Below are 72,089 nucleotides of genomic sequence, written 5' to 3'. Positions count from 1 at the left end.
ATACGCCTGGCCAGAGAAAAGAGCCCCGCCGACGCGATGGGCAATGATCAAGGCGATCAAAACAAATTTTATTCATTCATTCAAATGGTCATTCATATAAACGGGGAAAATTGCTTTAAAAACTGCGCATTGCAGAATGATGAGTACCCATAGGTGAGGTAAGCATCTGTCTAGCTATTTAGCTCACATTCCGTAGTTATTTAGCTCACATTCCGGTGGTTGTGGTTGAGTCTCTGTGCAGTAGTCGTAGTACATATAGTTTTTGCGAACCCATTCCAGCTGATCGAGTTGATGGTAGCTCACATTTGCATATTCAGGCCGGTCCCACGTGTTGCCACTGTCGGGGTTTGTGCAGGGCAGGATTGCTGTTGAATTATCTGCTATGCATCCATCCACATTAAAGCCTTTGTAACTCGCATTAAATGGAGCCTTACTCCAATCTATTTTAACCCTTCCTCCGTCGGTTGCCCAATCCTCTCCGTTCCAGATGCTGGCGAGGATACCCATAGGTTTGCTGTTTGCATATGGGACACCCGCCGCTACATTGTTCTTGAATACCCTGATAAGAACCGAATCGACAAACATCCTGTTACAGGGAACACACCATACCATATAAGTAGCAGAAGACAGCAAAACGACTATTAGAATAATATCAGAACGGTGGTATTAAAGTCTGAGAAATTTATATTTTGAGTGGATGCTTTACTCATCATTTAAAAATTGTTTTGATAATGAGTAGATTTTAAGTTTTGAAATCGTGAAGTTTAAGTATTTGTTATAATTTTTTTGTAAAAATAATAATACACAATTTATCCGGCCAATGAATCACACTAGTTGATTAAAAAAATGAATTATGATATGATGTTTGACCCAAAATTTCTTTTCAAACCATAATTTTTTTTTTTCCCAAAAATAACCATATACCACATTAATTCAAACTATGAAAACCTACGGTAACAAACAATATACTGTACATAATTTGATAGCGATTCCAAAGGATTGAGTAGTTATGGAAGTCTGTCGTGGGATCAAACCACAGGTTTATCCTCTGCTCCCTTTTTCCAGTTCCATTAGTGAAAACATTCGTTTGCAGACCATAATCCTTTCCTGTTACGTTCCCTAGAAATTCAAAGTCGACTTCATCGTGAAAAGGCAGGCTCGAGTCTGATGATATCTGATGCAAATTGATAAACAACCCCATCGTTATCAGAGATGTTGAAATCTATGTTCAGTCTTTTCTCGCCACAATAAGAAGATTGATAAAAACCAATAGTGACGTAAAGAATTTTTGTTACCTACATAAAATGTAGTCACTATTCCTGCAGAGTATCCAGCCACCAGCGATATGTTCATGTTGATGCTGCCAAACAAATAATTGTGTTTCGACCCAATTCCAGCACCTGAAAACAGATAACAGACATTCAAATAATTTCTTCTCATAAAATACTAGAGGGACCAATGACTGCATCTAGACAGGGGAGGAGCTCTAGAGGTTAAACAAGGAAAGAGTCCAGTTAAATAGTTAACTTTTTTCTTTTAAAATATTTATAATAATTTTAATGATGAATATAAATTATTTAACTTTTAATTTAGCAAATATATATTTTAATTAATAATTTGAATAAAAGCAAAATTATGTTATTATCTTATTTTTAAAATATTTTAAAATTTATAATCTATATAAAAATAACTTAATAAAAATAAAATAGGGTTAAGGTTTCTGTTAAGGTTAGGGAAAGTGCTATTTATTGTCCATTGTCATGACGATGAACCTCACTTATTTGTTCGAAACACGTCAACAAGTGAATTATGATGTGATGTTCTCAAAAATTTCTTCTCAATAAGAATAAAATAATTAAACACAAAATATTCTAATGATTGAAACTAATCCACTCAAATTATCTATATATATAGGTAGGTAATTGAGGTTAAACCACTGCGATAGCTTCAAATTGAGGTTAAACCACAACCCAAAAGTATCTATCACTAACACTAGCTTAGTGTAGTTAAAGGATAATTTCCATTGTCAACATGGTGTAATTTGATTAAATTTCAGAATATTTAAAAAAATAGATTAAAAAAAAGTGAAATTAAACCAACAGACTTAGTTCTTTTTACCAAATTTTCAAAATATGTAATTGAAAACTTTAAATTATAAGTAAACTAATTTAAATATATATATATTAAATATATATATATATATATATATATATATATAAAATTTAAAAATGTGTATTTTCAATAAAATATATATATATATAAAATTATAATTATAATTAATAAGTATAAATCTATTTATTGAATTCTAAAATATTTTTGAAATTTTTATTACAAATAAATTTAATTCTTGAAATGTTAAATAAATTTAGAAAATATAAATTCAAAAATCAATTTAGAAAATATAAATTCAAAAATCACATTTGTTGGTTTGAAAATGCCTGTACAAATTCTCTTTAATATGTTTTTCTCTAATTTTTTTTTATCCTAATAGAGATATAAATAACAAAAACTTAAACTCACAAATAGCTTTAAACCTTTTCATCTGATGTACCCATCCCGATGTACTGACATTACAAACCTATCTTTTTAAACCTTTTCATTTGATGTACCCATCCCTATGTATTGACACTGCCAACCTATCTCTAGTATTGACATTGCAGCTTTTTTAAAGAATGATATATATGTGATTTTTTTTTGGACCCACTGAGACTTGAACCAGAATCTCCAGAGAACAAAGAAATCCCTATCAAGGCGATGGTATTGACATTACAGTTCCGAAATCTCTATCAAGGCGATGGTATTGACATTACAGTTACATTACAACGGAGCTATAGTTTCTTGAAAGTAAGCGGGTGAGACAAAATAAAAAGTTGGATGACTACCTGAGTTGTTGGTCAAGATGAGCTGCACCGTCTGGTTATCGTCTGAAATCCTGACGTTTTCATTGCCCCACGTAATGTAAAAATTGTCGCTGAAATTGGCCGATTGGATTGTCCCCAAAAGAGAGAGAATCGTCGTTATGCAAATATATACTGACCACTTATGATTTCCAAAACCATGATAATTAGCCATTCCACGGTAGTTGTTTTCCCAAAGAAACATCTATGGGAGTTGTCTCTATTTTTTTTTGTCAAACACAAGTACTGAGAACAAATTCTCTAACCTATACAAGAATATTCAAGAGCAAGGGGCTGCCCAAGCTGATCAAACGAGCAAAATTTAACAAATGGAATTCAAAGTTCACAACACAGAAGTAATTTTCTCGTTTTTCATATAAGGGAATTCATTCCCACGTTTATATACATGTGAGAGAAGCCCTCTGGGGAGCTCCATCATATTGAAACTAAGAAAGAATTCATAGATTGTTTGCAATGCAACGATTTTGGAGTGGAAGTTCAATAACTTTTCTCTGAAATTCTCATCTCAATTCTCCATATACCAGTCGTGGTGTATCACATCACTTGAGATTTATACCTGGTCTGCACAATAATTAAGGATTGAATGTCGTCGGGTATCAGTTGAGATTTATGGCTGGACTGCACAAATGTTTAGAATTGAATGCGAGACATGTTTTTAGGATAACAGAGACTGATTTGGATATTTTTGGTTGGAGAATTGATTGTGGATATTGTTTTGAGTTTAGTTGTTGTGGTATTTGTGGGATAAGGCAGCCCGATTCGGGATTTCCAGTCGTAGAGCTGGTTATATTTATCGCGCTTTTGGCGTCTCAAAAAATCCGTGTACAAATATCCGTTGTGGTATTTTGTTCGGGTGAGAGTAATGATGTCGGATTCTAAGGAATTTTAGGGTTGTCGTTCTAGACAAAGCATGAAAGACTATGGATATAGTTTAATGAGTAGAGTGGAATGCCCCACATAAAACAATAATGTACGCACCAAGGCAATGGTTGTATACAAAGGATGATAAGGTAAATGCTTGTACACAAAGGATGATAAGGTAAATGCTTGTACACAAAGGATGACAAGGTTTATTAGATGTTTAATTACGTAATTGTATATATTTTTAATACTTAATCATAATTCTGTATCATACTCTTACCGATTTAATCATAGTCACATTATATATTGAATTAATTTTCTTCATATGAGTTGTCACCCCGAGTTGACCACGGGTTATTCCAACCTAGTCTTTCTTAAACCACCAAAACACCGATTCCACACATTATAGTTTTAATTAATTTTCTTCACATGAGTTGTCACCCCGAGTTGACCATGGGTTATTCCAATCTAGTCTTTCTGAACCCCCTAGAACAATGATTCCATACGGCCGCTCCTTCGAGATTGTGGAACCATCCATAGTGAAGACAGTCATTGGGATTGCAAATGGATAAACAGTGTAAGGATTTTGGTATTGGATCAACGATAGAGATTACATGGAGGGAGCTAGAAGATAACTACCCTCCCTTTGCAAGCGACCCGACCTGTGACGCCCCTACACCTGCGGTAGTCTTTCAATCGCTTATAGCGAGGTGCGACACTACCAATCGTTTTCTTTTAACCAATACTTACAATTGTAGACTACGCCTAACATTCCAATTATCCTACTTAGTTTGTGTTTCGCAACCAAGTATTATTAATGTGTTCCTTTATACAAGTGAAAGCCCATAACATTCACATAAACAACATTATACAAGAGAAATGCACAACAGTATAAAGGGAGGGGCAACTCCTTGCAATATGAGTCTGCCCGAATCAATATATATAATCTTCTTTTACAAGTACAAATTAAATATTGGGAAACCCCAAATTTACACTTAACCAATTTTCAAACTTCGGCAAACTCAGTTGTCCAGCTCGTCGGTGCCTCCGCACGGTTGCTGCACGACTCACCAACCATTCGTTCACCTTGTCGCATGATCGTGTTGTTTGGCCAACTTGGGCACGCCTCGTCGTAACCAAGTCGCCACACACGGGCGCTTCTGCACGAGTCACACCTCTGTTCACAATCTCAACACTTCATCGTTTCCACCGTACACCACTTCTGCGTTTGCCTCTGCACGAAAGGCGGGCGCTCACCCGAGCTGCCCATGAACCCATGCATAACCACCCAACCGCACAACCGCACACAACCAGGCGTTCACGCCTTCACCCGTGCGCCTTCACACAACCGGGCACCCTCGCCTTCACCCGTGCACGCCTTGCACAACCGGGCGCCCACGCCTTCGTTTAGACCATGCCTTTAAACGACCCGCCCAAGACTTGGGCGCATAACAATCTACGCCTTCCTCCTTGCTGCGGCCTTATCCACGCAGCTCTTCCTTGAAGACTCGCTTGTCGAATGGTTCAACTTCGCTCCAACAACTCGTCACATATATAAGGATGGTTGGGTGAGTTTTCTTGCCCAAGCCGACTCGTCCACCATGTAAACGCACACCCCTACTCATCGCAAACACCATCAAACACATGTCGACTTGCTTCCAATTCATAGGTCGGCCCGTGGGCAATCATCCACACTCCCACGCCTATATAAATACTTCGCTCAACCTTCTACACACTCGTATTTTTACATAACTCCTTCGCACACTAGGCTTGAGCTCGCACTTCCTTTGTTTCAAGCTATTCGCTCACCAACAACCGTCGCACTTCATCCGGTGGGTGTGCTAAGGACCGCAGGTCCTTACACGACCCCTCATTGTGTTTGTTCATCGCTTTGAAACCCTCCTCTGCAACTCCTTCAGGGTTTGATGGTTTCTTTCTATCGCAATGATCCTGGTGCCTTCCGAGAGGTGTTATGGTGAATGCAGATTTGTTTCCAGCCAAGACTCTTACTACTAAGGTTCTTTTCTACCATTCTATGTTAAAACTCGAGTTTCCACTTCCTCAAGGTTTCTTGAGTCGTTAATTTGACATTATTGTTGTTATGTTACAGGGAAGAAGAATGATGCCTGTCCCAATCCCAGTTTCTGTCTAACTAACCTGCTCGGCTCCACCCTTCATCAAGCAGCTCAAGTATCAGTTAACCCATACACTTTTATTCTAAAGAACCTGTTCCCATAAGGATTTTCCCATTTTCCCTAACTCTGTTTTGTTTTTATTTACAGGAAAGTTTTCCTTTGAAACCATGAAGAGTTGTATGAGGAGCACGCTAGTTTACCCACTGGGGTCCCGACCTTTTGTCAATAGGCTTTCAGATGTGACGATGTTACTGCAGAGTGTGGAACTCACAATTTTCTTACACTGTAAACGTTGTCTCTTCCTTGTCTTTGTGTTTAATCGAAAACCTAAAGGGTTTCTCATTCATTTCAAGTTTTGAGTTAATGGGATGTAGTTGCAGGTCAGTTTGTATAATTTCTTTTTGGAAACCCTCGGTCCCATTAAGCCATAATAGGGAAAAAGGTTGATGTTCAAAAACCCTTAATTATCTCCTTATTTTATAGATGGGAGGTGAAGAGAGGGAAGAAGAGAGAGATAGAGAGAGGGAGGGAGATATGGATAGATGTGGAGAGAGAGAGTGTGTGTATTTGGGGGGCTGAGATAGAGAGATAAAGAAGGAGAGATGGAGGGGGGAGAGAGGGAAGGTTTTTTTTTGTACTATATGCATTGATTTTAGTGTAGATGATGATTTCTAATCCTATTTGATTGCTTGCATTAGATGCATTGATTTTTAATTATATTTGATTGCTTGCACTAGATGCATTGATTTTAGTTTAGATGTTGATTTTTAATTCTATTTGATTGCTTGCTCTAGATGCATTGATTTCAACATACATGGTGATTTCTAGTCTTATTTGATTGCTTACGCTAGATGCATTGATTTTAGTGTATATGTTGATTTTTAATTATATTTTATTGCTTGCACTAGATGTCTTGATTTCAGTGTAGATGTTGGTTTCTAATCTTATTTGATTTCTTGCATTATACGCATTGATTTCAATGTAGATGTTGTTTTCTAATCCTATTTGATTGCTTGGATTAGATGGATTAGATGTTAATCTTGAGACTATAAATTTTTAAAAATATTTTTTAAGATTAGATGAATGGGGGAGGGAAGAAGATTTCTTGCACTAGATGCATTGATTTCAGTGTAGATGGTAATTTCTAATCCTATCTGATTGCTTGCACTAGATGCAATTATTTCACCATAGATGTTGGTTTCTAATTATATTTGATTGCTCATAGTAGATGCATGGATTTCAGTGTAGATGTGGATTTATAATCCTATTTCATTGCTTGCACTAGATGCATGGATTTGGTTGTAGATGTGGATTTCTAATCCTATTTGATTGTTTCATGAGGGGAATTTTGAGGGCTAAAATGGGCCTCCTAAGAAAAACGTACAACCAAAATAAACTTTATAAGAACCAATAGGATTCAAGATGATGATGTCATCCATGGGGGGTGATTCACCATTTTTGGAATAAAAAAGTAAAAAGATTAAAAAATAATAAAATAATAAAACTACTTTTTTCAACTCGTATTTTCAACTTAATTCCCTAAGGTTTTACTTAAATTTCGAGTGGGAGTACTCGTTGGATGCAAAATTTAATTCCTCATTCAAGGAGTACCCATGTTTCATACTTTAGATAGACCCTTCTACAAGAAAAATGAGAAATACATGAAAAAACGTGATTGCAATCATGTTTTTCATCTATTTCTCATTTTTAGTGTAGTAGGGTCCATCGAAATTATAAAACATGTGTACTCCTTGGATGATGAATCAAATTTTTCATCTAACAAGTGTTTTCGCTCGAAATTTGAGTAAACCCATAGGGAGATATGTTGAAAATACGAGTTGAAAAAATAGTTTTTCCTTTTTTCGCTTTAAAATTTAAAGATGTAATCTAACGTTATTTTATTATTTCCACTATTATTTTATAATTACCTTAGGAGGCCCATTTTAGACCTCAAAAGTCTCCTAATGACACTAGATGGATGGATTTCAATGTAGATGTGGATTTCTAATCCTATTTGATTGCTTGCACTAGATGCATTGATTTCAATGTAGATGTTGATTTCTAATCTCATTTGATTGCTTGCATTAGATGCATTGATTGATGCATTAGATGTTGTTTTCTAATCCTATTTGATTGTTTGCATGAAATGCATTAAATGTTGTTAATCTTGAAGATGTAGATTATTAAAAAAAATATTTTTCAAGATATATTTAGTAATACATAGAGGGACACTATTAAGGAATAGTTGGACCTAGAATTAAAATGAAAAAGATGTGAAGAATCAATCCTCTTGCAAAGTGAAAATTAATCCTTGACAAGATTGTCTCACTTCTTCATCATCAACTAATTACTAATAGACAATTACATATATTCAAAATTGCATTATTCAAAATATTTATAAGAGGAAAATGTATATTTATAAACATCAAAACAAATCAAAATATTCTTGAAGGAGATGTGATAATTGTTTGGAGAAACAAATAATGTAAAGATTTTATAAATCTGGCCACTCATTAAAAAAAATCAAAAATACATTATTTCTTGACTTTGCAAAATAGACTATAGATAAAAAAAATCATCAAAATATTCTTGAAGGAAATAAATTATTTCAAGAGTAATCTTGACGCATAAATTATTAAAACTACTCTTCAAGATATATTTTGTAATATTTTGAGGAATGCTATTTGGAATTAATTAGTTGTCAAAAGTTGTGATACCTAAAATTAAATGAAATAGATGTGCAATATCAATCCTCCTACAAAACTATTGACAAGATTGTCTCCCTTCTTCATCACCAACTAATTACTAATAAACAATTACATACACATATAAAAATATAACACAATAACTGTAACATTCACAAACATTACCATCCAAATCAAAACACATAAACACACAAACCACTTAAAGTATCAGAAAATAGATGTGCAAAACATTCAAGGAAAGCAACACAAACCAAAATAAAGAAGAGAATGATATTTTCATGCCAAGCAAAGAAAACATAATGTGAATTTTGAATTTGATCTCAAACATATACATAATAATGATAACCTAAAAATGTGACATTGTTTACCTCAACTGGAACCAACTTAGATCCATCTAACACTGGATCTTACTTGCGACAAGAAGGATCAAATCCCTCGAGGTGAAAACCTTTTCTCAAGTTCTACACACCAAAAACAAGGTTTGCACCTCGAGGGATTTGATCCCTCTCGACACATGATAGATTCAGTGTTAGATGGATCTAAGATGGTTTTATCTCGAGAACACTTGAGTTGAGGCACTGTTATTACTCTGAACAGTTTATTTTTCTTGCACAATTAATATGCTTATATTTTGTTTTGAGATCACTGGATTGTGTGTATGTGACGTTGTTTTTCTTCATTTAACCATGTTTGATGGAACATGTTTACTCCGGAATGTGATGCTTGAAATATTTTCTTTCAGTTACTGAAAAATATGTATGCTGGTATATTCACTATAATGAAATTTCTAATTTATGAAGCACGAATTGTTAGAAATTCTGTTATTGCATCTTATCTTTACTCCAACAAGATTTTCTTGCTAAACTTGGGGTTTTCTAGTTTTTTTACAGATTACTGTTTAGTGGATTTGAATGGAACGTTTCCGCGTTTATTCCATTGAGTTGGAGTTTATTATTACTACTTGCTATGGGACTGCCCTCGATGGTAGGGTTTCCAGCCCAACCTCCACGACTAACCCATACCGCACGTGGCCATTCTTTCTGATAAAGCAATACCCAAGTCTTGGTTTACCAATAACTGTTAGAGACACTGCTTTCAACATTACTAAATGTAGTTTTCGTCAAGAATCTGATCTTTTAATTTTATCCATTAAGAATAGTTTATTCTAAGAGTAGAGCTTTGCATTACAAGAATGCCATTTTCTATCAATTTTTCTGATAACATAGAGAACATATAATTTAGATGCACATCAACAATATCATAGAAACTATTCTGCCGTCATATACAGAACTTCACACACAAGTTTAATTTTTATTTTATAATATTCATCTTTTGAACTACTGTCAACAATATCAAGTTTATAAGTATTAATCTGTTACCCAAAGTTTCCTGCCACAAGGTTACAGAAAGGAGGATGCTCCTCCCAACCTACGAGAACCAAAATAAATCCTCGTGCTCCCCCCGAGCTAATTTCATGCTCAAAAATAGCAAGACCAACTGCCTTAACTATTTTTGAACATGAAATCTTGTCTCACATCCTTCTTTTTTGTAGCCTTGTGGTTGACCCCTTCTATTTTTTTTTACGAGAAATACACACACACACATATATATATTCATAAAATTCGATAAGTCTTCATTCTAATTTTACCGCAGTAAAACAAAGTAATTCTAAAAGTTACCCCATCAATTGAGGGGCATTACATTTTCTCCTCCTCGAGGGAAACACCATCCTCGATGTTTATTTGTCTTCAAAATAGGCTTGGATATGCTTCCTGCATAACTTGTCCATCATCCCATGTGGCCTCTTCCAGGCTAAAGTGCTACCACTGCACCTTAACCAGGGCGATAACTCATTTCCACAACACTATTTCTCTCCAATTGAGAATACATAGTGGCTCGACCAGGAATTCCCCATCCAGTTCGACCTGCATTCATACATCATTCATTGTTACATTTGTAGTAAATTACTGAAAATCAATTTTACAAGAGAGTTATTAGTTACACTACCTGAACATCTTTCCATTGAATTATGTGTCTAGGATCATGTATGTTTTTTTTAATAGGGAGACATGAAACATGTTATGAACACGTATATGGCTAGGTAAAGCTAATTGATAAGCTACTGGACCAACCCGAGCAATAATATGGAAGGGGCCACAAAACCAAGGGGCTAATTTAGAGAAACCATTCCATCGCATGGGTTTTACTCTTACATACACATGATCTCCTACTAGAAACTGCCGATATGATCTTTGTTGGTCGGTATAATTCTTCTGCTAATCTTGGACAATCTTTAAATTGGATTGTACCTTTTTCACTGTAGCCTCCATTATTTGAGCATGTCAGGCCCTAGCATTAGCTTACTCTCTGGCCTATTCCAATTGATCGACACTCTACATTTCCTTCCATACAACACTTCAAATGGACTCATTTTTAACGATGCATGGTAAGCATTGTTATAAGAAAATTCCACCAAATGTATGTATTCTTCCCACTTCGTGGGTTGTTGCATCACATACATCCTAAGCATATCCTCCAACACCTGGTTTACTCAACAGTTTGCTCGACCATCTGTGGATGGTAGGTGATATTAAATTGCACCTGAGTGCCCAAACCAGTGAATAGGGCCTTCCAAAATGCGGAGGTAAAATTTACATCTATGTCTAAGATAACCATCTTGGGGATTTCGTGTAATCTGAAAATTTCTTTCATGAAGATGTCAACGATTTTTACGGCCTTATAAGTTGATTGGACTAGTATAAAATGAGAAACTTTTCTCAACTTGTCTACTACCACCATTATAAAGTCATTATGTATTTTTTATTTTGGCAGTTCAGTAATAAAGTCTAATGTCACAATCTCCCATTTCCATTCAGGAATGGGTAGAGGTTGAAGCAGGCCAATTGGATGTTGATGTTCTGCTTTCACTTGCTGGCATTCCAAACACTATGCCAAGTATTGGGTTGTCTTTGTCTTCATGCTTGGCCAGAAATAGTATTTCCTTAACGTTGCGATCAATTTTTGGTATCCTGGGTGCGCAGTATATGTATTTCTATGATACTCATCCAGAATAAACTGCTTAACAACTTGCTAATTTGGTACGTAAATGTGATTCCTATATGTTAGCATCCCTTCATTATTAACATCATAGCTTAACTTCCTTCCAGAGCTATCTTCCTGCTTTTCCTGCTACCATAAAATTTGATATTCCAGATATTTTAGAGCAACTTCTTTTATTTGGTTTGAAAAATCAAATTTTATTTTACTAAAAGAAATCTCATAAATACAGTTCAGTATTCGACTTAAAGCATCGACCACCCGATTTTCCTTGCCCTTCAAATTCTTAATGTCAAAGTCAAATTCGCTTAAAAACGCGGTCCATCGTGCTTGACGGGCATTCAAGTTTGGTTGATTAAAGAAGTTTGTTAGGCTACTGTGGTCTGTCATAAGGATAAACTTCTAACCTAACAGATAATGCTGCCAAATTTTCAAGGCATGAACTATTATTGTGAGCTCTAAGTCATAGGCTGAGTAGCATTGTTCATGTTCCTTCAATTTTCGTGACTCATATGCCACCACTCAACCCTCCTACATCAGTACACCCCCAATTCCAGTTTGGCACGCATCGGTACAGACCAGGAATTCCTTATTTGGATCTTCTATCCTTAGAATTGGTGTTGTAGTCAACAAATTCCTTAGTTGTTGAAAGCTTTTTTTGCATTCCTCAGTCCACTTAAATACTTTCCCTTTTTTTTGCAAAGACGCCAAGGGGTAGGCAACTTTAGAAAATCCTTTTATAAAGTGACGGTAATACCCAGCCAACCCCAGGAAAGAACGAATATCTGCCACATTCTTGGGGACAAGCCACTCCATGATTGTTTTAATTTTCTCTGGATCTACCACTATACCCTCTTGTGTGATAATATGCCCCAAATATTGTATCTCTTCCTTATAAAATTTACACTTGTTGTATTTTGCATATAGTTGATGTTCTCTTAAGGTATGCAACACAATTTATAAGTTCTTATGATGTTCCTCCAAACTTTTAGAATAAATTAAAATGTCATCGATAAAAATCAATACAAATTTATCAAGGTACGGGTGAAATATCCCATTCATAAGACTCATGAATGTAGCTGGGGCATTAGTCAGCCCGAAGGGTAGAACTACAAACTTGTAATGCCCATAGCGGGTGTTGAATTCAGTCTTACATATGTCTTCCTCCTTTTTTTGATCTGATGATACCCCGATCTTAGATCAATTTTTGAGAATACCTTGGCACCCTTGACTTGATCGAACAAATCATCAATTATGGGCATCAGCTATTTATTTTTGACAGTCAATTTGTTTAGCTATCGTTAATCGATGCACAGTCTTAGGGTTCCATCCTTATTTTTAACAAACAACACCAGAGCTCCCCATGGTGATACATTGGAACGTATATAGTTTTTATCCAACAATTCTTATAGCTGAATTTTTAGTTTCGTGACCTCTTGTATGCTCATCTTGTAGGGTGCTCTTGACACTTAGGAAGCCCCTAGAACTAATTCAATAGTGAAATCTATATCTCTTTTCAGTGGCATCCCTGATATCTCTTCAGAAAATACATCTACAAACTCTTGAATTGTTGGTAGATTCATCAGTTCAACTCTTACCACATCAGATTTAGCGTAGCCCACTTGCACTGCATAAATACAACAAGCCTTCAACAAACATTTCCCCAACTAAGAAGCAATAATTGGCCTCAACTATAAAGGCCTCTTAATTCCTTGAACTTTGCATCTAATACCTGCCTCATTTAAATAACTAACAGTCTTTTCTTTATAATTTACCAAAGACTAGTGAGCCTCCAGCAAATCCATTCTAATTAGGATGTCATAAGATCCCAAAGGCAAGACATTCATGTTCACATTAATTATTTGGTCTGTTCATTCAATGGAGAAATCTTCTACTTTAGCCCCCACTCGTCTCTTAGCTCCTATGGCTAGTTGAACTAGCCAAGTGTTTTTAAATTTATGGGTTTGTAATTGACAAAGTTCTACTACTCTAGGACTTATATAACTTAAGTTGGCGCCAGGATCTATCAAAATTGAAACATTATGTTTAAACATTTTACCTTCAATTTCGATCATGCTAGGTTCATAGTCTGCTTGATGATCCTCCAAAGCTGCATTGATTTTCGATATGCTTCTTGCCACTTCGCCCACTATTGAAGCATCTTGTATGTTAGTTACTGGCTCCAATATCCCACGATGAGGATAGTTTTTAATGTAGTGTGATTCTTCAAATCCCTAGCATTGTAGGTGTGGTTTCTCTCCCTAATTACCCTCAGACTTAGCAGATGGTTCCACCGATCTGGCTTCATTTTGTGGTCCAAATTTATGTTGGTTTTTCTCCATGGTTCTCGCTTGCTACCCTTTAAAGGTATTCGTGGGATTAGGAGTTCTGTTATGCAGTATTTTGTCTCTTCTTGTCAGTCAAGCTTTCACTGTAATCCTTTCTCTACATCTGCTGATAGCAGATTCACACTTTTCCTACAACGTCATCCATGGTTTTGGGATAGTCAAACTCGATTTGTCCCTTCATATGCATTGGTAGGCTTCTAATAAATATTTACACTTTATCTTTCTCCTCTTGTATGTATGGCATATATCGTAACAAAGAAGTAAATTGTGCCACATATTCATCTATAGTCAACTGGCCTAACATTATTTTATGGAACACTTTAGCCTTATCATCATAAAATAATTTTGTTAGATATTTATTCCTAAAATTTCTTTGGAATGCTTCCCAAGTAATTGATTGCTCATCAACAACACACATCGCTTTTACTTATTCCCACCACAAGGTTTCCTTTCCTTGCAGCTGGTAAATGGCTAGCCAATCTTTTAAGTTTTCATTGTACTCATAGATTTGGAAGTACTTGATGTAGGAGCATCGGGACTTAGCTAGCAATGTGAAAACTTGTTCACATGTTGTGGCTAAATATTTTGAAATTCATTAACTGATGGGTCAAAACCGGTTTTTACTAAGAGGGTTGGATCTCTCAAACAATTTGTTATAATTCATTATTGTAATAAGTTAGAGACTATCTTATTTTAGGTTTAGAGATAGAGTTGTTAGCATAGGTGTGAAGAAGAGCTAAGAAATAGAAAATTGCTGTTAGATCTCTTAAGAATAGAAGATCGCTGTTAGATATTGTTAGAGGAATTATTTTTTAGTGATAAAAGAGTGGAAAATGTAATAAGCGAGAGGATTAGAGAGGTTTAGAGTAGAGCGAGTGCCCAGAGAATGTGTGGATTGTATTTTGTGATAAACAAAGGTCCTTTTCTTGTGTAATCTGGCCAAGGCAGAGATCCTGTGTTGGAATTATGAATAAAATCAGTATTCTATGCAACGTCCTTTAATCGGCCCGTGGAGGCCTCGAGTGCTTGGTTTTTCTTTTAAATCCATAGATATCAATGCTGGCCTATGTATTTCATGCCTGTTAATGAGATTGTTGCATTAAATGATCAATTGGTGGGTGCATTGCTTCATTCTGGTTCCGCAGGCAGAAAATCCCAAAATACACTAAGTATCGGCTCAAACGCAGTTAAACAGAGAATCCGGACCTCAAATGGTTATAGGCCAGAGTTTTATTGCCATCGGGTCCGTAGAACCCAATTGCATCGGCCCTGTGTGTATTCCCTTATCGCATCGCAAAACCCATTTACATTGAGAAATCACGCTAACGCTTAGCGGATTTAAGAAAATGGATTTGAAAGTTTACAAAAAGGAGTGTTGAGTGCTATCGGGTTCGGTTGAGTTATCGCCTCACTTAAGCGGGGTGGCCCCAATCCTTGCGACTTGCGATCGCTAATTTGTATCGCATCAGCATATCGGAGTGGGTTAAACACATATTGTAAGTTTCCATTGCGAATCGCCGATAGCGATCATCAATATCATGTCGGGCTGAAGGTTCGCGCCAATAGTCGGGAACTTTCGCCTGCCGATCGCCGATTTTGTGATTTGTTCTGAGTTGTTGGATCACCAAATATGGATTTGCGGTGAACAGTCATATGAATTGTTTATAAGGCCAGTAAAGTGTTGTTAAGCCTTTTCCAAAGGGTGTTTCAGTCCCGAAAAGGGGAAAACCATTGTTTTAAAAGGATTTGGGTTCCGATAGAGAGAGGGGCGATTATGGTTTTAGAGATCCATTGTGGGTTTTATTAATTCATTGTTTCCGCTGCACCATTTTTGGTATCAGAGAAGAAGCAAGAGCTGTTTGCACCGAAGATGCCACTGAGGAGAGGAATTGGTCGAGGAAGACCAAAACCAAATGCAATTCTATTGGAAGAGGTGCGGAGTTTGCGTGCATGAATGGAGACAATGGAGACAGCCCAAAGAAGAGCGCCTAATGATGGAGTTGAGAGCTCTTCAGAAGAATTTGTTGCAGATGTGGGAGAAATAGAGGAAGACAATGAAACTGCCAAAGTCCTCAAGATGCTGGCAAAAGTAGGAAGCAAACCCAAGATGGAGATCCCTATGTATGAAGGGAGTCTAAATGCAGAGGAGCTTATGGATTGGATTAGATCCATAGATCAGTACTTTGACTATGAAGAGGTTGAGGAGAATAAGATGGTGAAGTTTGCAGTCACCAGATTGAAGGGTCATGCAGCCATCTGGTGGGATGAGGTACAGAGATCAAGAATGAGGAAAGGGAAATCTAAGATCAAGCAGTGGGACAAAATGGTAAGTAAACTGAAAGCCAAGTTTTTCCTAAAGACTATCATTTGAATCTTTTTAAGCAATTGCAAAATTTAAAACACAAAGGAATGTATGTTAAGGAGTATACAAAAGAATTCTATAGATTGAGTATTAGAGCAGGGCATGTAGAAGATGATGTGGAAAAGATAGCTATATATATAAATGGGTTAAGGTATGAGATACAAGATGAAATTAGCTTGTTAAGTCTGAAAACTGTTGAGGATGCCTATCAAGCAAGTCTGAAGGCAAAGGAGAAAATCTTGAGGAAACAGAGTCAGAGAAACAGAGGAAAGAGCTCAGCGAGAGGAAGAGGAGCTGCTAGATCCAGAGGAACACAGCATCAGCATGAAGTAGGAAGTTCAAGTGGCAGACCACCACAGAGGGTTGAATCTAGCAGAGGAAGAGATGTTAGGTGTTATACCTGTGGAGAATGGGGACACATGTCATGGGACTGTCCTCATAACAAATCAGCAAGCCAAAGGGGTGCAAACGTGGCTGAGGCAAAGCCAGAACCACCTCGACTTGTGGAGAAAGAAGAACCCTCAAAAGAAGGTGAATCACTGCTATTTATAAGAACTTTGCTTAGAGCAGAAAAGGAGGTTGGAGAACCTGCACAAAGAAAGAACTTGTTCAGAACCACATGTAAATCAAAGGGTAAGTGTTGTAAGGTCATAATTGATAGTGGGAGTACTGACAATCTTGTGTCCATAGAGATGGTGGATAAGCTTGGGTTAGCAAGGACGACACATCCTGCACCCTACAGAGTGTCTTGGTTACAGAAGGGCCATCAAGTCATTGTGACAAAGCAATGTAATGTTGAAATGCAGATCGGTACATACAAAGACATAATCCTATGTGACATAATGCCCATGGATGTATGTCATATATTATTGGGGAGACCATGGCAATTTGACCAGAAGGCGATTCATGACGGGAGAAGGAACACCTATACCATAGATAAGGATTGAAACAGGCACATGTTATTGCCATTGAATAACGATGTTGATAAAGGATTGCCTGAAAATGGTATCAGGGTGATAAGTGGTAAAGAATTGCTACAGGAGGTCGAAAAAAGCGAGGAGTTGCACTTTGCTATCATGGGGAGGCCGAAGGTAATCTTAACTTCTACGAATTTAAATGATTTGCCTGAAGAAATTAAAGTTGTGTTAGATAATTTTATGGATATCATTGTGGATGAATTACCGAATGTATTACCACTGATTAGAAGTGTTAGCCACTGTATCGATTTAACACCAGGGGAAAGTCTACCCAATAAAGCTGCATATAGACTAACTCCTTAGAAAAACGCTGAAGTGGGAAGGAAAAAACAGGAATTAATGGACAAGGGGCTGATCAGAGAGAGTCTGAGCTCATGTGCTGTGCCAACAGTACTTAGTTCGAAGAAGGGAGCAGAATGGTGCATGTGCACAGATTCCAGAGCTATCAACAAGATAACAATCAGGTACATATTTCCTTTGCCCATAATGGATGATTTAATGGACTATTTAAGTGGATCCAGATACTTTACTAAGATATATTTGAAGAGCGGGTATCATCAGATAAGGATTCGGGAAGGCGATGAATGGAAAATTGCCTTCAAAACAAATAGTGGACTGTATGAGTGGTTAGTGATGCCTTTTGGGCTCACTAATGCACCCAGCACGTTCATGAGACTAATGAATGAAGTCTTGAAGGAGTATGTAGGTAAATTTGTCATTGTTTACCTTGATGATATTCTGGTTTTTAGCAAAAGTAAAGAGGAGCATTTAGAACATCTTAAGTTGGTCCTGAGAACTCTATAGAAGGAGAAACTACTAATCAATTTGAAGAAGTGTAGTTTCATGAAGGAGGAGCTGGTGTACTTGGGATTTGTGGTTTCCAAAGAGGGGTTGAAGATGGATCCAAAGAAGGTACAAGCAATCCAGAACTGGCCTACTCCTAGAAGCATATTTGAGGTAAGAATCTTCCATGGACTTGCTAGTTTTTACAGAAAGTTTATAAGAGGGTTTAGTCAAGTTTGTGCACCAATCCTTGAGACAATCAAGGAGGTCAATCAACCATTTCGATGGACAGAAGTAGTGGATAGAAACTTTAATTTACTGAAGAAGAAGATAACAGAAGAGCCAATTCTAGCATTTCCTAATTTTGAGAAAGTCTTTCAAGTAGAAATAGATGCAAGTGGGGTAGCAGTTGGTGCAGTTCTAAGCCAGGAACAAAGGCCAATAGCATATTTCAGTGAGAAATTGAATGATGCGAAGAAGAGGGACAAAGTCCCCTAGGGTCTTGGGTCAATACCCTAGCAGATCGGGGGTTATCTACAAAGAAAAACAAGCATTCCACACAGCCATGATGCTAATATAAACAAACTACACGAAGAGAGGTGCACTTGGGGGTCCTTCATTTGGGTAGATCCAGCCAGGGTCCAAACCCTCTTGGAGTTCCTTTCGATCCTTCAACCTACAAAACAATCAATTCAAGAAAGCACAACAGTATATTGACCAAGCATCATAAAGAAATCAACTTCATAGCATATTGAAAGGTAGTTAGTTATACAATTAAAACAACCATTCATATGTAAATCATAACATTGATATCATAAGCATGAAGAAGATTAATATCAGGAACAAGACAAGTGTTTCTTTTATTATAGATAACTAAAGTACAGAAAGGAATGATTTCACCTGAGTCTTCCTTTCACAGGCTCCAAGCGGAACCATCCTCCGAATTCGTTCAATCTCAAGCCTTCAACAAGTTCCTTCCATAACTCACTCAAGGATATCTCAACTAATGGAAAGACATCATAACTCAAGGAAACAAGGGTTTCTTGTAATGTGGGAAGTGTTGGAAGCACAAGGATCTTCAGACCTGGTCAGGGATAATCTCAGCAGAGTGATTTTTCTCTCTATTCTCTCCTCCTTAGGCCTTCCCATTGAAGCCTTTTTATACTTCTCCCAAAGTAGTTTTTTAGTTGGGAATTCATTGGGAACAGTTGGGCCATGGGCAGTAATAGGTAATCAACAGGTAAAACTCGTGATCTCCGCCCAAAATTAAGGAGATTTATTTTTTCTAAGTGTTTTAAGACATATACGCGTGTTGGGTATACACAGACCCGCGTACACACGCGTTTAGCTCAGGGAAATCTCGCGTATAGGGAGTAAAACACTGTTTTTTAAGTATTTGGACCAGGTTTGGAAGGAGGGTTTGCCCTAGGCCATGAGTGTAGCATCACAAACACCAAGAGTGAGATTTGGAGCTATAACAGATTCCCCCTAATATATGAGGTCAGAAGGGGTACATGATGGCCGAAATCTATTAAGTAAGTGCATGGAAAGGAAACCTGCCAAAAAGTAAGAAGGACTTCACCAGAGTTCAGCCTGCCAAGCCACAAAAGGAGATCAGAAAGAAACACTGTCTTAGGAGGGCATACCCATGCTCAGAGAAAGTAAAGCATGTCTGCATATCAAGTACAAGCGGATCCACTAAGTATACAAGTATAAAATACTGGAAAATACATAATGGATCATTTGATCACGATTGAACAAGTACATGTCTAAATATCACATATAAGAATGTCAATGATGCTGAAGGATGAAGCGGATCACTGATATCAAAGACTGATCCCAAAAGTACCAAATGAACATGATGGAGTAAGATGGTACTAGATTGCAAACTGAAGTGCCAACATATAGAATGTCGCCATGAATGACTGCAACATATAAGGTGGAGTGGTATCAACTAGCAGCAACAGGAGCAACTGTCAAGTGAACCAATGAATGCTGATGCAACCTGAGGTCTTCACCAACCGCCGTGGTACATTTCTACACCATGGGAATAAATGATCTGAAGTCGACCATGTGAGAAATCGTTTGATTATCGATCATTGATGTATACCATTAACAAACGTGAGACTACTCACCGATAATGATAATGAGCGTCAAGGTACCCAGTACAATCTAACAAGTGTGAATAGATGAGCTGGAGTAGAACACCTATAAGAATCTATCAAGCAGGAGAAAATGATGATTTCCCACTGTCGATAGTGAAGGATCTGCCACTAATGACTGTAAACCCCAAGGTACTACCAAATGGGTTGTAGATCTTTGCCCCATAGAAATGAATCGTAGTCGATAGGGAAAGATCCGCTAGAAGGAAGGCATTAAGGAATCCTTCATCAATCTAGCGCAAGTGTAACTCATAGGCCAATAATTTGGAAGGAATTAGACGAAAAAAGATGTAGTAACCCCACCGAAGCACATTTCTGACGTACACAAGATGTGGCTAGCGCACGACAGAAACCCTTTGAACCAACCAATAATGAAAGATGACACAGAGGCGAGGTATCCACCAATAGGGTCAAATGGAAACCAAGGTACTATACAAATCCCAATGTGTGATAGTGTAAGCTGATGTTGAACACAAGGGAAACCACTCAGTCAAAGACCCATGATATTGATCGATGCTGAGCACAAGGTGACCTATCAATAATGAAAATAGGGCTAGGGTGCAGCTCTAGGCTTGTCCTCAGAGCAAGATGTCGTCGTCGATAAGGACAAGACCCGCCAGCAAGAAGTCAATGGAGACCTTCTCAAACCATCATGAGTAAAGGACCAATATAGTTGATGTGATGATAGACAAGACACTGACAACCAGGGATGGTCGACTGAAAAATGAGTCAAGAGACACCGCAGAGAGGCCGACTCAGGCTAACTTCCCTTGAACAAAAGCACGACTCAATGTGACTATGTGGCAGCATATGATGAATCTGTATAAGTTCGTCACGTAGGAGGCACGAACGAACCCTCCATATGATTGGAAGAGATAACCAATCGGGGGAGAGCTGACTCATTAACAAGGTTAAGGCATCCCTAAGTCAAACTAAGTTCTGCCCACAGGGAGGAGACTTTATTTTGAGTGCTTTGTTCAAGGGCGACACGACTGACTCTAGCTGCCAACAATAAGTGGAAATATTGTCCCGTACCTGATCTTTTTTTGGAATATATAATTTTTTTGTCTTTTTATTTAAGATGGAAAAAGAATAAAATAATGCTATAGTATAGTAGAAAGAACGAGTGTCGGTGAAACAGATGATCTAGTTCCTGGGATTGGAACAATCCTATGCTCAATGCAGGGAGGTGAAAACTGGTCAAAGACACTCAAAGGTGTGTTCCTTCCACGGGTCAAGGTGTGTCAAGTTGCAGAAGTCAAGGGCATGCAAGTTTGATTTTGCAGTCGACATGGTCAAAAGTTGGCTTAAACACGAGTCCAAGTGAAGCCGGCTCAAGGCCAAAAGGTGCAAACGGTCAAAATGCAATGCAGTAGTACAACTCAACACAAAGGAGCCTCTAGGGTATAAGGCTAGAACGAAGCGAAGAAGCAAAGAGGAATGAGTCTTCATCGCATAAGTCATGGTGGGACTACAGAGGACTCCTGAGCCTACTCAGATTGAAGCAACATGGGCAACAAATGTCAGTGAGGTGCTAACTACGATGCCCATGAAAAGGATGGCTCTACCATCATGTCATGATTTAAAAATTGGTGAGTGAAGATGGTTTACGAACCATAACATGATGGGATTGACCCTATGGCAAGTGTATCGACAGATGGAGGCTAGTATGCATAATGCAAAAGAAAAAATGGCTTCCCTAACCTATATGCCAGTGAGAAAACGATACTTGCCATGAAGGGTCAGCAGTCATGGAATCATCTCGAAACTGTCGAAAAAGCATCCAAAATGTCCTGAAAATAAAACCATTCTCGACATTCCAAGCTCCCAAGTTAAAAGTTACATGAGACAAAACAAAATCAAGTTTTGAAAAAATTTACCATTTTCAAAGCTTATAAAATAGTTTTTTGACTCACCATTATCACCATTTTGATTTGAGAGCAAAGGAGTGAAGCAAAAGGAGCAAGCATTGCCATTCGCCAAATTTGACCGTTCAAATCTTCCCAAAATCACTAGGTAACCCTTAAACTTATCTTGCATTCAATTGTGACTGGTTTTATAATTTTTAATTCAAGTTTCACCATTGAATTATTGCCAAAAAATTTGTCATGGTGTATATGCAGGTTGCCTATGTGAAACCCACGTATATGGAGTCCCTAGATGCGACTGTGTATGAAATGGACCCACGTATACGCTGCGAAAACTTCAAAACAAAAATCTAATGGTAAAAATTTGTTTTTTCTTCAGGATGCTAGTCACTTGGAGAGAAAGAGAGCATGCCTTAGTGGATGATGAGGTTATGAACGATCCTAATGCCCTGGATGCCTTAAGAGGATGCAGTTTGCTAAAGTTCTTTAAAATGCCAAACATGAAAGCAAACACTCACCTGCTCGAAATGCTCATTCACTACTGGAGCATCGAGGATGACTCGTTTATGATTGATTAGATGCCACTCACGATAGAGGTTGAAGATATTTATTTCATCACAAGCCTTTCTCGGAGAGGAGAGGTAGTACATTCCACGGGCAGATCATGAGGCAGTCTCCCTATCAAGGACTACATGCATATATATTGCCTGGGTCATCCAGATAAGGTTGGAAGTCAAATTCCAATCAAGCATGTGGAGAGTTTATCACTGAGGATCATCTTGTTCACTATAACTAGAGTGAATGGATCAGCTTCCTTGCACCAGGCTTCATGGCTAGCCATGAGCTTGGCAGTAGACTGCCTCACCACCGTATTCGATTGGTGTACTCCTCTTCTCGCCAACCTGAAGAGCCAGCTGACTTCTATCAAGAAGGGGCAGACCAAAAATTTCGGGTATGGAACTATTTTGTGCTCTTTCTTCTTTGAGAGGGTCCCAGTTCTCCGTCCTAGAGTATCAATTTCGATCAGCACCCCACGAGATCCACGAATGGGCAGGTGGGTTGACTTGATGAAACGACTAGGAGGTGGGGACATTCCACGGACTGCTTTCGACAATGACTTCTTCTCCTGGTGGGAGCAGCAGATCATTGTCATAGACGACTACCCTTATGCTAGGTTGGACTTCCGAGGAGATCCAAATCTAGCTTTACCACCAACTGTAGCATGGGGCGATATAGGTAAATGTTTTTTTGATTTTATGATTTTTATGATTTTTTATGATTTTTCAAATATAAAAATGAATTTTGAAAAATATTTTTGATAGGATTCAAATGACTAATATGATGATCATGTTCCAGATATTGGGCCAGTGCGACCAGATGGGTTCCCACGGCATGGACATCGCGACCGAGGTGCCGAAGAGGCGACTGCGGAGACAAAGTGACTTCTACACACAGTTCAATGGCACTTGGTGAGACTAACTCACCGAGTACCGATGGAGGCTGTAGAGGATCTCCCTATAGATATGCAGTGTCATGTGGTTGGCATGCCACGAGACTGGGTTCGCACTCTTAGGTGTGTGGCCAAAGCAGTAGTCGCATACTTAGCCGCTCATCCTGAGCTGGGGCATTAGATGTACTGGACATGATTATGGGCATTTGAGTCCCAATTTTTGTATATTATTTTGGACACACTTATGTACACTCGAGATATTTTATGATATATATACAGTTCGACTTTTTGATGCTTGATTTTATTGTGATGAATGAATGATGTGCCAGTCTAATGCTTGATTAGCGATAGAATCAGCTAACCAATTATGAGATCTTGGAATGTGAAAATAATTAATGTAAGTAAATGATCTTTGCAACAACCTCACCCTTAAATACTGGTGATATAAACATGGATCTCTTACCCGATAAATGTTATTCAATTGTGACACTATCAATTGTGAATCAAGATAGACTACCAATGAATCGATTTCATAAGAAATTACTTCGGATAGTAAATTAATGACGGTAGTATACTCAACAATATTATTTGAAGTGGGACTAATGCATACTCCCCTTGAAATCATCAACTAACCAGTTGGATAGTAGATTACCCAAGCTGCGGAAGCGAGGTTCCGAGTGTGCGGACTAGCAGCATCGGCGAATCTAAAATAGACCAAGTCATCCATCAACCTCTGCCACAGCAGACCAAAACTGTTGATATCAAAAAACTCCTGATGAGATATGTACAAATATACAAAATGTACAAAGAAGCCATTGCCTAGCTGCTACTTAAGCAAAGTACTTCTTGAGGTAGAGCCCGTTTCGAGGCTCTGCCAACTTGTTTCCTTCAAAATCGATTAACTCATACACCCCTTTTTCTAAAACTTGTTTAATTATAAAGGGACTATACCACATAGGCTTGAACTTGCTTGCCCCTAAGGTGTCCTTATCTTAGTCATAGACCAAGACAAGGTCGCCTTCAGAAAAGACTCGAGGACAGACAACTTTATCGTACTGAGTTTTAACCCTTTTCTTATGAGCCTCATTGATTGTGGCGGCATCTCGATGCTGCTCATCGAGATGTTCCAAATGAAGGAGGCACTCTTCGAGACTAGAGGTCTCTGGAAGGAGCTCAATAGCTAACTTAAGAGATGGAATTTCACATTCAACAGGAAAGATAGATTCCATCCCATAAACTAACTGAAAAGGTGTAAAACCTGTAGCAGTCTTTACGGAGGTTCGATATGCCCAAAGAGCTGGATACAACATAAGATGCCAATTGGACCGATTTTTGTCGATTGTCCTTTGCAAGATTGTCTTAAGGGTTTTGTTCACTGCCTCGACCTGTCCATTGGCCTGAGGATAATATGGAGATGAGTGCTCCTACCAGAAACCCAATTTAAGAGCCAATTCAGACATTAGTTGGTTCTGGAAATGACTGCCATGGTCAGTGACAATCTCTCTCAGGATACTGAACCTTGAGATAATCTGATTAAAAAGGAACAATGCCGTTGTTTCACTATCATTTTTATAAGTGGGCATGGCCTCAGCCCACTTCGTGAAGTAGTCTACGACCATGATAATGTACTTGTGATTCGCTGCTGAAGGCAGATTACAAGTTGTAAAATCAATACCCCACTTAGTAAAAGGACTGACAGTGACAACGGGAAAAAGAGGAGCTAGATGTGCGCGCATCTTTTGAGTATAAACTTGACAGGGGTGACAACGTTTGACCACTTCAACACAATCTTTGAAGAGCGAAGGCCAAAAATAGCCGACACGTAAGATACACTGGGCTGTAGCAAGCCCTGAAAGATGACCACCACAAGCTCCACTGTGGCAGTCATTGAGCACTGACTCTGCTTCCTCTAGGGTTAAATAGTGCCGAAGGATTGAATCAACCCCTCGACGATATAATGTATCACCAATGATGACATAGTTCTTAGCCAAGTGACATAATTTTCGGCGTTCATCCTTAGAGAATGTAGAGGGAAACTTTGAAGTCTGGAGATAGACAATGATATCTCCATACCAAGGGTCGAGTGAAGAGATGAGGAACAAATGTTCGTCGGGAAAACTTTCTTCATAAACAATATCCTCTCCACAAGGCAGCTCGAAAATTAGCTCCGCAAAAACCGTAGATTTATTAGACTTGCAGACAAGAACTTGAGATCGAATTCTTGTAAAATGACTATCCATCGATTATATTTTCCCCTAATCACTCGCCTACTGAGGACAAATTGGAATGGATTGACCTCCGCTAAGACAAAAGTTTTGCGTAGCAAGATATAATGGCGGAGCCGCTGGACAACATGGATAGCTGCCAAAGCTAACTTCTCAACAAGAGAATAGCATAGTTTAGGACCTAGCAAGCCTCAGCTCAAATAATAAATCACATACTCCATGAGAGCATGGTCTTCCTGAATGAGAACCATACCTGTGGTTGATTCTGTTGCAGCGAGATATAAAAGGAAATCCCTACCATAATCCGGTGGACTCAAAAGCAGGGCAGAGACTAATTCCTTTTTCAAGGCATCGGACGACCATTGCGCAAAGTTGTCCCATACATATGGAACTCCTTTCGATAGCAAACGCATAAACCCTTTAGTGATCTTGGCATAGTTCGCTATAAACCTTCTTAAGAAATTAGCCTTCCCTTGAAGACTTTGAAGTTGCCGAATTGAGGACAGGGGAGGCAACTGAATTATCACCTCTACCTTGAAGGGATCAACTCGAATCCCTTCATTTGACACAATGAACCCTAATAACCGACCAGATGTAACGCGAAAACACACTTATTGGGATTCAACCGGATCTTGTAAAATCGACATCGCTCAAAAACCAATTGAAGGTGACTAGGATGATTAGTTCTCTTTCGAGAACGAGCAGCTAGATCGTCCAAGTATGCTTCGATGATATTTTTAATGTCGTGGAAAGCGTATGACATGGCTCGCTGGAAGGTGGCTCCAACATTTTTGAGACCAAAGGAATCTTTCTATATGCAAAGGTACCCGAGGGACATACGAAAGCTGTCTTATGCTGATCTTCAGGACGGATAGAGATCTGATTATAACTGGAGAAACCATCCATGAAGGAGAAAATCTCATTACCCACACACTCATCAATAATCTGATCAATGAATGGCATGGGGTAATTATCTTTGGGACAATCTTTGTTTAGGTCCCTAAAGTCAACGCATACTTGGATTGTTCCTTGCTTTTTATCCATAGGGACTGGATTAGAAACCCAATCGGTAAGAGGAACAGGGTATATGAAACCCGCCTTGAGCAGCTTTTCTACTTCAGCTTTAATGGCTGCTGCTTTCCTAGGATTAACCAGCTGAAGCTTCTGACGAATCGGCTTGGCGTTTTCATATGTCTTGATCTCATGTTGAACTATGGATGGATCAATGCCAGGCATTTCTTCATAAGACCAAGCGAATACATCTCGAAATTCCTTAAAAAGGTCGGTGTAAATTTGAATTTCTTCAGGGGAACATTCGGCTCCGATGAAGAGATTCTCGATCATGTTAGGGTTCCTAGAGATGTTTATAGATATCGTTTTTGAAATCACCGACATATTACCTTCAGCACGAAAGTGTGCTGGAGCCAAAGGATTTGATACCGTACAAACATCCCTAGTAAACAGCTCGGAGAACCTAGATTCTACTTCCTGCAACAGAGGAAGAAAATATGAACGATGGTGTAAGTCTTCCCAAGGTCGATCTACACCCATCATTACTTCTAGGATTGCTTCTTCGGATGGTAAAACCATATCTAAGCAGTCCATAGTGGAGGTAGAATCAAGGGTCTAGGCCAGGGCCACATCACCATCTAGCTCCTCCTCAGAGAAAGGAGTAGAATGGTTGTCTACAGAGTTGACGATAGACTAATATCTAAGCTCTGCTATAGACATAGGGAATGCCATTCCACCAACTTGTCCTTCAGCTAATGTGGTCATAGGTAAAGGCAAGGTCCAAGGGTCTGAAAAATAATGAGTTCGGAAGAACTCTTCCCGTGAAGACTCCTTGGATGATGAAACAACATTGATTCTAGCGATAGGAGAGGGAAAATCAAATGTACCCATCAATGAAGAATACATCCCAACTCCTAGATTCTCAGTAGGTGGGTGAGGGTTATCCACTAAAGGAACAGTAGAATCCGAAGTTGCTCTAGGATCAACTGGAGAATAATCCAATTGATCAACCTTGACAATTTTACCCTCATGAGGAAAGAAAATGACACGAAATAGAGTCGAAACAACGGCATCCATTTCGTATACCCAATTCCTTCCTAAGAGGATATTGTAATTTAGGTTATTGTCAATGACTTCTACTTCGATATTGACGACCTTCCCCCCAACAAATATGGGAAAGGCTGAGATAATCCCATGCGGCTTATGAGAATGCCCATCAAATGCAATCAGGAGGGTAGGTGAAGGAATAGCCGAAAGCGATCCAATGGCCTTCTAGCATGACATCGAAATGATGCACGTGGAAGCTCCTTCATCAATAACGGTACAAAAAATGTTAATTTTCCAGTATGTATACTTTATTTGAAAAGCCATGTGATGAGGGAGTCGCTTTTTGACATTGAGCATTTCGAAAGTGAGCACTAAAGAGTTATTTGGATCAACTGCCCCTATCGCCAAAAGCAAAGCACTTCGTTGAGCTAGACATGATTGGAGAACCTCTAAAGTGGACATGGCACATGGACTCTGAGCCAGATCCTCGACAATGGAGTAATTCTGGGTGGCCCTAGCATTAGTATTGATAATCACGCATTTAGCGGAACCTTTCGGTATCCGTGGTATAGTCTCGACAAGGGGTCGCTCAATATGAAGGTCGGTATTTCCGGGAGCAGTTTTGTCCTTGGATGTTTCAGCTTCACTATAATCATGCTACCGAGTGGCCACATGGACGTTAGAACCCATCATGAAAACATTTGATGATTTCTCCCCTTCTTGGTTGCCCCCTACAGAGGTACCAGGATTTGAATTCGCACCAACAAGCAGTTGCTGCCCTTGGGGAAAAGGGTTGGTTAACACAGCTTGAGAGCTAGAAGTTCCTTGCTACCCTAACAAGCGCTGAGCATCTTGAATCTTTGGGGAAAGATGAGTTAAATGGTCTCCACTGCATAGATTGCATGGAAACTTGACTTTCTTTCTAGGCTCATTTCCACCACCACTAGCATTATTTTCGGGTTTATTTGCGTCAGTCTTCCCGTCTTGACTTTTTTTCTTACCTCGTCCTTTCTTTTTCCCATTGGAATTTTGATTTCCTTTGGGGTTGGAAGATTGGACGGAATTAACCGGAGAAGGTTGAGAAGACCAAGGGTTAGACAATGTGACCTGATTGTTAGAAGCAGTTTGTAAAGACAATTGCTACAATTGGCTTAACAGGTTCACCGCATTTGTGTCTACGGATCCAACGATACCATCCGCATGGGGACCTGGCTTCGACTTGGCTATATCAACCTTAGTCCCAGGAGCATCTGGCAAGATTTTTTGTAGAATCCCAGACTGAGAATAAATCAATTCTAATTGTTGGGCCCTAATAGACTCCAGACAGGGGGACATCCTTAGAGATTTCAGGTTGTAAAGATTTCAAAAACCATTCGAGACAGTATTCCGGAAGAATTTCGGCTTTAATGAGCCTCTTTCTTCGTCTCCATTCTTGAATATGATCAGAAATGTGAGTTGCCATGTCCTGACGAAAATTGGCCAGAAGTTCAGTTCCGGCATCATAATGGACGGGCAACTGGAAATGATTTAGGAAAATATTAGCGAAATCAGTGAAAGACGTATAGCTACCCCCTGGCAACTCTATATACCACTTGGCCACATTTCCAGTCAAGGTGCATTAAAAAAGTCTCAACCTAACCGAGTCATCGATAAGGGAGTTTGATGAGCACCACAAATGGAATGTGGTTACATGGTCGCCCGGGTCTTCACCGCCCTTCCCCTCGAACTTAGGAATGTTCGAAGGGAGTTTGGTTTCGACCGGAGGCTAGTCCGGATTGTATTTGATTGGATCGTTTGTTAATTTCGTGAGATATGGCAAGTTCAACGTGCCAAAAAAGGAAGCCTAGAAGGACCTTAGGGATTCCACCCAAACTGGGTGGAGCTCCCAAAGTTCTGAAAAGATTGGCCTGGATTTTGGAAGGCACCAGGTTGCCCGAAGTAACCAGCAAAACTAGCTGAACCAAAAGGCATACCTTGTGATCCAGAAAAACTCGGAGTTTGACCAACTCCAGCTGAAAAACCTCCATAACCGACGAAGCTCCCTCCTAAAGGATTATAAGAAGTCAATAACCCCTGATAAGGATTCCAAGCAGAAGCTAAGGGAGGAATACTTCAAAACGAACTAATTGTGGAGTATGGCCTATTCCCTTGTTGGCCGAAAAATGGATTCCCAGTTCCCATGCCACTAACCGCAGGGTTAGTCCAACCTTGAAAGGGATTGCTGCCTTGTCCTGTAGAAGAAAAGGGCATGGATCCTATCGTCAGGTCGGAATGTGGTATATGACCACTTCCAAAAGGAAAACCCTGAAATGAAACCGACCCACCCATCATGGATGTGGAGGCACTGAATGGAACTGACGGAATACCCTGTGAATGGGTGCCAAACGGGAAGAATCCAGAACTAAAAGCGTTGGATTGGGAATTTCCACTCGTAGAAGGAATGGAGGTAGACCCAACTAAGGATGTGCTAGCAAAAGACCCAAATAAAGATGCAGAGGGGATGGAAATAGTTCTGCCCCCTTGTACTGATGTTGGAGTCTGCATGGTTGTAGCACTTGTGGTAGAAGCCATGCTTCCAGTAGTGGTCATCAATGGTAAGTGCGTAATATGACCTGGACTTGATGGCTATGCGTTGGAGTCCTAACGTATTGTAATATGTGTGGATGGTTAGAAGGTAGAGGAGAATTCAAAGCCGCTAACGACTCTAGGAGTTCTTGTACCTCTATGTTATCTTCCGATTGAAAGAGAACTCGAGAAAGAACTGGAGTGTTCCTCTCTAGTTCTGTGGAAGTACCAGGCCTATCCTAAATACTAATGCCCCCAAGAGGAGGATCAATCCCCAATGCGTCAGCTGCCACGGGATGAAACCTACTGGTAGTATTACCTTTGCGCCTTCTAGGAGAAGGCTCTAAACTTGGGGGTGAAAGACCACAAAGTCTTCGAGACTGTCTAGGCGATCGGTCAGCCACTTTGATTTTTTATTAAGATATACTTAAAGACTCAAGAAAAAATGAAAGCTAGGCCAACTAAGAGCACAGAGCACACACTAAAAAAGTCCCTAAAAGATGTTAGCCAGTCAAACAACTTTCAAGTATTTCCACTCCGGGTGATGAGGACCAAACACCAAAATACAAGAAAGTAAAGTAAGGGGCCTTTTGAAGATAGTCTGGGATAATGAGATGCAGTCCTACTAGCGAAGGTAACAGAGGAAGTTACGTTGACCTCCTAACAATAGCCTGCGCCGGTGCAAACCCCCAAGCTTCGCAAGGGTGCCCTCCAATAGTATCATTGAGAGTGATACAACGTCGACCTCAGGTGCCACGGGATTCCCCTCCGTAGCCACCTATGTAGATCCCTAGGAGAAGCAACTAAGGTTACCAACTCGTGTCAGAAGCCATACGGAACAGTCTTCAGGTAAGATCTGACAAATAGGAGAGGGGGTATCTCTCTTCCTTATCTTCAAAAACCCTTGTGCTTAACTCCCAGATCTAGAGATTTCCTAGTCTTCCTAACGCTATTGGATTTGCACTCACTATTCAGACTCCTATGTTTGACAGTTTAAATGGCCTTGGAGAGTTTTCTCTCCACATGCCTAATCCAAGGCCCTAAAATATCCTAAAACTTGTTGGTGTGTCTAAATTGACAATTATAAAAAAGTTCTAGTGTATTTTAACTAGTGCTTGTTTTTAAATGGGCTGTTCTTTAAGTTAAGGGATAAGCGGAAGTGAAACTTGTGGTGTTTTGACACAAAAGAAATTAATAAAAACCAAACTATATGCAAATGCACTTTTTTTGTTCTTCGATGAAAGAAATTTCTACTAGGTTCTGAGGAACTTCTAAGAAAGCAATAAATTTTTCTTTTCTTTTCTTTTACTCATGTTTCACACTCACAAAAACTAACAAAACTATGGATGCCCTAAAAGATGCACAAATTTATCCTAATGCAATGAGTACATGCTGATGCAAAACTTAAGACTACTCTAAATTAAAGAATGAAAGTAACTTGTTTATCAATTCTAATTTTCCACTTAAGATGTTTAGATAGAATATAAGTTGCTAATGTTCATTTTCGTCCAAACATTAAAAGCGAATTTCAAGACAAACAAAAATGCACTTTCACTTGCAAAAAGGAAACTAAATCAAAACAAGGTCAAAGAAAGCAAAAACCAAGTTTTCAAGAAGTTTTCTTCAAAGCAAAAACAAAAATGACTTTTCAAAAGTGCTCCAGCTAAGACTAAAAATTTTATGATCGAAGAATAGGCAACAAAACACTTTGCAAGTTAACAACACAAAACGGGTGAAAACTCAACAAAAAGTGTGTTTCAAGATGCTTTTAACAATAAAAAAGCAGCCCAAAAGAGCTTGGTGACAATAATCAAAAGGTTAAGAAAGACAACTCTCAAAATCGTCACACAACAACTTTCAAAAAGTAAGAAAAGTAAATGGTCACAAATCTGCAGTTTTGACACGCAAACGAAAGATCACCAAAACAAGATTTGCCACAAAGATTGAGACCAATCTTTCTACCCTGGAAGACCAGAACAGCCAAGATCCCCAGAAAGAAATCTTGTGTGCTTAAACAAAAATGATGATGCTTGCAACAAAACAAAACAAGACCAATACTTTCCACAACCGGAGAGAGTTTGAAATCATGAACTTGCTGTAAAAATAAAGACTGACATAGAAAAATAACTGTTTAGGAAAGACTCAGACTAGCAGATAGATCTTCAGAAACAAAATTTTTTGAAAAATCTTGAAAATTATAAGGTATACGTGACTGCATTAATGCACAACTGCGTGTATACACTACTTAGCCCAAGGAAAAGTGCGTATACGAAGGTTCACTTGAGGAAACTTGCGTATATATGCTTCTGTAAACTGGAAAAACAACGTATATAACAGATCACAAGAAAAAAAAAGGTCTAAAGAAACTGATCAAACTTATAGTTCAAGTTCCTACAGGAACATACTACACAGTCACAGCAAGCAAATGAACAGCTGAGCCCTGATTGGCTTGAATAAACCCAAAATAGGAACAACAATATTGTTGTCCCCAGTGGAGTCACCAATTTTGTTGAGGGACAAAGTCCCCTAGGGTCTTGGGTCAATACCCTTGCAGATTAGGGGTTATCTACAAATAAAAAAAAGCATTCCACACAGCCATGATGCTAATATAAACAAACTACACGAAGATAGGTGCACCTAGGGGTCCTTCGTTTGGGTAGATCCAGCCAAGGTCCAAACCCTCTTGGAGTTCCTTTCGATCCTTCAACCTGCAAAACAATCAATTCAAGAAAGCACAATAGTATATTGACCAAGCATCATAAAGAAATCAACTTCATAGCATATTGAAAGGTAGTTAGTTATACAATTAAAACAACCATTCATATGTGAATCATAACATTGATATCATAAGCATGAACAAGATTAATATCAGGAACAAGACAAGTGTTTCTTTTATTATAGATAAATAAAGTGCAGAAAGGAATGATTTCACCTGAGTCTTCCTTTCGCAAGCTCCAAGTGGAACCGTCCTCCGGATTCATCCAATCTCAAGCCTTCAACAAGTTCCTTCCATAACTCACTCAAGGATATCTCAACTAATGGAAAGACATCATAACTCAAGGAAACAAGGGTTTCTTGTAATGTGGGAAGTGCTGGAAGCACAAGGATCTTTAGAACTGGTCAGGGATAATCTCAACAGAGTGATTTTTCTCTCTATTCTCTCCTCCTTAGGCCTTCCCATTGAAGCCTTTTTATACTTCTCCCAAAGTAGTTTTTTAGTTGGGAATTCGTTGGGAACAGTTGGGCCATGGGCACTAATAGGTAATCAACAGGTAAAACCCATGATCTTTGCTCGAAATTAAGGAGATTTACTTTTTTTAAGTTTTTTAAGACATATACGCGGGTTGTGTATACACAGACCCGCGTACACACGTGTTTAGCTCAGGGCAATGTTGCGTATAGGGAGTAAAACACTATTTTTTAAGTATTTGGACCAGGTCTGGAAGGAGGGGTTGCCCTAGGCCATGAGTGCAGCATCACAAATACCAAGAGTGAGATTTGGAACTCTAACAAGTATTCTTCTTATGATAAGGGGTTTTATGCTATTGTGCAAGCTCTAAAGAATTCATCTTATATTCAAACAATCACGCTTTACAGTTTATTAATAACCAGCCGAAGCTAAATCAGAAGCATGCCAAATGGGTAGAATTTCTGCAAAGTTTTACTTTTGTAATAAAGCATAAGAGTGGTAAGTCTAATAAAGTAGCAGATGCATTGAGCAGGGTAAGTTTTCTTTTGCAAGAGTTTAAAGTGGGTGTTGTAGGATTTGAGGAAATGATAGAAATGTACAAGGATGATGAATATTTTAGAGATATCTACACAACAGTTCAAAATCCAATGAGCCATAACAGAAGTCAGTGGATGGACTACCTCATTCAAGGAGGCCTATTATTTAAAAACAACAAGTTATGTATTCCCAAATGTTCCATGCGGGAGAACATAATCAAGGAGAAACATAGTGGAGGGGTATCTGGTCATTGTGGACAAGATAAAACCTTCGCTCAGGTGAATGCTTTTTATCATTGGCCCAAAATGAAAACTGATGTTAAAAATTTTGTTGAGAAATGCAAGGTATGTCAGCATGCCAAAGGAAGGAGTCAGAATACAGGACTGTATCAACCATTTCCCATACCAGATTGACCGTGGGATGCAGTTAGCATGGACTTTGTTTTGGGATTGCCAAAACCGCAGAGAGGAAATGATTCTATTTATGTTGTAGTAGATAGGTTTTCTAAAATGGCACATTTTATTGCTTGTAGGAAAACTAGTGATGCAACACACATAGCCAATTTATTATTTTCAGAGATTGTAAGATTTCATGGTTTACCTGTAAGCATTGTATCAGATCGAGATACCAAGTTTGTAGGGCATTTCTGGAGGACACTTTGGAAGACACTAGGAACTAACCTTAGTTTTAGTTCAGCAAACCATCCTTAGACAGATGGACAAACTGAAGTAGTGAACAAGAGCTTGGGGAATATACTAAGGAGTTTATTATATCAGAATCCCAAACAGTGGGATTTGGAACTAGCTCAAGCTGAGTTCGCTTACAATGATACACCAAACCGAAGCACTGGAATGAGTCCATTCCAGATTGTCTTTGGAATGCATCCAAGGGGAGTATATGAGCTTAGAGATTTGGGAAAATAGGAAGCCAGGAGTGCAAGTGCTGAAGATTTTGCAGAACAGATGCAGAGATTATAGGAATAAGTCAAAGATAAATTGCAGGAGAACAACAACAAATACAAGTAGAGAGCAAACCTGAAAAGAAGAGAGAAATAGTGCCAAGTGGGAGACTTAGTGATGGTGCATTTGAGGAAAGAGATATTTCCTACTAAAACTTACAACAAACTGAAAATAAAAAAGATAGTACCTTGTAAAATTATAAGGAAATTTTCAGCCAATGCATATGAGATTGAGTTGCCAGAAGGGATTGGAATATCCCCTATTTTTAATGTTGCAGACTTATATCCATCCAGAGAGGCAAAGACAGAGTTGCATAAGGAAGATACAGGTGATGAAGTTCAAACCGTGAACTGGGAGGAACAGGTACCAAAAGAAGTCAAGAAAGAAGTTGAAGCTATCTTGGATCAAAGAATATCCAAGAAAACCAAAGGGCAGACATATTTCCAGTATCTAGTCAAGTGGAAGGAGCAGCCAGTGGAAGATTCCAGTTGGTTGACAGCAGCAGAACTACAGAAGTATGGAGTAAGTCCTGAAAGTTTGAAGGACAAGTCTTTTCTTCCCTGGGAGTCTGATGCAGGAGCATTGGGACTTAGCCAGCAATGTGAAAACTTGTTCACATGTTGTGGCTAAACAGTTTGAAATTCATTGACTGATGGGTCAAAACTGGTTTTTACTAAGAGGGTTGGATCTCTCAAACAATTTGTTATAATTCATTATTGTAATAAGTTAGAGACTATCTTATTTTAGATTTAGAGATAGAGTTGTTAGCATAGGTGTGAAGAAGAGCTAAGAAATAGAAGATTGTTGTTAGATCTCTTAAGAATAAAAGATTGTTGTTAGATATTGTTAGAGGAATTATTTTTTATTGATGAAAGAGTGGAAAATGTAATAAGCGAGAGGATTAGAGAGGCTTGGAGTAGAGCGAGTGCCTAGAGAGTGTGTGGATTGTATTTTGTGATAAAGAAAGGTCCTTTTCTTGTGTAATCTGGCCAAGGCCGAGACCCTGTGTTAGAATTATGAATAAAATCAGTATTCTGTGCAGCATTCTTTAATCGGCCCGTGGAGGCCTCGAGTGCTTGGTTTTTCTTTTAAATCCATACAATATCAATGTTGGCCTATTTATTTCATGTCTGTTAATGAGATTGTTGCATAATTTAAAGGATCAATTGGTGGGGGCATTGCTTCATTTTGGTTCCGCAGGCAGAAAAGCCCAAAATACACTAAGTATTGGATCAAACACAGTTAAATGGAGAATCCAGACCTCAAGTGGTTATAGGCCAGAGTTTTATTGCCATCGGGTCCGTAGAACCTAATCGCATCGACCCTGTGTGTATTCCCTTATTTCATTGCAAAAGCCATTTACATTGAGAAATTATGCTAACACTTAGCGGATTTAAGAAAATGGATTTGAAAGTTTATAAAAAGGAGTGTTGAGTGCTATCGGGTCCGGCGGAGTTATCGCCTCGCTTAAGCGGAGTGGCCCCAATCCTTGTGACTTGCGATTGTCGATTTGTATCGCATCGGCATATCAAAGCGGGTTAAACACATATTGTAAGCTGCCATCGCGAATCGCCGATAGCGATCAGCGATATCACATTAGGCTAAAGGTTCACACCGATAGTTGGGAACTTTCACCTGCCGATCACCGATTTTGCGATTTGTTCTGAGCCTTTGGATCACTAGATCTGGATCTGCGGTGAACAATCATATAAATTGTTTATAAGGGCGGTAAAGTGCTGTTAAGCCTTTTCCAAAGGGTGTTTTAGTCCCGAAAAGGGGAAAGCCATTGTTTTAAAAGGATTTGGGTTCCGATAGAGAGAGGGGCGATTGTGGGTTTAGAGATCCATTGTGGGTTTTATTAATTCATTGTTTCCGCTGCACCAGTACTTGATCATATTTATGAAGCAAGATTATGTTGTCTCCTAAGCTTCACCATTGTAGCTTAGGGGCTTAATCTTCTTGAATTCACATTGCCATACAACTTTTCGTTTCTTTGCCTTTTTGCGTCTGTCATTGTCTGAGGTGTCTGCAAACTCCTTTTCCTATGTGTTATGCTTTCCTTCTGACTCTTGTATTTGAATTTCTTTTGGTATGGCATCCTCTCTCCTTTTGTGTGACTTCGCCCAATTTCCGTTGTCAGAGCTAGGTTTTGAATTTCGATGTTTATGTCTATCTATTAAGCTCTTCATAATACACTCTTGTTCACATATTAAAGGTTCATTTTTAGTCTGAAGGTTTTCCATTTCATCCTAAAGTTCTTCTATTGTTTCCATCATTGTAATAGTTCTGTTGCTAAATTTATTCTCCAGTTGAATCCATGGTTCATGATTAGTCCCCTCTAAATTCATTGATTCAAGCTCAGTAGTGTAAAATTTGGTCCACCTCTTCTCCTCATAACACACTCTCTCTCTCTGTGAATACATAACAAAAAATTTCTTCACCCAGTCAGGCTTCCAGTATAGAACCTAGGATCTCATACCACCTGCAATGTCCCCACATAAAAAAAAATTACGCACCAAGGTAATGCTTGTACATTAAGGATGACAAGGTTTATTAGATGTTTAATTACGTAATTGTATTTTTTTTAGTATATGACCATAATTCGCTATAATATTGTTACCGCTTTAATCATAGTCACATCATAGATTTAATTAATTTTCTTCACATGAGCTTTAACCCTGAGTTGACCATGGGTTACTCCAACCCAGTCTTTCCGAAGCCTCCAGAACACCGATTCCACGCAGTCGCTTCTTCCTCGAGATTGTGGAACCATCCACGGTGGGGACCGACTTTGGGATTGCAAATGGATCAACGGTGTGAGGAGTTTGGGGCTGGATCAATGATGAAAATTACATGGAGGGAGTTAGAGGGTAACTACCCTCCCCTCGCAAGTGATGTAACTCCTCATTGTGTTTGTTAATCATTCTAAAACCCTCCTCTACAACTCGCAAGTGATGTAACTCCTCATTGTGTTTGTTAATCATTCTAAAACCCTCCTCTACAACTCCTTTAGGGTTTGATGGTTTCTTTCTATCCCAATTATCCCGGTGCCTTCTGAGAGGCGTTATGGTGCACGAAGATCTGTTTCCAATCAAGACTCTTATTGGTAAGGTTCTTTTCTACCCTTCTATGTTAATAATTGAGTTTCCACTTCCCCAGGGTTTCCTAAGTCATTAATTTGACATTATTGTTGTTATGTTACATGAAAGAAGAATGGTGCCTGTCCCAATCTCGGTTTCTGTCTAACTTCCCTACTCGACTCCACCCTTCATCAAGGAACTCAAGTATCAGTTAATCCAAATTATTTTATTTTAAAGAATATGTTCCCATAAGGATTTTCCCATTTAACCTTACTCGGTTTTGTTTTTATTTACAAGAAATTTTTTTCGTTGAAACCAAGAAGAGTTTTACGAGGAACATGCCAATTTACCCATTGGGGTCTTGAACTTTTGTCAATAGGGTTTCAGGTGTGACCGTGTTACTATAGAGTGTAGAGCTCACAATTTTTCTTGTCTTTGTGTTTAATCGACAACGTAAAGGGTTTTCGATTCATTTCAATCTTTGAGTTAGTGGGCCGTAGCCAAAGGTTAGTTTGTATAATTTCTTTTTGGAAACCCTCAGCCATAGTCGACCATAATAGGGAAAAGGGTTGATGTTCACAAACCCTTGATTATCTCCTTATTTTATCTCGAGAACACTCGAGCTGAGTCATGGTTATTAATTTGAACAATTTTTGTTTCGTGTACAATTAATATGCTTATATTTTGTTCTAAGATCATTGTATTATGTGTATGTTACATTGTTGTTCATTTAATTGCGTTTGCTGGAACATGTTTACTCTAGAATGTGATGCATGAAATATTTTATTTGAGTTGCTGAATAATATGTACGTTGGTATATTCACTATAATGAAATTGTTAGAAATTTTGTTACTGCATCTTATCTTTACTCCAACAGGATTTTCTTGCTAAACTTGGGCTTTAGTAGTTTTTTTACAGATTATTTCTTAGTGGATTTGAATGGAATGTTTCTGTGTTTATTCCATTGATTTGGGGTTTATTATTATTACTTGTTATGGGACTGTCCTCGATGGCAGGGTTTCCAACCCAGCCTCCAAGGCTAACTCAGATCGCACATGGAACTTCTTTCTTAGACAACAATACCAAAGTTTTGGTTTACCAATAACTGTTAGAGACATTGCTTTCAACATTACTAAATGTAGTTTTTATTAGGAATCTAATATTTTACTTCTATCCATCAAGAATAGTTTTTTATAAGAGTTGTTATGCATTACATGAATGACATTTTCTATCAAATTTTCTGACAACACATAGAACACATAATTCACATGCACATCAACAATACCATAGAAATAATTTTGCCATCACATACAAAACTTCACACATTTTTTTTGCTTTTGAACTACTGTCGAGGGTATCATGTCTATAAGTACTTATCTGTTACCCAAAGTTGCCTACCACAAGGTTACAGAAAGGAGGATGCTCCTCCCAACTTGCGAGAGCCAGAATCAAGCCTGGTACTCCCCCAAGCCAATTTCATGCACAAAACAACAAGACCAACTTGTCTCTTGACCACCTAGTCCCAACCAGCTTCAGTGACTGACAATTAATGAATTCCATTGGCCACCTAGCTCTAGAAATCACATTTTTTTTTCCCATTATTTAATTAATGAGTTCCATTGGCCACCCAGCTTGAGAAATCGCATTTGGTTTGCCCATTATTCAACGTCTTGTCTCAGACCTTGCAAAAACCATTTTTTTTTCTCTGCCTCAAGTTCCCTATACCCTCTTGGCCTTCTTGGGAAGAATTTTCCCATAGAAAGAGAGATCGGGCAGCTAACTGTCAACCCTTAACTTCCTTAACTATTTTTCAACATGAAATCTTATCTCACATCCTTCCTTTTTGTAGCCTTGTAGCTGACCCCTTTTAAAACATTTTACCAATATATATATATATATATATATATATATATGACATGCCTTAACTGTTTTTGAACATGAAATTGTGTCTCACATCCTTCCTTTTTGTAGCCTTGTAGCTAACCCCTTTTAAAACATTTTACTATCTATCTATATATATATATATATATAATTCTAATTTTACTACAGTAAAACAAAATAATTCTAAAAGTTACTCCAACAACTGACCACATTACATAGATGTTTTTGTTTTATTTTAAACAATAAGAAAAATTTATTATAATTTAGTTTTCAAATTAGCAATGGACACAATCTTTCTTAACTAACCGTTATATATAAATATAAACTAATTCATCACTTTTATTAAACATAAATCAAGATATTTGAAATTACTCATAATAATTTATAAAAAGATAAACTTTCACTCTTATCAAATACATATTCATTTTAAATTAATAATTTATATCATAAAATTAAAATACATATTTATTAAAAAAACTTTAATAATTCCTAACCTATAATCGTACGATTTTAAGGTTATAAAGTTTATAACAAACGGCTATAACTAAATGGCTTTTATCTGGCCTTTAAAAAATTGATTATAAAAAAATCAGATTAATCATTTATGATTATAATTCCTACTTTCTATTCTATAGAGAAGGGGGATTTTCTTTATTTTTCATAATTCCATTTATTTTCATTGATCCGTATATTAATTTTGTAGTTGAATCTGAAAGAAATTCTATCACTTCATTTTCATTTAGATCGTTAAAACTTATAAATAAAATAATGAAATAAAATATTAGAAAATGATTTAAATTTAAATTTATTACACATATTTATGTGTAAATTTATAAGTGTTTATATTTTGAAAATAATTATAAAAAAAGTTTCTATCTTTTATTTTTGTAGGTTTGTCAAGTGGTTTGAGTTTATAGAGATTACATCAGGCTTGATTTGTGGCTTGAAAAGTGAGACTTGGGGCATCTAAGTCATCAAAATCACACTTGAGATTACACCTGGTCTGACCCTGCACCAATGCTTAACATGATTGGATTTTTGCCCATAGAGAACCTATGACTTTCATATCACGGAGTGACTTAATAGTTCACCCCGAAAGGATTTGATATTTAAATAATTGATAAATAATTTAAAATATATCATGAAATATTATTATATCATTATTTTTATTTAATATATTATATGTATATATTTTTATTAATTTTATTTTAAATTTAGTTATAATTGTATATTTGAGTTATTAAATTTATCCAATCTTAATATTTTGGAATTTTTCTATTGAATTCATTTATAAATTAAAAATATAATAAAAAATATTTAATTTTTTTTTTTTAATTAAAAACTAGAACATAAAAAACTATTATTTTAAATATATATTTTAGAAGAATTAAATTTAAATGAAACTCTATCTTACTAACTAATTTACATTCTTTGAGGAAAAACATAAAACATGTATATGTTTTAAAAGTCAAATATATTTTTAATAAAATAATAATTATTTATCAAAATTATAAATAAATTTAAAATTATATAATTAAATATTTTTTTGTGGTTCAAAATGGTTTTCATTAGATTTTCAAAATATCATAGTGTACAAAAATTCTCTAAGAATCCCTGATCCTTCATTTAAACCAAATTTTTTGAGATTGAGTGCTCGAGAATACTAGGATAGACAATTTGCATACATTATTTCTAGAGGGCTTTGTGGCCTTAGCATACTATCACTGACACAAAAAGAGACCTGAAGTGATAGCAACAAATCAAGGTGGGGGATGAGGGCCCATTACAGGGAAGCTGCAAAGTAACCAACACGATCATGAATGTGAAAGTCAATATGTTCCACCCATGCCTCCAAGCTCCAGAAGTGGTCATTTGTGAGTCGTCCTGAAGTGATAGCAACAAATCAAGGTGGGGGATGAAGTGGTCATTTGTGAGTCGTCCTGAAGTGATAGCAACAAATCAAGGTGGGGGATGAGGGCCCATTACAGGGAAGCTGCAAAGTAACCAACACGATCATGAATGTGAAAGTCAATATGTTCCACCCATGCCTCCAAGCTCCAGAAGTGGTCATTTGTGAGTCGTTTACTGCACCAGAGGTTGTCTAACTACTCAGAATGACATTTTGACTATATTGAATATTCGTAAAATAGACTACAATCTCATTGCAGTGCTCATACCTATGAACCCTTATAATATCAATGTCAATTTGCATGTGCCACAACGGCTACACAATAGACAGGAGCCATCACACGACATGGCGAATTAATTGGCTGCGTCCTTTGTTCCCTGGCTAATCGAGTTAGCCGAAAACAAATATATAATTAAATATTTCTAACTTAATAAAAAAATACTTTATTTTATTTTATTGATAAAATAATAATTATTTTAAAATTATATAATTGATACGCTATCAATAAGTAAAGTTTATTTGATTTTGTTTATAACTCATGTGAGCTTCATTGTATGGTATTCTACTAATAGTTGAATATAACAAACTAACACTGGAATATAATGTTTATTATGTTTCGAAATAAACTAATGATTCATTATAATTCATTGGGATCGTTTATTGTGTTCGTTTGAGGTTTTATTATGTATCATGAAAGAGTGCAATAAAGGTTACTTTGTTCTCGTGTGGTTTTATGAATGAAGGGATAAATGTTTATGCTTTTATTTGAAGTTTATTAATTTCTATAAATCGAAGAGTTATATTAATATTGAAATGTTAAATGATAATTTTAAATTTATATTAATATTTGAAATTTGAATTATAAATTTTAGATTAATATGTATGATTTAAGTTTTATATATTTATAATATAAATTAGATATTTTATTTATAATATATGAAAATAATATTAAAATAAATTATTTTATATTTAAAATATATATATTTTAAATAAGAGTAAAGTAGTGAGACGTTAAGTTTTATTAGTATAATTGATTGAGGATGGGCTTCATTAGCATGGTGATTCATAATCAAATCTCACAAAAGATGTTGCGTTCGTGTTAGGGGAGGATACATGCTAAAATCTAGTCAGCTTAGGGATGGTGTGGCTTAGGTCAGGTGCGATCCCCAGGTGATGTTGACGGCTTAGATGCCCCTGGTTCGTGATTTCTCAAGTCACATGTCAAGCTTGGATAAACACAGATCACTTGAAAAACAAACAAAAAAGGAGTAAAGTAGTGGGACAAATCAATGAAACATATTTAGAAAGTGATTATTGTTAGTTGATTTGTAGCATATAAGTGGGTTTATGTGTATGTTATTGAAATATAATGTGTGTATGGAATGAAATTGTATTTCTTTTGAAATAAGAAATTACATAAGATAGATTAAGGTTTTAGATTCGTCATTTAATGGTGAAGTCCAACCACATCCGCAATTGCACTCTCCATAGAGAGGATGAAGACAAAAAGCTGCGCAAAAGTTCAAAATATGCCATACATATGTTGATTTATGGGCCTTTGAGGCTATGAAAATAAACCAAATTAACGAAATAACTAAGAAACCAAAGACATAATAGAAATAAAGAAACTAGGAAGTGGGGTTTGAATATGTAGTTGTGCCATGGATTGACACCTTGTTGCTGCCAAGTGAGTAACCAATAGTGGGGGGAATGTTGAGGTGTTTCTCTATTCCCTCTAGTCATTGATCCTAGTTTGTCATCTATTGGTGTAGATGCTACATGGAGAGGAGGAGATCCTCTATGTGCTTGTGTCAATCTAGTATAACCCTGCCAAGAAGAAATTTCATGTGTCAATATAGGTCCATTGTATGCATGTATTGATTGAAGCACCCACGTGTGTGCCTTGTTTCAAGCACCCAATTAGCCAACTCAACGAGTACTTCAATGTTCGATATAAGGTTCCATTGGGTGTTTCCATCTCTCTCAACATGAGATAGTTCATCCTAGATGGGGCTCGATGGAAGTTCCCAAAAACAAGGCTGACCACCCAACCCATAAATAAGCATGCATTAGTAGGAAACAAGGCATTTGGGGGAATATCTAATCCGTCCTCCTATGTGGTATCCTTTACATATGATTAATCGAATATATTTAAAAGAAACCATCATTATCAGTATGTATCCTTTGGGTAGGCCCACCCATTCTAATGAATTTGATTTTCCGAGGGGGTGTACAGGAAATATCTTAGTTGCTTCCTCCAGTCTGTGGTGGGTTCTTGTATCACCATGATTGGCCTATTCTTGATAATATGTTTCACCACTTTTGACCTTGGCTCATTGGCATGACATGCCGGTTGGAAGAGGAAGGGAAAAATACCAAGGAGCAAGTGAATGGGTGTTAGGAATGAGACTAGAAAAAATGGTAAAAGGATAGGGAAAGCAAGGTTAGGCCATGCAGATGTTCCAAACTAAGAAACAAAGCCAATGACAACCTAGCATGACTGGAGAAGGGATAGAAAAAATGAGTGTCAACAAATCGGGGCACCATGAGGCTCAATGAACCATGAGAGGGAGAGGAACCCCAAAGAGGTGGATGGACGAAGGATAATCGATAAGGATAGATTGCCAAGCAATGAGGAGAACCATACCCAACAAAAGGACCAAGAGAATAGAGCACGAAAAGAACTTGGAAGAGAGATGGGAAGACCTACTCGAGTGAAAAGACTCTTAGCTAATGCAAAGCTACTTCACAACTATGGTTGGCTAGCTTATGGGATTGACATAGACATTCACGTAGAGAGCACTTCCTTTAGACGCAACTGAGTGCAACTTTTGGTTAAGAGGGGGAAAAGTTGACTTTGTGGATTGAAGCTCACTAACAAGTCAACTTTTCCCTTCTCCAATCATCATTGGCTGGTTGAACGCTTCGTAAGTCCTCAAGCAAGGCATGCAAATATGAATCAGAGTGAAGTATTTCATAACAAAGCACTATCACCTTTGAGAGGAAATGGATTTAGTTAGACCACTGAAGTGCCCTTTGTAATCATTTTGATGTGTTTGGAAACTTGCAGTTAAACTGGTTGGCATAATGACAAATTTGAATAACAATAACAAAGGTATTTAATGCCATTTTTTATGATTGTTTCACCTGTACAATTGCACAAGAAAGGCTTATCATTTTGGTTGAGAGAAGCAAGTTGGGTGAGGATGATTTGATGGGGATGTGGCTAATTGGAGTAGGAGTTAGTATACATGGTGTTAGGACTTTAATGTTCCTCGTACCAATATGAGAATTTAATGACTACTAAGGGGGCGGGTTGCCACAACCCCTCAATCGAATGGCCAAATGGGATGACAATTGCCTACCCCCCACCTTCTAGCATGCTTAACATGCCATCCAGGGAGTATGTTATTAGAATATTAAAATACCATGCAGTTGGATTTGTCTTAGTAGGAAATGTTGGAAAGTTCATTATTTATTAGAAGTATTGGTAATTTTTGGTGATTTATATTGTGTCTAATGTTAATATAAAATAAAAATGTTAATTTATAAAAGAGTTTGTTTTTTTTTGTTATGAAGTAGAATATTGTTTTTAAAAAAGTTTTTGTTTAATTCAATTAGGTAATATTAAAATTTGACTATAAAAATATTCGGAAAGATATTATTTAGTTTAAAAAATTATATAAACATTTTGATTTTTTATATAAAATTAATGGTTAATAATATGTATTTCCTTGTGAGAAGTTAGAAGTTCAAATCCAAATGGAGTAGAGTATGAACACATTTTTCCTAAATTTTAGAGGGTTACTATATAATTTCATATAAGCAATTAGAACTACATTGAAAGTAAATCCAAAGGGAGTAGAGTATCAACACTTTCTTCCTAAACTTTTAAGATGGTTGTATATAGTTTATATGTATAGTTAGAACCTCATTGGTTCTGCTAAAAGAATTATTTAAATTCTAAGTTTGTTGAATTTGATTATTAAGGGAATTTATTCGATGAGGTTTGCAATTCTAAATAGAAAAGAACAAGCCAAAAACGAACACGAATAATTTCTAAATTCTATTGAAATTTGTTTCAAGTTCATTATGAAATCACAGGAAATTCAAAGAGGTTTGTAATTAACCAAAAAAAAACTAAAGACTAGAACTTACTCACTTAACAAAAACAAAGGTTCATGCATTAAATAAATGTTGTCTTTGAATGGCAAACTTGACAACTAAGGAGAGACCAATATGATCAAAGATAACTTTGAGAGGATGTTGAGAGTCATGTTGTTAATTTTCATAGAACAATACTTTTTTTCTAATATTTTTTTTCCATTTCTATTTATTTATCTCTATTTATCCATCTTTATCTTTACAATTTTGATATGTTAATTTATTTTATTTTCTCATACACACTTAAATTATATAAATGTATATATTTATAACAATCCAACCTAATATCAATAAATTATAAAAATTAAATATATAAGAGAAATATTTATTTAAAATTATATATATATAAATTAAAAATAAATATTTCAATCTTTAAATTTTATTAATATTTATTATTTTTGAAAATATATATATTTATTATTTTTGAAAATATATATATGTATGAAATTTTTTTATTTATATCCTACAAAGTTAAATTAAATATATTTAGAAATTATTATCGTAAAATGTAATATTTTGATCAAATATAAAAAATAATTATATAAAAGAAGCAGACGTATATTAGTAAACTATTTTAATCATTATATATATATATATATGTTTTTTTTTCTTTGTAAGCTTGGTAGGATGTAGCACAAGATTCAAACTCAAGTTCTCCAGTTGGGTGAGACTTCATTTCACGGGAGACTTCATTTCACGACCATTATACAAATTTATATATTTATAAACATTTATAGTAAAAAAAATAATATTTCAATAATATATAAAAATGAAATATATAAAAGAAATATATATATATATATATATATATATATATATATTTTATATAAAAAAAAAGTTATAACAAGTTTTATCATTACAATCATTTTTAGCATTATATATAGACTTAGTCATATATATATATATATATATATATATATATATATATATATAGTCTAACTTAGATAAGAAATAGACTTTTTTTACCAAAAAAAATGTGAATTTTTGTTATTTAAAATACATTTTTGAATGCATAAATAGATTCAAGACAAGGATCTTAGGACTCTCAAGTTTTTAAAATCTTACCAGATTTTGATTAAAATTCATTTTGTCTATAAATTTGAACGTATATATATTCATATTCAATTTTGTTAGATTGAATTAAATTTTTGAAAATTTAATTGTTCAATTTTTAACCAACTTTAAAGTAGTATGGCACACACAGATCAGAAGGTGATTTAAATTAAAACTACACCAAAAATTAAAAAACAACTCTTTTTTTAAAAACACGGTTTAAGGTGAAATTACCTAGATTTATACCTACCCCTCATAGGCTAAGGCAATCCATACTTGAGTGTAATAGACAAAACAAATCCGGTTTAACGTGAAATTACCTAGATTTATACCTACCCCTCATTGGCTAAGAGAATTCATCCTTTGAATGTACGAGAGGAAACACTGAGATTTATATTGTGAACATTCCTTTATTGCCTTTTTGTGTGATTACAAGTATATTGCTATTCAATATCATCTCCTCCGCTGCTATGCGACTTCTATTGCTTACAACTCCTATGTTTTTTTGTTTTCGGATGCATTTATCTCTAAAATACCATAAACGTAAAGCCTTGTGGTGTAGAGCCCTTCATTTATTTCAACACACTTACGAAGGTAAAGGCCATCTCCTCTCCAACGCCGCAAAATTTTGTGTAGCTCAAGGCTGTCCTCTCCACCATTCACGTGCAGTTGCGATTCAGATGTTATGGGGATACAAAGTAACAAAGATATAAGGCACCGTACATTAACTAATTAGAGCAAGTCTCTTGTGAATACGCAACTAACAAAAATTTCGGTTAATCTGATTATTTCTAGTTACCATTCTACTTATCAATACAGTGGTGGAGGAGCTGTCTTTCCAAACATAAAGTGACCAACAGCTTTTGCCAAGGGATCGATGAGCTCATTCCCGCCGTCTCCTGGTGGCTTCATTGATTTTTTCCCATCTCAACGCATGATCCCTCACACGGACCTCCCTTTTTTCCAGTCTGGTTGCAATTTAGTTGGAAATACAGTTCCACTATTTATTGCGTGGAGGATTCCTGAATTTACAATACTACTTGTATTTGAAAATTGGCTGTTGTAGTTGGAACCCGGAGATTCAACTTGGCCAGTTGTAGTTATAGTTGGAACCGACCGATTCAACTTCACCATTCCAGGATGGACGCAGAGATATGATTACGTCAACCGAGGGTGTGGATTCGTGGAACTCACTAAATATGGCTTTCGCCACGTTGTTTGTTTTTTCCGAGCATTCGATTCAGGGGTATCCGACCTTCATTTTTCACATTTTGTTGGGGATTTGTTTTACAAACGGATAGGGCCATTCGATTCGGATATCCAACATTCATGGAGCAAAGTCAAACTGTGCTCTTCGATTTAATCTAATTGGCATGGTTTCTTCCCTGCAACGTTTTTATTAGTTTTGAATTTATGCATGTATGCTTGGTCATGATTGTGATGTAGTTTTCTGGATATTTTTCGCTGCGTGGAGATTTGCAATGTTTAGTGTGTTTTGTGTGGACTTACCACTCATGGTTATGTTTTGGTGGACTCATCACCACTCATTATTAGGGATAAAAGTCATCTTGAACGATCCCAAAAGAAGTGCAATATTCAGTGTGTTTTGGGTGGACTCACTACTTATTGTTATGTTTTGGTGGACTCCCAGTCATCATGAGGGATAAAAGTCATTTTGAATGATTGGAAAAGAAGTTGCATAGAAATGCCACAACCATTATTGGAATTTGAATATTGTGGAATCTCATTGTCATGTTTTGGTGGACCCACCACTCATCATTAGGGATAAAAATCATTATGAACAATTGGAAAAGACGTCTCAGAGAAAGAAGTCATCTAATGAGGCGGAGGAATTGCCTAGACCACCAGAATGCAAAAAAATTCCAAACGGAGGAATTGCCTAGACCACCAGAATGCAAAAAAAATCCAAAAAATCTTGTAGAGACAATCTTTGAATCATGTTTTTGATGGTGGAAATGGATTTAGCACCATCAAAAACGTCTATGACACCTAAAATTTTGAAGTTTAACAAATATAACTTGGATTTACAAAAATCCTTGCCAGATTTTCTCTAAATATGACCGGAATTTCCATAACTTTGCGGGCAACTCCTCTGCATGTCAGAGAAATGCCACAAACAGTTATGGTGACTTGAATGTTGTGGAATCAAATGATAGAGTTGAATCATTAAATTGATAAAAATAAAAATGAGAAGTATCCAAAATATGGCTCGAATAAAATATTAAACAATTGAATAATTAAATAATCTATAGTTAAAAAATGTAATAAAAGATTTTTCTATGATAATGTCAAAATAATTTATAATAATTTGGTCGACTTTTCCAACCATTTAATGTGATTCATCCTCATGATAAAGGTGAAAAAATCAATCTATCCAAATGTTTAAATAGCAGAGATGCATCTAGTTCCAGAGTAGGCATTGGGAAAACTGGTAAGTACATTAAGCACAATCGTAATCGTCATCTAGTTCCAGAGTTAGCCATTGGCAAAACTAGTAGCTACATTAAGCACAATCTTAATGGTTATCATTCCTCAGATTTAGCTAAACCACCATGTGTGCATCCAGCGTTAGCAGGTCATCACAAGGGTTGATCACTTCGATCATAGGAAGTTAAGTGAAGTCATTGAGATTAACAAATATGGAATCAATCTCAAAAAGGACATAGTTGGATATTAAGTAGAAGTTGTATTGCTATCCCCTTTTTTTTTTCTCTTATATCTATATCTATATCTATATCTATATCTATATCTATATCTATATCTATATCTATATCTATATCTATATATATATATATATATATATATATATATATATATATATATATTCATTTATGTATGTTTAGCATCTAAAATTAATTCTAACTTTAGTCAAAACACCCACCTTGGTCTCAATTGGGTGGCATAAGGATGCCCGATGTTGGCTCAATCATTCGGGGATTAAGGAGGAGATCATCATGGGAAGCAAGGATAGTGTCATAGATACTATTACCTCCAATTTTAAGGACAAGTTGTGGGATGATAAGGAGCTCGAGGGTAAAAAAAAACTAAGATAAAGGAGGTGATCAACCTCACCCTTGATAACCAACATTATCTCTCTGTGTTGATTAGCACTAAGAAAAAAATAATCCCTAAAATAAGAACTAATTCTCATAATATCTTAGTATACTATAATTAATAAACTTTTATAAATATATAAATCATTATTCTATATATAAATCTTTATTTTATAAATATTCATTTAATTTAATTTAATTCAATTAATTTAATTTAATTCCACTAATTTAATTTAATCTTTAAAAAATTAACTAATTCTTAAAGTCTAATTCCTAACTAATCATTGCCAAACTTTTTGTAATGCATGTGATTATTTAAATTACAACTTTAAAATATTTGTGGTTTAACTTATCAATTTTGTTAATTAGCTTAACATTTCCTAAATGTTTAAAACAATAAAATATTTGTTGTTTAACTCATCAATTTTGTTAATTAGCTTAACATTTCCTAGATGTTTAAAACAATAAAATATTGTTATTAGTTAAATCATAATTTTGTTAATTAGCCTAAGTAACATTCTAGATTTTGCATGTTATATTAGTTGCATTTTAATTATTTCATTTGAAAAATACATAAACAATATATTGGGTTGCAAAAATATTGTAACGTCCAGTTAAGAACTTTCCTTATGGGGAATTTCACTGATTATACAAAGTCATTCAAACTTATCAACACATTTGTAAACAATATTAATTATTTGGTATTACCATTAATTAATTATTTTATTTAATTATTTTTAATTAAAAAATAATTTGATACTAAATGTAACCATACGGAGAAGAATGAAAAAATAATGATGATAAACATTATTTCCATCATAAAAAAATGGAAATTGTACCAATATTCTATAATCAATATTTATAATGTGTGATATTTAGTTTGGATGGATTAACTGTTTATTTAAATGAACTCCTTTCATCATTGGACATTTTCTAAATGCTATTCAAAGTATTCACCAATTTCCAAAGGCTAATTTTTATTGGATTAATTTGAAAGATAATGTATTATCAATATAAATTATAAAAGCTTAAGATCTAACAAGTTCTAAGGAAAGGGCTAATGAACCCATCAAATTCCCCAATCCCTCCAAGCCGTGGCTTCTAAGGCGCTTTCCATGTCCTGCTCACTACGCAACGTGATTCCAGTTCTAGGGCAGGGCTCTGATCCCAATGCCAATCCCATAAGCAACTGTAAAGATCTAGCAAAATGGGTAACTAAAAAAACATGCAATGCATTCCTGTTCTAGGGCTGAAGATATAATCCTAGTTCAGGTAGGATCATTTTTATCAAAAATCAATTTAAAATAAAATTTAATTTATTTTTTATCAAATAATCAGATATTAAATATAAAAAAAAAAAAATTATTAATAAAATAATGAATTTTTAGATGTGCATAATAAAATGATCCAATAATAATAAATCTCAGATTATTTTGAGAGTTTATTAATAAACTTTATTAGTAAAATAACAAAACTTAATAACATAGATTCAAAACTTAATAACATAGATTTAGACTTTTTATTAAAAGTCAACCTAGAAACAGAAATAGAAATAGAGGTTGATTTAGCTTTTTGATAACACAATTATTAAATACGCAGAATAGTTTATTAGTAAAATAATGAATCTTGAGATATGCATAATAAAGTGATAAAATAATAATAAATCTGGGATGATTGGGAGAGTTTATTAATAAATTTTATTAGTAAAATAACAAATCTCAATAACTTAGATTTAGACTCTATATTCAAATGAGTGATAAGATATTAACACTAATTACTTGAGTGATAAGATATTAATAGTAATTACTTTAGGTAATAAAACTGAAAAGTAAAAAGGGATTAACAATGATTATTTTATTTGAAAATAATAATATTATAATAATTTAATCTCAACAATATATAAAATTAATCTCATCAATTCAATTCAATGTTGAATTTAAAAACTGCGCAGTGCAGAATGATCATGAGTACCCATAGGTGAGCATCTGTCTAGGGATTTAGGTTACATTCCTTTGGTTTTGTTTTAGTATCTCTGCAGTAGTCGTAGAAAATGTGGTTTTTGCGAACCCATTCCAGCTGATTGAGTTGATGGTAGCTCACATTTGTATATTCTGGCCGGTCCCACGCGTTGCCACTGTCGGGCTTTGCGCAGTGCAGGTTTGCTGTTGAATTATCTGCTATGCATCCATCCACATCAAAGCCTTTGTAACTCGCATTAAATGGAGCCTTACTCCAATCTATTTTAATCTTCCCTCCGTCGGTTGCCCAATCCTCTCCGTTCCAGAGGCTGGCCAGGATACCCATAGGTTTGCTGTTTGCATATGGGACACCAGCCGCTACATTGTTCTTGAATACCCTGATAAGAACCGAATCGACAAACATCCTGTTCACAGGAACACACCATACCATATAAGTAGCAGAAGACAGCAAAAATACTACAGGGGAGTAAATGTTTAAATTTTTGAAGTTTTGAGTGGACACTTTATCTATCATTTAAATGTTTTATTCATTTAAAATAATGTTTTATTTCACTTTGGAATGTGATGCATTCGAAAGTATCAGAGAAAGTTATGAGAAAATGTTAGCATCAGTTTTTTGGTATTGTTTTTTTTGCGATGAGATTGTTAGAATGTTGGGTCAGCTCATCATCAGTTTGAATCGAAAAAAGACTGAAAACGAAAAACAAGAAACTAATGGTCTCATAATTATTTTTAGTCTAATAGACCTTAAAATATCATTTTATTTCATTTCAATAGAGTATTCATTTTATATTTTGAATCTAAAGTTTCTATGAATCTAAAATTTTTGCCATATTTTTTTTCCCAAAAACAACAATATATATACAGAAACAACAATGCATAAGACATGAATTCAGACTATGAAAACCTATACTCAAAAATATATACATATACTGTACATGATTTGATAGTTGTTCCAAACGATTGAGTAGTTATGGAAGCCTGCCGTGGGATCAAACCACAGTTTCATCCTCTGCTCCCTTTTTCCAGTTCCATTAGTGAAAACATTCGTTTGCAGAATATAGTCCTTTGATTTTACGTTCCCCAGAAATTCAAAGTCGACTTCATCGTGAAAAGGCTTGCTCGTGTCTGATGCCATCTGTTGCAAATTGATAAACAAAGCCATCGTTATCAGAGATGTTGAAAACTATGTTCAGTCTTTTCTCGCCACAATAAGAAGATTGATAAAAAGCTATAGTGGCGTAAAGATTTTTTTGTTACTCACATAAAATGTAGCGACTGTTCCTGCAGAGTATCCGGGCACCAGCGATATGTTCATGTTGATGCTGCCAAACAAATAATTGTGTTTCGACCCAAATCCAGCGCCTGAAAACAGATAACATACATTCAAATAATTTCTTCTCATAAAATAGTAGAGGGAGCAGTGACTGCATCTAGACAGCGGAGGAGCTCTATAGATTAAACAAGGAAAGAGTCAAGTTAACCAGTTGATTTATTTATTTTTTTTAATATTAACCTTATCTGGGTAAATTATTTTAATTTTAATTTGGCAATATATGTTTTAATTAATAATTTGAATATCTAATTTTTAAAATATTTTAAAATTCATAATTAAAATAAAAATAACCTAATAAAAATAAAATAATTAAACTCAAAACATTCTCACAATTCAAAACAACCCACTAAACTTATTTTTATATATATAATTGAGGTGAAATAGTTCAAATTGAAATTAAATCACAGCCAAAGGTATATAACTAATTTATATCTATCTATATCTATATATATATATATATATATATATATATTACACTAGTTTGGTGTAGTTAAGGTGTAATTTCCATTGTGAACATGAGTGTAACTTAATTTCATTTCACAATACTTAAAAAGCTTGAGGATATAAGTGAAATCAAACACATAGAACTCATTTGTGTATCAAATTTTCAAAATATCATGAAAATTTGTAATTGAAAGATTTAAATTGTAAGTAAACCAATTTAAATATATACTTTAGTCAAACAAATAGAAATTAAAATCTATTTTTTTATTCAAGAATCTACATTTCCATTAATATAAATATTTATATAAATTTAAATATATACATCAGTCAAACAAATAGAAATTAAAATCTATCTTTTTATATACATATTAAATTTTAATTAAACATTAAAATCTCTTTTTATTCAAAGATCTATTTTTTTTTTCAGTACCGAAGAAGCATAGCCGTATATAGAATCTTTTTTTTTCCAAGATTATCAACATATTCATGTCATGGGATTTGAACCTGGGTGGGGAGGTTATCATTAAACCCTCCCAAAAGCTATACATCAGTGACAGTTTGAGTCAAAGATCTATATTTCCCCATATATATATATATATATATATATATATATATGACATTTGAACCTGAGTGGGGAGATTATCATTAAACCCTCCCAACCACCGAACTCAGTTTCAGTCAAAGATCTATATTTCCCACATATATATATATATATATATATATATATATATATATATATATATTCATTAAATTCTAAAATATGCTTGAAAGCTATAATATAAATGAATTCAATTCTCTAATATATATTAACAAATATAAAATTATTCATTAAAAATTTTAAATAAAAATTAAACTCTATCTTTTCATTCAACGATCTATATTTCCACATATATATATATATAAATAAACAAATATAAATATATTTATTAAATTCTAAAATATTCTTGAAATTCATAATATAAATAAATTCCATTCTCTAAATCCCCTAAAAATAAATTCAAAAACCACAAAAGAGTTTAAACCTTTTCATTTGATGTACCTGTCCCTATGTATTGCCATTACAAACCTATATTTATATATTGACACTGCAACTTTTTTAAATACTGATACATATATGATTTATTTTGACCCACAGATACTTGAACCAGAATCATTGACATTGCAACTTTTTAAAATACTAATACATATATGATTTTTTTGACCCACTGAAACTTGATCTAGATGGCGATGATCAATCTGACCGCTCACGTGGACAATGTATTGACATTACAGTTACATTACAACGGATCTGTAGTCTTTTGAAAGTAAGTGGGTGAGACAAAATAAAAAGTTGGATGACTACCTGAGTTGTTGGTCAAGCTGAGCTGCACCGTCTGGTTATCGTGTGAAAATCTAACGTTTTCATTGCCCCACGTAATGTAAAAATTGTCGCTGAAATTAGCCGATTGGATTGTCCCCAAAGAGAGAGAATCGTCGTTATGCAAATATATACTGACCACTTGTGATTTTCAAAACCATGATAAGTAGCCATTCCACGGTACTTGTTTTCACAAAGAAACATCTATGGGAGTTGTCTCTATTTTTTTTTTTGGCAAACAAAAGTACGGAGAACAAATTCTATAACGTATACAAGAATATTGAAGAGCAAGGGACTGCCCAGGCTGATCAAACGAGCGAAATTTAACTAATGGTGTTCAAGGTGCACATCACAGAAGTAATTTTCTCGTTTTTCATATAAGGGAATTCAATCCCACGTTTGTATACATGTGAAAGAATCCCATCTGGGGAGCTCCATCATACTGAAACTAAGAAAGAATTCATATGATTGTTTGCAATGCAATGATTTTAGAGTGGAAGTACAATAACTTATCTCTGAAATTCTCAGATAGTAATCAAATAATTTCAGAGAGAGATCCCAAAACCAAAACAAAACATAAAAGACATTTATCAGAAAATGCTTTTACTGTAACTCAGGGAAGACAGAGAAGAAAGAGAGAACCATTATTGCATCAGCAGAAACCTAGAACACAACAATTCTTACTTCTCTGCAATCCTCCCTTTGGCAACCTGGAACACAATAATGCCAAAGGAAGGTGATAATTAAATGAGCACCGAATTTAAAAATCCCATGAGAAGGAACCTTTATATAGATCTCATCTCAATTCTCCATATACCAGTCGTGGTGTATCACTTGAGATTTATGCCTTGTCTGCACAATAATTAAGGATTGAATGTCGTCGGGTATCGGTTGAGATTTATGACTGGACTAAACAAATGTTTAGAATTGAATGCGAGACTTGTTTTTAGGATAACAGAGACTAATTTGGATATTTTTAGTTGTAGAATTGATTGTGTGTATTGTTTTGAGTTTAGTTGTTGTGGTATGTGTGGGATAAGGCAGAGCCCGATTCGGGATTTCCGGTCGTAGTACTGGTTATATTTATGGCGTTTTAGGTGTCTCAAAAAATCCGTCACAATATCCGTTGAGGTATTTGTTCGTGTCTGAGTAATGAGGTCGGATTCTAAGGAATTTTAGGGTTGCCGTTCTACTTTTAAGTGGCTAGACAGAGCAGGAGAGACTATGTCGGTGTGGTTCGATCATGCTTCATTGGTTTTTATAAAAAAGTTTAGGGATATAGTTTAATAAATAGTGTTTGTTTCATTGGTTTTTATAAAATAGTTTAGGGATATAGTTTAATAAATAGTGTTTGTTTTTTTAAACAATGAAAAAATTATTATAATTTAGTTGTCAAATTAGTAGTGAAAATAACTATTTTTAATTAGTAGTTATATGTAAATATAAATTAATTTATCACTTATATTCAACAAAAACATGGTATTTGGATTTGCTCATAATAATTTGTAGGAAAGCAAATTTTCACTCTACCAAATATTTATTTATTTTAATAATAAATTAATATTTTATATCATAAAATTAAAATATATATTTTATACTAAAACTTTGATAATATTCCTAATATAGGAGAGTAGGATTTTAAAGGTGTAGAGTTTATAACCAATGTCACATGGTTGGGGTTTGGCAATGATTAAGTTTTGTTGGAGTTTGAATTTTTTTATGGGTTTGGTTGTACATTTTTTATACGTATAGATATATTAACTTGAAAATGAAATATGGGATAAAATTGTAAAAAATGAACATCAATAAATAATAAAAAATGCTATCAGGAATATGGAATCTGCAAAGATAAATTGCAAGATTTAGTTGTGACATGAGGTTATGAGTTTTGATCTATGAATTTGGATAATGGCCATGAGATCCCATAAAGTTAACCAAACCTCAAAATCTTTTATGGTTAACCAAAATTTGAATCTCAAAATTAAAATTCATAAAATCTTATAATATAGTTTATAACAAATGCCTATAACTAAATAGCTTTTTACAAAATTAATTATAAAAAAATAAATTAATCATTTATAATTATAATTCCTACTTTCTATACTATATAGAAGAGAGATTTTCTTTATTTTCATTAATTCGTATATTAACTTTGTAGTTGAATTTGAAATAAAGTCACTTCATTAAAATCGTTAAAACTTATAAATAAAACTATGAAGTAATGCTTATATTAACTTTGTAGTTGAATTTGAAAGAAAGTCTACTACTTCATTTAGATTGTTAAAACTTATAAATAAAACTCTGAAGTATAATGTTAAAACTTATAAATAAATCTATGAAGTATAAAATGATTATAAAATTAATTTTATTTTAAAATTTAATTTGAATTTATTATATAAATATTTTTGTTGAAATTTATAAGTGTTTATTGTTAAAAAGCCATTTATTTTAAATTTTATACTTAAATAATTATATTAAGAATTCATTTTAAAGGTTATATTTTGAAAATTAATTATAAAAAGATTTGATATTTAAGTAATTGAAAAATAATTTAAAATATGTGATAAAATATTATTATATTATTATTATTTTTACATTTTTATTTATTTTATTTTAAATATAATATATTTGAGTTATTAAATTTGTTTAATTTTAATATTTTGGAAATTTTCAGTATTAAATTTACGCATATATATTTAAAAATACAATTTAAGTATAAAAATTATGAATGAAATTTGAATAAAATTTATAAAACTAATAATTTTTTTTGAGGAAAAACATAAAACATTATTATATTTATTAGGTATATTATTATATTTATTATGTATATGTTTATCGAAATTATGAATAAATTTAAAATTATATAATTAAATACTTATAGTTTAATAAAAAATCAATTTATTTTATTTTATTGATAAAATAGTAATTATTTTAAAATTATAAAGTAACTTTAAAATTATATGATTGATACCCTATAATAAGTAAAGTTTATCTGATTTTGTTTATAACTCATGTGGGTTAATAGTATGGTATTCTACTAATAGTTGACTATAACAAACTAATACTTCAATATAATGCTCATTATGTTTCGTAATAAACTAATTGCTTCAATATAATTCATTGGGATCGTTTATTGTGTTGTTTTGAGGTTTTATTATGTATCATCAAAGAGTGCAATGAAGGTTACTTTGATGGTTTTAGGATTCAAAGAGATAAATGGTTATGCTTTTATTTGAAGTTTATTAATTTTGATATATCAAAGAGTTGTATTAACATTGAAATGTTAAATGATAATTTTAAATTAATATTTTAAATTTGAAATATAAATTTTATATTAAGTTGTATGTTTTAAATTATAAATATTTATAATATAAATTAGATATTTTAAATTATAATATATTAAAATAATTTATTATAAATTTAAAATAAATATTTTTAAAAAAAATAAGAATAAAGTAGTGAGAAGAATCAATGAAATATATTTAGAAACTTATTATAGTTAGTTGATTTATAGCATATAAGTAGGTTTAGGTGTATATTATTGGAATATAATGTGTATGAGAATAAAATTTGTATTTCTTTTGAAACAAGAAATTATATAAGTGATGAAGATTTTAGATTCGCCACTTATTGGTGAAGCTTGACCATATTCAAAATTGCATTTTTCCTAGAGAAGATGAAGTGCCCAAAAGTTTAAAATATGCCATACATATGTTGATCTATGGGTCTTCGAGGCTATGAAAACAAACCAAATTAAAAAAAGATTGAGAAACCAAATACATAATAGAAATAAATAAACGAGGAAGTGGGGTCTGAATATGTAGTTGTGACATGGATTGCCACCTTGTTGTTTCCAAGTGAGTAACCAGTAGTGGGGGGAATCTCGAGGTGTTTCTCTATTCCCTCCAGTCACTGATCCTAGTTTGTCATCTATTGGTGTAGATGCTCCATAGAGAGGAGGAGATCCTCTATGTGCTTTGTGTCAATCTAGAATAACGCTGCCAAGAATAAATTTCATGTGTCTATAAATGTCCATTGTATGCATGTATTGATTGAAGCACCCATGTGTGTGCCTTCTTTTAGGCACCTAGTTAGCCAACTCAATGAGGACTTACATGTTCGATATAAGGTTTCTTTGGGTGGTTCCATCTCTCTCAAAATGAGATATTTAATCCTAGCTGGGGCTCGATGTAAGTTCCAAAAAATAATCTTGACCACCGAACCCACAAATAAGCATGCACTAGTATAAAAAAAGGCATTTGGGAGAATATCTAGTCCTTCCTCCTATGCAGTATCCTTTATATATGATTGATCGACTCTATTTAAAAGAAAACCTCATTCTCAGTATGCATACCTGGGTAGGACCACTCATTCTAATGAATCTTATTTGTCCAAGGGGGTGTAGAGGCAATATCTTAGTTGCTTCCTCCAGTCTGTGGTGTGTTCTTGTATCACCATGATTGGCCCATTCGTGATAATATGTGACACTCCTTTTGACCTTGGCTCAGTGGCGTGGCATGGTGATTACACGAGGGATGTAATAAGACCAAAGAGAAAGTGAATGGGTGTTAGGAATGAGACTAGAAAATAAAGGTAAAAGGCTAGGGAAAGTAGGGTTGGGCCATGTGGATGTCCCAAACCAAAGTTGACCACAACCTAGCGTGACTGGAGAAGGATTAGCAAAAATGAGTTCTAGTAGATCGGGGCACCGTGGGGCTCAATGCGATGTGAGAGGGAGAGGAAGCCCCAAAGAGGTAAATGGATGAATAAGAATTGATAAGGAGAGATTACCATGAAATGAGGAGAACCATACCCAAAAAAAGGACCAAGAGAAGAGAGATGGAAACAAACTTGGAAGAGAGATGGGAGGACCTACCCGAGTGAAAAGACTCTTAGCTAATGCAAAGCTACTTCACAACTATGGCTGGCTAGCTTCTAGGATTGACATAGACATTCATGTAGGGAGCACTTCCTTCAGATGCAATAGAGTGAGATTTTTGGCTAAGAGGGGGAAAAGTCGGCTTTGTGGAGTGAAACTCACTAACATGCCAACTTTCCCCTTCTCCAATTGCCACTGGCAAGTTGAACGCTTCGTAAGTCCTCAAGAAAGGTATGCAAGGATGAATGGGAGTGAAGTAATTTGTAGCAAATCACTATCACCTTTGAGAGGAAATGGATATAGCTAGACCACTGAAGTGTACTATGTAATCATTTTGATGTGCTTGACAACCTGCAGTTAAAACTGACCAGCAGAACGACAACTTTGAATAACAATAAGAAGGGTGTTTAATGCAATTTTTTATGATTGTTTAACCTGTACAATTGCACAAGAGAGGCTTAGGCATTTAGGCTGAGAGAAGCAAGCTATGTGAGGCTGACTTGATGGGGATGTGGTTGATTGGAGTAGGAGTTAGTATACATGGTGCTAGGACTTTGATGTTCCTCACCAATATGAGTATTTAATGACTACCAGGGGGTGGGGTTGCCATGCCCCCTAGATCGAATGACCAAATGGGATGACAGTAGCTCACCCCCCACCTTCTAGCATGCTTAACATGTCATCAAGGGAGTATCTTATTGGAATATTAAAATACCATGTAGTTGGATTTCCCTTAGTAGCAAATGTTGGAAATTTCATTGTTTATTAGAAGTATTCATATTTTTTGGTAATTTATATTGTATTTAATGTTAATTTAAAATAAAAATGTTAATTTATAAAATAAATTGATTTTTTTTGGTATGAAGTAGAATATCATTTTAAAAAAGCTTTGATTTTATTTAATTAGCTAATATTAGAATTTGACTATAAAAATCTTGAGAAAGATATTATTTTGTTTTAAAAATTATATAAACATTTCGATTTTTTATATAAAATTAATGGTTAAGAATATGTATTTCCTTGTAAAAGGTTAGAAGTTTAAATCCTAACCGAGTAGAGTATAAACATCTTTTTCTTAAATTTTAAAGGAGTAGTATATAATTTCATATAAGCAAATAGAATTAGACTGAAATTAAATACAAAGGGAGTAGAGTATCAACATATCGTTTCTAAACTTTAAAGAGGGTGATATATCGTTTATATGTATATTTAGATTGGGTTCAACTAAAAAAATTAATTAAATTCTAAGTTTTCCAAATTTGATTGCTAAGGGAATTTATTCTATGAGGTTTACAAATCTAAGTGACAAGAACAAGCTAAACATGAAGCATTAATAATTTCTAAATTCTATTGAAATTTGTTTCAAGTTCATTATGAAATCACGGGAAATTCAAAGGGCTTTGTAATTAAAAAAAATTATTAATAAATAAATAAATAAAGACTAAAACTTAAGCACTTAAAAAAAAGGTTTCTACATTAAAGAAATGTTGTATTTGAATATCAAACTTGATAACTTAGGAGACACCAATAAAGAGTCACATAGCTTTGAGAGAATGTTGAGAGTCATTTTGTTAATTTTCATAGAATAATATTTTTTTAATAATATTTTTCATTTCTATTTATTTAAATTTATCTTTACAATTGTGATATGTTATTTTTTCAATCATACACACTTAAATTATATAAATTTATAAAAATCATAATAAAAACATAATATTTCAATAAATTATAAAAAATAAATATATATTTAAAAATATTAATTATATATATATATATGAAATACATATAAATTAAAAATATATATTTCAATCTTTAAATTTTGTTATATATATAACATATAAAATTAAATGTAATGTATTTATGACCCTTATAATAAAATGTAATATTTTAATATATATAAAAAAAAATTGATATTAAAAAAAGTAATATATATATTTTTATTAAGATAATAATTTTTAGTATTATATATAGGTATGGTTTAATCTATATAAGAAATAGACATTTTCACCTAAATAGTAAAACAATTTTAATAAAGAATATGAATTTTTGTTATTTAATATGTGTTTTTAATACATAAATAGATTAAATACGTTCAAAAATTCTGTCACTCCAAAATTTTGCAGATTAAAAACTTTAAACTCTCATTGGCTAAGAGAATTCATCCTTTGAATGTTCGAGAAGGAACACTGAGATGTATATTGTGAACATTCCTTTATTGTCTTTTTGTATGATTATAAGTATATTGCTCTGCAATATCATCTCTTCCATTGCTATGCAATTTCTATTGCTTACAATTCTTATGTTTTTATGTTTTTGGATGCATTTATCTCTCAAATACCATAAACGTAATGCCTTGTGGTGTAGAGCACTTCATTTATTTCAACACACTCACACTAAAGCCCATCTCCTCTCCAACACCGCAAAATTTTGGGCAGCTCAAGGCTGTCCTCTCCACCATTCGCGTGCAGTTGAGATTCAGATGTTATGCGGATACAAAGTAACGAAGATGCAAGGCACCGTACATTAACTAATTAGAACAAAAATTTCGGCTGATTTGATTATTTCTAGTTATCATTATACTTCTCAATACAATGGTTGAAGAGCTGTCTTCTCAAACATAAAGTGACCAATAGCTTTTATCAATACAATGGATCGATGAGCTCATTCCGGCCGTCTCCTCGCGCGTTCATTGATCTTTTCCCATCTCAAGACATGATCCCTCAAACGGACCACCCTTTTTTCCAGTCTGGTCGCAATTTAGTTGGAAATACAGTTCCACTATTTATTGCGTGAAGGATTCTTGAATTTACAATACTACTTGTATTTGAAAATTGGCTGTTGCAGTTGGAACCCGGAGATTCAACCTGGCCAGTTGTAGTTATAGTTGGAACACGGATCAACGCAAAGATATGATTAAATATGGCTTTCGCCACGTTGTTTCTTTTATTTACCCCGAGCATTCGATTCAGAGGTATCCAACCTTCATTTTTCACATTTTGTGGGGGTGTGTTTTACAAACGGATACGGCCATTCGATTTGGATATCAACCATTCATGGAGCAAAGTCAAACTGTGCTCTTCGATTTTCACGCTACATAATTGGCATGGTTTGTTCCCTGCAACGTTTTATTAGTTTTGAATTTATGCATGTATGCTTGGTAATCATTGAGATGTCTTTTGGGATATTTTTGCTTGGTGGAGAGTTGCTATGTTCAGTGTTTTGGGCGGACTTACTGTTCATAATTGAGGATAAAAAGTAATTTTGAATAATTTGAAAAAAAAAAAACACAGAGTGTGTCGTATATAAAGTTACCTATAGGTGTCATTAACCATAATAGAAATTTAGATGTCGACGAAATTATATGATAGAATTGAATGGTTAAATTGATAAAAAAAAAAATTAGAGGGATCTAAAACATGGTTGAAAAAAAATATTAACAATTGAATAATTAAATAATCCATAACTAAAAAAAGGTAATAAAAGAGCTTGCTTTTTATGATAATGCCAAAAATAATTTTTAATAATAAGATAGTTTTTCAGATTAATCATATTATTGAGATTAGGTCACTATTTAATATGGTTCATCCTCAAACAAAGGTGACAAAATTAATCTATCCAAATGTTTAAATAGTAGCATCTAGTTCTAGAGTTAGCAGTTGGGAAAATTGGTCGGTACATTAAGCACAATCGTTCCCTTTCCTCAACTTTAGTTAACATGTGGAGAAATCTAAGCACCATGTATGCATTGAGGATTCTCACGTCATTGCAAGGGTTGATTACTTCCATCATAGAAAGCTAAGAGAAGTCATTGAGATTGAGAAGCATGGAATCAATCTCAAAAAATAAAATAGTTGGAAATTAAATAAGAGTTAGATTCCTACCCTCTTTTCTTGATTTTATTAAGCTCTTCATTTGTGGGCTAATTTTAAATAAAAAATATACCATGTTTTAGATCATTCTAGTTTTTGAAGATTTCTATTAATTTAACAATTCAATTCTATCATTTTGATTCCTTTCTAGAGTTTGGTCCATCCTAGATTAATTTATTATATCTTAATATATTTTATTTTATTATTAATATATTTTTAATACAATTTAACATTATTATCAACGTTCAAGTTTTCTAGTGGTACAAGATGGCACTCTTTTCGGGTTATCCAATTTTTTTTTGTCCATGGTGATGGGTGGTGAGTACATCTGAAATGTTCGACATCTATAAATCTCCACACAAAATAAAAATCCAAAAAATTATATCACAATGTTGAATTTAATTTGATGGAAAATTTTTAAATATTTTCATTGTAAAATTTAGTTGAATAACCATTGATTTTGATTTTAACTTTGTTATTCTTGTTGGAATCACATAGCACACCGAGAGAAGTTATGGTGTCTAAAGACATTGTTGACATTGTTGTTTGTTCCCAATAGCCAATGAGATGAATTAAATTTGATATTTCCAACATTTAAATAGGTTTCATGGAAGATTAATACCATAGGAAAAACCATGGGTGCTCATATACTTGGAGCCCAAAACCACAAGTACTTTCCTGAGTCAAGTTTACTAGAACAACCCTGACAATCCCCTCTTAAAATTGACTCATGAGATTGACTTGGTCCTATTCATCAACCACCTCATCCGAGTTTTCACATTCCCTCTCCATCAAGCCAAAATATCAATACACCTGCCACTTTGGTACCTCTCCAAGAGGTCCATTCCATAGCTTGATGTCTCCATGCACCATTGCACTGCAAGTATGTGTGAGCAAGCTCTTAAGGCTTTACAACTATTTCTTCTCTCCATGCAACATATTTTCCTGAACATTAGGTCTTACAACTTCCTAAATAAATACTTTGGACCAAAACCTTTAGAGTGTTCACTCATTACACACTAGCTCCTTCATTAAACTTTAGCACTCTTGACTCCATCTCTATTTTTCATCTCTATGACCACTCTCTAGGTTTCTTTTCCTACCCAATCCATACTTTCGGTTCCAGATCCATTCATCATTCAACTATTCCATTTACTAAATCAATTTTATAGCTACACCACTAGCAACTTATCACTCGTGAAGTCCTAACACCTCTCTCCGCTGATTTGGATCACTGGTATAGGAGATTTTTCACATGCCCCTAGTTCTTGCATTCAAACATAATCATCCAGCTTCATAGCCACCTCTTCTTCTTGCTTATCCTTCTGCACAAAATTTGACCATTTGTCAGCTCTGCAACTACTACATATTGTTCCTCACATAGCTAACACGTTGCTAATTTTACAATTATAACCACAATAGCGTTTTTCTCTTCTGGCAGAGTAGAAAATTATCCTCTTGCTTCTGCTCCTTTCTTCATTTTAACGTGCTCATGATCAATATCGTTGTAAAATTCAACACACTTCCTCTTTTGTTACTTTATTTCTTTTCTCTCCACAATGGTGATTTAATCCATGATTCTACCACAATCCTCGAGTGATCTACTCTCTGTGCCAAAAATTACTTAGCCAGCTTTATCCGAAACAGCCTGTCCCATTTTGGCCACCTTTTTCCAGTCTCTATTCTCATCCTTCACCACTAAGAATGGTGACCTACACCGCTACATCATATGGCATGACTTCATGCACCATCACCGCTCTTGGTGCATGTTTCTTTACTCCGGAAAACACCACCATTACAAGAATGTACCATTCCTCCACAAGTCTATTGGTTGACAGAATATTTCTGGTCGACGGCTCCAATGCTCACTTTGGCTACATTTTCACAGGTCCAGCGCCTTTCCCAACAAAGCTCTAATTGGAGAGCCACAACCCTTATTATTTGAGTTCTTCTTTTTCCATCATCGGGCCTCGAATGACTTCTATTACAACCGACTCTCGCATCAGCTATGGTGCCACCTTCACAGTGCGCTTATTTGTGCCTTCTACTACTCTAACCCCGCCAATGTTGTCCAAATAAACGTCTATGCTATGTCATTCACCACACACAACTATTCCATGAACCAGAGATTGCTCATTCTTGTTGATTCAACACCCTAATTATCATTCAAATAAATTTCAACTTGAAACTCCACATCGTTACGATATCCTTCGTTGTGTCTCTTTCCTTTATGTGTGCGTAGTCAATCTTCTTTCGTAGCCACATCGAATTTCATTGGATTCTCCTACCACTTTGTTAGTAGTGGGCTCGTGTCTTCCCTCAAGCACGATGAAAATTTTGAATGCTTCTTTGTTGATCCATCTCCACTCTTAACTCTATCTTCACACATTTCTACATCCGCAAGCCACTCCATTTTTCCAAATACAGTCGTTGTTTCTACATCCGCAAGCCACTCCATTTTTCCAAATACAGTCGTTGTTGAGGCAACAGTCTCATATTTATCACTTTGGCTCTATGTCCAGATATCTACATAGAACCTCACTTTGATATTTACCATTTTAGCTCTAATACTAGATGTTGGGATCATAGAGCAACAAGAGAAGTGGTGGTGTCTATTTAGACATTGTTGTTTGTTCCCAATGGTCATTAAGACACATTAACATTGATATTTTCAGCCATGGGTGCTCATATACTTGAGCCCAAAACCACCAGTAACTTGGCCAAATCAATTTTAATTGAACAACCCTAATAATTCTTTATTACATTTTCCATATATTCCAAAATCTACAATTAAAATAAAAATTACTAACATATTTTAAAATCTACAATTAAAATAAAAATTACAACTTTAAAAATAATAAAAAAAAGAATATGATTTCAAGATAGGAGAGCTCTAAAAATCTTAGCTACTAACCTCTTCCTATGGGAAATGTGGCTGGAGGGAACGATTCCTATTTCTACACTCAAGTCATTGTTGGATTGAAAAAATCAAGGAAAACATTTGGCACTCATCCTACAGATGTCGAGAAGAATCTTAATGGAAACCAACAAAACACCCAACAACCATCTCCTCCTTAAGGAAAATGCCAATGTGATAGTTTCCTTTTCTATAGTAAAGTCATTGTTGGATTGGAAAAATCAAAGAAAACATTTGGCACTCATCCTACAAATGTTCAGAAGAATCTTAATGGAAACCAACAAAACCCCCAACAACCATCTCCTCCGTAAGGAAAATGCCAACGTGATAGTTTCCTTCCAAAGGGAGTTGTGGATCCAAAATTTGAAGTCAAATTTGAACATATTGGAGACTATATTCATTTCATGAAATATCATGCCCTCATCCGCAATATTTTAGGCATGTAGTTGACGAAAAAATCCCTAACGCAATGAATCCAACTTAAATGGAAGTCATAGGAGAAAACCAAGCTTGAAATAGGCACAAAAGGATTATTTACAATCATGTTTATAGATCTAGCGGACTGAAATAAGGTGTTCAAGAATCACCCGTACTTTTTAAATTTTACTGGACTTTACCTCTGCTTTTGGACAAAGAGTTTTGTACATGTATTCTTTGTCGCGGGAGTTTTGGGATGAACAAACTTTGGCTGGCATCAAGAACTCTTAGGTACTATGTCAAATCCTCTTAGGCAATTAAATAGATAATGCACATCTCCTATGTGAGAATAAATGTCTACATGAACATCTCTGATCCATTGGCAGAGTCCATTGAGCTATATTACCAAGATGAATTATGGTGGAAAAATATTAACTCTAAACACATTCCTTTTCAGTTTTTATGGTGCCATGAGTATGGCCATTTGTATTAAAATTTCCCCTTACTAGCCTCCTCTATAAATGCGACAACTACAAATTCTCAAGATGAGTATGGATTCACTAGAGTTGGAGGTAAACACTCCAACCCTAAGCAGAACCCTCCAAAAAAAACCTTGGTGTCAGCTGACTAAGTGAGAACTTCCTCCCAAAACCCTTCTGCATCTCATTCCTCTTCAAATTTCATTGACGTCCCACCTGTTGTCCTGTTGCTAGAGGTATATATGTGAAAACCCAACTATCCACCTAACGCATCTGTGACCCATTCCCCCAAAAATGCTGATCTGCTAATTTCATAGCCCCTTAAATTTGATCTACTAACAACCGCCCCCCCACCCCCCCTAGATTTCTCTGAAATGGCCCTAGAACTAGTCGATGAGAGGGAGTTTGATGCATTAGATATTTCTAATCTAACAAAGGTCTGGAAGGGTAAAGATTTGTTTACCCTTCCAAAGCACTAAGTAAAATGGCTAGGGAAAGCCTTGTTACCACTCAATTTAGCAGGGGTCCTAGGAGGGGTTTCAAAGGGACTACTACTAGATCAAGTGGAGACAATGGAACAAGAACCCACTATCACCTCAGTCAATGTCCCTACTCTTTACGGAATTTCACCGATGGGAGGCGTCCTTGTATAAGGAAATCACTAGGAATGATGAGTCAATGATAGGATATGTAGTTATTTCTAGAGCCCATCCACAAGGAAGACTTAAATTATAGGGCTTGCTTTCTTTAGAAGCAAGGTGAGGGGCTCTCTAAGAAAGGCTCAAGGGAGACTTAGACATAGGGAAATGAGGATGTGATTTGATATAATGACCTTTCCTAGACCTAAGGGACCCTATAAGAGGTCAAGTTAACCTAGAGGGATTTTAAGATTAGACATTATGCAAAGGTACTACCCCTACTAAGATAACTTGTAAAATACTCCAAGATATACCTAGGTTTTATGATTTTTGTCTTAGTTTCAATGAGTAAACAAGGCCAAACAAGGAGAATGATGAGGGTTCCGGGAATGGTGAACTTGCTTTGAGTTTTCTGAATGATGAGACCCTTGATATCCTACCCTAACCTAGGAGGAAAGTAGACGGGTATGGTCTTATGGCTAGGGCTCAATATATTTCTCAATCCAATCGTGGGAATAAAATTAAATTTGGAGTAACTATAGAGGACATATCAATGCAACTACCTGCCAACTTGCTCCAAAATTGGATGGTTACAAAGTAATTCGCTTGATTCCCTAGGAGACCAACTAGGACTTAGGGTAGGGTTTCAAGAAAAAAGGTAGAAAAAGAAGGTTTTAGAGTGATCATCAAGGGTTAGGATGAGTTCCTAGCCTATTGGGACAAATGGCGTCAAAATGATTTTGAATTTTTGAAATTATTACTTGATTAAGGAGTCTTATTGCAACTTTGGATAGCCCTAAAAGGTAGCAACTAGGTCACAAAAGGAAGGTATACTTCCTTTTGCACAATTTGATGACTTTTCAAGGTGACAATTAAGAAATTCCCCCCCTAACAACATTCTTTCACAATATCATGACATGTAACATATGCAATACTTCAAAAGTCCAATTTTTCATGAATTCACATTACATTTAGGGCATATTACAGATTAATTAAAGAATTTCCATACATTATTCATGTTAAAAGAGAGAAATATAGCATCAATATAACACCTACAAAGTAGAGCGAGTATATTCAATCATCAAAATAGAGAAAATGAAGCTCCAAGGTCAAAGGAAAGAATCCAAACATCGAAATGCATTAAAATTCATCTAATTCATCCGTCAATAGCAGGTTTGAGGTCTTTTAGAGAGAATTAATCCAGTCCAAGTGATATGAGAGATGAAATGAAGCTCTCTTCAAATTATATGATCTTTTAAGGGATTTGAATAGCCTAATCAGGCCTAATGATGCGCCTAACAATAAAATAATGTGCAAATAACAATACTTTGGTGACATCTCATATGCAGCAAGCGAACCTTATCCAGGTTCACCAATTCTGGCATCAATCAGGGCATCATGAATACCAATTATGGAAACCAGCGAGCAGATGGCAGAGGGATTAGCAGGGAGAAACATATTCAGATATTGATCAGGAACTCACTTACCGAAGAATCCATCACTCCAACCAGCAGGACAAGCTCAGATGGGGTCACACGCACAAAGGCACATTCACCACTAAAGAAGCACATCAACTGCGCTATTCAGACATCCAAGTGGATAAAGATCAAATATGGGCACGAGTTTGGCTACCAGGGCTATGGCCCAAGATCTCAACCTTCTTATGGCTGCTGAGTAAAAGGCGCATTCTCACATGGGACAATTTGATAAAAAGGGGATTCATTGGGCCATCAAGATGCCCAAATTGCAACCTCAACTCTGAGACCATCAGCCATTTAATGGAGACATGTCCGCTAGCTAAGCAACTTTGGGAGAAAGTTGAGAAATGCAACAAGAGAACAGAACCCAGGGGGGAGGATGTAACGGAAAATATCAGGAACTGGAACAAGAACCCGTTCAAAAGCCAGCTTCTCAATACTTTATGGGGTCTCATACCAGGCTTTTTGTACTGGATTCTATGGAAAGAGTGCAACTCCAGAATCTTCAACAACACATCCTGGACAATAGACGCTCTGTGGCTCATCTACAAAAAAAACATCCAGGAAACCTTAGCCATAAGAACCTGGTATGATACAGACATGCCAGAAATGCAACAAGAGGGATATTTTGAAAGAATGGAATCTTGATCTTTCTGCCTTTGCCAAGGTCATCACCCGTCCCCCACGCAGCTCCACCTCCCCATCCTCCTGGTCCCCACCAGCTACCAATTCATTCAAGCTCAACTTCGATGGGGCAGCTAAAGGAAATCCTGGACCTACCGGATTTGGAGGAATCTTCAGAAGCCATACAGGAGCACTACTGCACATTTACTATGGATCAATAGGCAAAGACACTAACAATGTAGCCGAGCTGGAAGGATTCTGGCAAGGGATCTGTCTAGCAGAACAAAAGCACTACTTCCCTCTTGAGGCTGAGGGAGATTCTCTCATCCTTATAGCAGCGGCCAAGAAAATTCAGGCAGGGGCTACAACAGTCAAGTTAGCAACTAGCTGGAGATTGCTAAGTAGATTGGAATCCTTGGAGGCAAAGCTTAAGAATCCCCAAAGTATAACCTTCCAGCATGTAAGAAGAACAGCAAACCAGGTAGCGGACAGAATGGCTAACCAAGGTGTTTCTCAGCTATTACCATACTTCTCCGGCTCTTTGGACATGGTAGATGATTATCAACTCAAAAGGGACTGCATCTCTTTGGTGCAAATGGACCTCTTACACCCAGATGCGGGTGGCTCCAGCGCGTAGCAGGTTAGTGGCTTGTCACATGGGCATGTGTCAGCCCAGACGAGCCACGCATTACAGATCTGGTGGTTATTTAAGATCGGCGGCGACAGTCCATCTGCGGGATTTAATTCGAGTCATTTCGGTATTAACTGCTCTCCTTGGTAGCGGGAAAATGGCGCTACAAAGGCCTGGCACCTCTGTCATTCTCCCGCAGTCTTGCATAAGGTTTGGGCGTTCGAAGGTTGCGCTAGATTATTTACTGGCTATGAGGGAGATTACGAAGGCATACTCCTGCTCTCTGGCCAATTTGGGGATGCAGCGTGAACGCCAAAGGATGATTAGCAGGCGCGGAAGCTCCAGAGGTCGTGCTACGTCTCAGAGGCATGCTATTTCCCCCTCTTCCTCAATTGAGGTTTCATCAGACCACCGTCGCTCCAGAGGACGTGCAGTCGGCCGCGGCAGGGCAACGGAGCACAGAGAAATCATGGATTGTGGCCACTCTGCGCATCCCATAGTCAGGTATCGAATTCCCTGCTCTCTGGAAAATTCAACTTTCATAGTTTCGGTTTCGGTGGAGCACTGTAGCAATCCAGGAGGTCAAGAGGAAGCTCTGCAGGCAAACCCTCCTCGGATTCCAGGGTTGGTTCCCACAATCGACATGCAAGTTCCTACTATCGACCTGCTGCGCCCCGTCAAGGATAGTTCCTCCCCAGACTCTCAGGCAGGCCCCAGCGA

At 35.7% G+C, this 72,089-nt stretch overlaps 2 protein-coding genes across 2 annotated transcripts; both read right to left on the bottom strand.

Moving 5' to 3' along the window:
* Window positions 1-183: 183 nt before the first annotated feature.
* Window positions 184-10,642, bottom strand: LOC149247242 (xyloglucan endotransglucosylase/hydrolase protein 9-like). Its single transcript, XM_089443675.1, has 5 exons — window positions 10,627-10,642; window positions 10,458-10,544; window positions 1,300-1,400; window positions 1,035-1,174; window positions 184-586 (listed from the first exon to the last, which is right to left on the bottom strand). Exons 1-5 carry the CDS (start codon window positions 10,640-10,642, stop codon window positions 184-186), a joined length of 747 nt encoding a protein of 248 aa, XP_089299801.1.
* Window positions 10,643-51,390: 40,748 nt separating this feature from the next.
* On the bottom strand, window positions 51,391-70,659 carry LOC149247241 (xyloglucan endotransglucosylase/hydrolase protein A-like). The gene is made up of 5 exons (XM_089443672.1): window positions 70,572-70,659; window positions 53,565-53,665; window positions 53,239-53,438; window positions 52,422-52,704; window positions 51,391-51,510 (listed from the first exon to the last, which is right to left on the bottom strand). The coding sequence occupies exons 1-5, from the start codon at window positions 70,657-70,659 to the stop codon at window positions 51,391-51,393; spliced, it is 792 nt and encodes a 263-aa protein (XP_089299798.1).
* Window positions 70,660-72,089: the final 1,430 nt, after the last annotated feature.

This window comes from Pinus tabuliformis, chromosome 7 (genome assembly GCF_031772625.1).
Source record: "Pinus tabuliformis cultivar Carrire ecotype Pingquan chromosome 7, CPIR1, whole genome shotgun sequence".
NCBI lineage: Eukaryota > Viridiplantae > Streptophyta > Pinopsida > Pinales > Pinaceae > Pinus > Pinus tabuliformis.
Note: the sequence above shows the minus strand (reverse complement) of the source record. Positions and strands in the feature narration are given on the sequence as shown.

Excerpts from the sequence above, each read along its gene's own strand:
- LOC149247241 (XM_089443672.1), bottom strand. The coding sequence starts at position 70,659 with ATGAGCCACAGAGCGTCTATTGTCCAGGATGTGTTGTTGAAGATTCTG. Across the intron at positions 53,666-70,571 it reads AATCCAGTACAAAAAGCCTG|GCGCTGGATTTGGGTCGAAA; the intron begins GTATGAGACCCC and ends ATCTGTTTTCAG. Across the intron at positions 52,705-53,238 it reads TGGAACAACTATCAAATCAT|GATGTTTGTCGATTCGGTTC; the intron begins GTACAGTATATG and ends TCCTGTGAACAG.
- LOC149247242 (XM_089443675.1), bottom strand. Across the intron at positions 1,401-10,457 it reads GGAAATGAGTTATCGCCCTG|GTGCTGGAATTGGGTCGAAA; the intron begins GTTAAGGTGCAG and ends ATCTGTTTTCAG. Across the intron at positions 1,175-1,299 it reads GAATAGTGACTACATTTTAT|ATATCATCAGACTCGAGCCT; the intron begins GTAGGTAACAAA and ends AATTTGCATCAG.